General features: G+C 35.9%; 1 protein-coding gene across 3 annotated transcripts; it reads left to right on the top strand.

The window, feature by feature from the left end:
• Positions 1-17,426: 17,426 nt before the first annotated feature.
• On the top strand, positions 17,427-48,315 carry MYBL1 (MYB proto-oncogene like 1). 3 transcript variants are annotated; one of them, XM_063079870.1, is made up of 16 exons: positions 17,427-17,446; positions 26,373-26,478; positions 26,810-26,881; positions 28,880-28,972; positions 30,348-30,568; positions 32,107-32,281; positions 34,565-34,639; positions 35,236-35,340; positions 38,567-38,800; positions 39,834-40,202; positions 42,097-42,239; positions 42,690-42,804; positions 45,851-45,967; positions 46,055-46,159; positions 46,593-46,772; positions 48,187-48,315. In XM_063079870.1, exons 1-16 carry the CDS (start codon positions 17,427-17,429, stop codon positions 48,313-48,315), a joined length of 2,259 nt encoding a protein of 752 aa, XP_062935940.1. The 3 variants fall into 3 exon arrangements, with proteins under 3 accessions (XP_062935940.1, XP_062935942.1, XP_062935941.1); XM_063079872.1 differs by lacking the exon at positions 46,593-46,772 and having other exon boundaries at positions 38,570-38,800; XM_063079871.1 differs by lacking the exon at positions 46,593-46,772.
• The last annotated feature ends 5,919 nt before the right edge of the window (positions 48,316-54,234 follow it).

Below are 54,234 nucleotides of genomic sequence, written 5' to 3'. Positions count from 1 at the left end.
GAGGCTCGGCAGAAACCACACACCCTGTGGGGCCGCCACTGCGTGATCCAGCAGCCCAGCCCAGTGCGCACAGAGTGGGGAGACATCCGGCAAGGGAGGTGGAGGCTCGGCAGAAACCACACACCCTGTGGGGCCACCACTGCATGATCCAGCAGCCCGGCCTAGTGCGCTCGGAAAAGGGAGATGTCCAGCAGGGGAGGCGGGAACTCCACGAGGACCACACTGCTGCTGTGTGATCCAGCAGCCTGGCCCAATGTGTATGGAGCACAGAGACGTCCAGCAAGGGAGACAGAAGCTCTGTAGAGTCCACACACCCTGTGTGGGGGCCGCCACAGCATGATCCAGCAGCAGGTAGGCTTCACTGCCGCCACCTGGCTCCATCCCAAGCCTGGCCTAGTGTGCACAGAGCAGGGAGACATCCTGTAGGGGAAGGGAAAGCTCTGCAGAGACCACAGGCCCTGCGGTGCCTTGGTGCATCCCAGCAGCCTGGACCAGAGTGCACGGAACAGGGAGAAGTCCTGCACGGGAGGTGGAAGCTCAGCAGAGACCACACACCCTTGTGGTACCGCCCCGTGATCCAGCAGCCTGGCAGAGACCAAGCTGACCAGAGAGGTGGCTCCCTGGAGAGGCCCAAGACCCAAGGCAACCACACACACAAGGCACTAGTGGCCAACTGAGCAGTCACTGAGGTAGCCATACCAAATTGGCAACCACAGCAACATCTTAGTCAGTCAATAGTGTCAAACCTGTGGACTGTGAAACCCCCTGCTACAATGAATAAATATCAAAAAAAGATACCAGAAATAGGAAAAATCAAGAAAGTACACCACCAAAAGACAATAAATCTCAAGCTCTAGATCCTATAGAACAAGAAGCCCTTGAAATGACTGACAAGGAATTTCGAGTGATAATTCTAAGGAAACTGAATGAAATACAAGAAAACTCAGCTAGACATCATGATGAAATGAGGAAAAGTATACAGGACCTGAAAGAGGAAATGTATAAGGAAATCAATGTCCTGAAAAAAAAATGTAGCAGAACTTGATGAACTGAAGAAGTTATTCAGTGAAATAAAAAAAAAAAATGGAGAGTTTAACGAGCAGGCTTGTCGAAGTTGAAGAGAGAACTTCTGAACTTGAAGATGGGCTGTTTGAAATAACACAAACAGACAAAAAAAAGAAAAAAAGAATCAAAGGCATTGAAGAAAATCTGAGAGAGATATCAGACAACCTTAAGCGCTCCAATATCCGAGTCATGGGTATTCCAGAAGGGGAGGAAAAAGGAGATTGCATTGACAACATATTCAACAAAATAGTGGCAGAAAACTTCCCAGGTATAGGAAAAATCACAGATCTTCAGATCCAGGAAGCTCAACGATCTCCAAACTTATTCAACCCAAAAAGGTCTTCTCCAAGACATGTTATAGTCAAATTGGCAAAACTCAAAGACAAAGAGAGAACCTTAAAAGCTGCAAGAGAGAAGCATCAAATCACCTATAAGGGAGCCCCAATCACGCTAACATCAGACTTTTCATCACAAACCCTAAAAGCCAGAAAGGAATGGGATGATATATTCAAAATACTAAAAGACAGAGATTGCCAGCCAAGAATACTCTACCCTGCAAGGCCGTCTTTCCGAAATGAAAGGCAAATAGTGTATTTCTCAGACAAACAAAAACTGCGGGAGTTCACCACCACACGACCACCCTTACAAGAAATTCTCAAGGGAGCACTGGGTTTGGTTCCTGAAAAATAACTACCACTGCCATAAAAACCCAAGAAAAATCTAAACCCACTAGTATAATAAAAATGGCATTCATGAAGAGAAAACAAACAAAAATGCTATCTACAACCTAAGGAACCAACAAACACAGAAACCAAGCAGTAAATCAGAAAGCAAGGAACAAAAGACACCTAAGACAACCAAACAATCAATAAAATGCTAGGAATAAATCAACACTTTTCAATTACAACTCTTAATGTAAAAGGCTTAAATTCCCCAGTCAAAAGACACAGACCAGCTGACTGGATTAAAAAGGAGGACCCAACTATATGCTGCCTAGAAGAGACCCACCTCACCCATAAAGACTCACATAGACTAAGAGTGAAAGGATGGAAAAAGATTTACCATGCAAACAGAAAAGAAAAACGAGCTGGAGTAGCTATTCTTATATCTGACAAAATAGACTTTAAACTAAAAAGCATAAAAAGAGACAATGAGGGACACTACTTAATGATAAAAGGACTGATCCATCAAGAAGACAGAACAATCATAAATATGTACGCACCCAATGTTGGAATAGCCAGATTTATAAAACAAACTCTATTAGACCTAAAGAAGGAAATAGACACTAATACCATAATAGCAGGGGACCTGAACACCCCACTGTCAATATTGGACATATCATCTAGGCAAAGAATCAGCAGAGAAACACAAGATCTAGACAATACTTTAGACCAATTGGACTTCGCAGGTATCTACAGAACATTCCATCCAACAACCTCAGAATATTCATTCTCATCAGCACATGGATCATTCTCCAGGATAGATCACATATTAGGTCATAAATCAAGCCTCAACAAATTCAAAAAAATTGGAATTATCCCATGTATTTTCTCAGACCACAATGGATTAAAACTAGAAATCAATAACAAATGAAATTCTGGAACCTATACAAACACATGGAAATTAAACAGCATTCTACTTAATGACATATGGGTCCAAGAAGAAATCAAGCAGGAAATCAAAAAATTTATTGAAACTAATGAAAACAATGATACATCATACCAAAACCTGTGGGATACTGCAAAAGCAGTATTAAGGGGGAAATTTATTGCATTAAATGCTCACCTCAGAGGAATGGAAAGATGGCAAGTGAACAACCTAACACTTCACCTTAAAGAACTAGAAAAACAAGAACAATCCAAACCTAAAGTTAGCAGACAGAAAGAAATCATTAAGATCAGAGCAGAACTTAATGAAATTGAAACCCAAAAAACAATACAAAAGATCAATGAATCAAAAGTTGGTTTTTTGAAAAGATAAATAAAATTGACAAACCATTAGCATGGCTAACAAAAAAAAAGAAGAGAGAAGATTGAAATAACAAAAATTAGAAATGAAAAAGGCGATATTACAACTGATTCATCTGAAATACAAGGAATCATTTGAGACTACTATAAACAACTATACGCCAACAAATTTGAAAATCTGGAGGAAATGGATAAATTTCTGGACACACACAAGCTCCCAAAACTGAACCATGAAGATGTAGAAAATCTGAACAGACCAATAACAATAAAGGAGATTGAAGCTGTTATCAGAAGGCTTCCAACAAAGAAAAGCCCAGGACCAGATGGATTCATAGCAGAATTTTACCAAACATTCAAAGAGGAATTGACACCGATTCTTTACAAACTATTCCAAAAGATTGAAACAGATGCAAATCTCCCAAACTCATTCTATGAAGCAAACATCATCCTGATACCAAAACCAGGTAAAGATATAACCAAAAAAGAAAACTACAGGCCAATATCCTTGATGAATATAGATGCAAATATCCTTAATAAAATACTAGCAAACAGAATACAGCAACACATACATTATTATTCACCACAATCAAGTGGGATTCATCCCAGGGATGCAAGGTTGATTCAACATACGCAAATCAATAAATGTGATACACCATATTAATAAACTCAAACACAAGGACCATATGATCATCTCCATAGATGCTAAAAAAGCATCTGATAAAATTCAGCACTCATTTATGACAAAGACCCTCTATAAGTTAGGTATAGATGGAAAGTATCTCAACATAATTAAAGCCATATATGCCAAACCCACTGCCAATATCATCCTGAATGGGGAAAAGCTGAAAGCTTTTCCTTTAAGAACAGGCACTAGACAAGGATGCCCACTCTCACCTCTCCTATTCAACATAGTGTTGGAAGTACCAGCCAGAGCAATCAGAGAAGAGAAGGAAATAAAGGGCATCCAGATTGGAAAAGATGAAGTCAAACTGTCCCTGTTTGCAGATGACATGATCCTATATATCAAACAGCCTAAAGCCTCTCCAAAAAACTCTTGGAGTTGATAAATGATTATAGCACAGTAGCAGGATACAAAATCAACACTCAAAAATCAGTAGCATTTCTTTTCTCCAATAGCGAGCATGCAGAAAGAGAAATCAAGAAAGCCTACCCATTTACAATAGCCACCAAAAGAATAAAATACTTAGGAATTGATTTAACCAAGGATGTGAAAAATCTCTATAATGAGAACTACAAACCACTGCTGAGAGAAATTAGAGAGGATACAAGAAGATGGAAAGATATCCTATGCTCTTGGATTGGAAGAATAAACACTGTGAAAATGTCCATAGTACCCAAAGTGACATATAAATTCAATGCAATCCCCATCAAAATTCCAATGACATTTTTCTCCGAAATGGAAAGAACTATCCAGACATTTATATGAAATAACAAAAGACCACGCGTAGCCAAAGCAATGCTGAGCAAAAAAAATAAAGCTGGAGGTATAACACTACCTGACTTTAAACTATACTAGAAAGCTACAATAACCAAAACAGTATGGTACTGGCATTAAAAAAAAGACACACTGATCAATGGAATAGAATAGAGAATCCAGAAATCAACCCACACACTTACTGCCATCTGGTCTTTGACAAAGTCACCAAGCCTATACACTGGGGAAGAGACTGCCTCTTCAGCAAATGGTGCTGGGATAACTGGATATCCGTATGCAGGAGAATGAAACTAGACCCATACCCCTCACCATATACTAAAATCAACTCAAAATGGATTAAGGATTTAAATATACACCCTGAAACAATAAAACTTCTTAAAGAAAACATAGGAGAATCACTTCAGGAAATAGGACTGGACACAGACTTCATGAATACGACCCCAAAAGCACGGGCAACTAAAGGAAAAATAAACAAATGGGATTATATCATACTAAAGAGCTTCTGCACAGCAAAAGAATCAATTAACAGAGTTAAAAGACAACCAACAGAGTGGGAGAAAATATTTGCAAAATATACATCCAACAAAGGATTAATACCCAGAATATACAAGGATCTCAAACAACTTTATAAGAAAAAAACAAGCAACTCAATTAAAAAATGGGCAAAAGAGCTAAGTAGGCATTTCTCTAAGGAAGATATACAAATGGCCAACAGACATATGAAAAAATGCTCACCATCACTCAGCATTCGGGAAATGCAAATCAAAACTACACTGAGATACCATCTCACCCCAGTTAAGATGGCTAAAATCCAAAAGACTATGAACAATAAATGCTGGTGAGGTTGCGGAGAAAAAGGAACTCTCATACATTGTTGGTGGGACTGCAAAATGGTGCAGCCTCTATGGAAAATGGTATGGAGTTTCCTCAAACAATTGCAGATAGATCTACCATATGACCCAGCTATCCCACTGCTGGGAATATACCCAGAGGAATGGAAATCATCAAGTCGAAGGTATACCTGTTCCCCAATGTTCATCACAGCACTCTGTACAATAGCCAAGAGTTGGAACCAGCCCAGATGTCCATCATTGGATGAGTGGATATGGAAAATGTGGTATATCTACACAATGGAATACTACTCAGCTATAAAAACGAATGAAATACTGCCATTTGCAACAACATGATGGACCTTGAGAGAATTATATTAAGTGAAACAAGTCAGGCACAGAAAGAGAAATACCACATGTTCTCACTTATTGGTGGGAGCTAAAAATAAATAAATAAATTCACACACACACACACACACACACACACAAAAAAAAAAAAAAAACTGGGGGGAGGAAGAAGACATAACAACTACAAATCCTTGAAGTTGATACGACAAGCAAACAGAAAGGACATTGTTGGGTGGGAGTGAGGAGAGGGAGGAGGGAGGGAAGTTTCGGTAATGGGCCACAATAATCAACCACATTGTATATCGACAAAATAAAATTTTTTAAAAAAAGAAACTAATCCAGTATCTCTAAACCTGGGCTATACAAAGGAGAATGAAAGAAGCATTAAAGTCAAGTAAGTTCTTCTTTCTTACCCGCATAACTTGCTCAAATCATATCACATTATAGTTTGCTTTATATTCTATGCTACTTAAAAAAATTTTTTTTAGTTTCTTAATTTTTTAAAAAAAAATTATTTTATTTATTGAATCAAAATCGTCTATACATATTTTTGGGGTTGAACATTGAGATATGTTGATTAAATCAATATTACTAGCATATATATTGTTACAAATCGTATTCTTTATGACCCTTGTCCAATCTCTCCCCTTCCCCCATTCCCTCTCCCTCCCCCCTCTAATTGCCCTAGATTTCTTCTCTCCTTCTGAAAGAATAATGGTTACTCTGTTAATTTGTTGCCTAGATGATCTGTCCAATGCTAAGAGATGTGATCGGGTCCCCCAATATTATCATAGAGCAGATGCTTCTTCTGTCACTCTGAAATGGGTTTTGTGGAAAGAGACATCCTCTTCTTTTCTTTGTCTCTGCTGGTGACTCTCCTTGTGTTAATGCACTCCAGGGGCTGGTGGACCATCTGCATTGTGGTTGTGGCGTCTAGCTGCTTTCGCAGCAGCCATGGTTATTGTGGTGGCTGTGGTGGGCCACCCATGTGGAGATGCTGTTTTTGGTATGCTCCTTGGCACTGATGGTATGCCTGGTTGTGGGGTGTGTTTGGTCCCCTTCTCCAGGCCTCTGGTCCCTGGGCAGGCACCAAGGCGCTGGTGCCATGTGCCTAGTTGTCAGAGCCCTTCTCCATGTTCCGGGTCCCTGGATGGGCCCTGAGGTGCTGGAGCAGTGTGCCTGGTTGAGGGAGAGTGGTCTGGTCCCCTTCTCCATGCCCCGGGTCTCTGGGCGGGCCCCAAGGCGCTGGTGCCATGTGCCTTGTTGTGGGAGGAGGGTCTGATCCCCTTCTCCATGCCTTGGGTATCCAGGTGGGCCCAGAGGTGTTGGCGTTTTGTGCCTGGTGTGGGAGGAGGGTCCAGTCCCTGGCTCCATACCTCAGGTCCCTGGGCAGGACCTGAGGCACTAGCTTGGTGTACCTGGTTGTGGGAGAGAAGGCCAGTCCCCTTCTGCATGCCTCTGGGCCAGGTGGGCCCCAAGGTGCTGACACAGTGTCCCTGGTTGTGGGAGAGAGGTCCAGTCCCCTTCTCCTTGCCTAGGGTCCCTGGGTGGGCCCCGAGGTGCTGGTGTGGTGTGCCTTGTTGTGGGTGGAGAGTCCGGTTCCTGGCTCCATGCCTTGGGTCACTGGGTGGGACCCAAAGTTCTGGCTTGGTGTGCCTGGTTGTGGGAAAGAGGTCCAGACCCCTTCTCCATGCCTCAGGTCCCCAGGCAGGGCCTGAGGCACTGGCATGGTGTGCCTGGTTGTGGGAGAGAGGCCTGGTCCCCTTCTCCATACCCTGGGTCCCTGGGTGGGTTCCAAGGTGCTGGCATGCTGTACTTGGTCGTGGGAGAGAGGTCCGGTCTCCTTCTTCATGCGCCGGGTCCCTAGGTGGGCTCCAAGGTGCTGGCATGTTGTGCCTAGTTGTGGCAGGGTGGTCTGGTCCCCGACTCCATACCCTGGGTCCCTGGGTGGGCCCCAAGGCATAGGCTCAGTGTGCATGGTTGTGGGAGAGTGGTCCGGTCCCCTTCTCCATGCCCTGGGTCCCTGGGTGGGGCCCAAGGTGTTGGCATGGTGTGCCTGGTTGTGGGAGAGAGGTCCAGTCCCCTTCTCCATGCCTGAGGTCCCTGGGTGGGCCCTGAAGTGCTGGCTCAGTGTGCCTGGTTGTGGGACAGAGGTCCATTCCACTTCTCCTTGCCTTGGGTCCCCAGGCAGGCCCCAAGGTGCCGGCATGTTGTGCCTGGTTGTGGGAGGGTGGTCCAGTCCCCTTCTCCATACCTTGGGTCCCTGGGTGGGCCCCAAGGCGCTGGCTCAGTATGCCTGGTTGTGGGAGGGAGGTGCATTCCCCTTCTTCATGCCTCAGGTCCCTGGGCAGGCACTGAAGCTCTGGTGCGGTGTGCCTGGTTGTGGGAGAGAGGTCCATTCCCCTTCTCCTTGCCTCGGGTCCCTGGGCAGGCCCAAAGGTGCTGGCTCAGTGTGCCTGGTTGTGGGAGAGAGGTCCGGTCCCCTTCTCCCTGCCTCGGGTCCCTGGGCAGGCCCAAAGGTGCTGGCTTGGTGTGCCTGGTTGTGGGAGTGGGGTCCAGTCCACTTCTCCATGCTTCAGGTCCCCAGGCTGGCCCCGAGCCACTGGTGCAGTTTGCCTAGAAGTGGGAGTGGGGTCAGGTCCCCAGATCCAAGCCTCTGGTTCCCAGGCAGGCCCCAAGGTGCTGGTGGTGTGCCTGGGTCAAAACTAATTTTTTGTCCTTTGCTTCTAACACAGGGGAACTTCCTGTGGGAACCAGTACTTGAGCTGTGTGGTTGTTTAAATTGATACTTTGCTGCTGTTTTCCTAGGGAAGGCTTTTCGTGCAGCTCAGGGTTTAATAGTTGATCTTATAGGTACTTCCGGCTCTCCAGAGACTTGGTGCACCTGGGTTGTGTAGAAACTCTGATCTGGGCCTGAGTTTTTTCATCAAACTGCACCCCATGCAATTCTGCATTCCGGACCCTTCTCCTCTGAGTGGTCCTGTGCTGACTGCGGGGCAGGTCGGCTGTCTTTGCTGTGCTGTGTCCCAGTGTTCTCCGGGTGTTCCCATCTCCACACCGCTCATGCTCCAAACACTTCCCATGGGATGGGCCCTGCACCGGTCCCTTGTGATGACTCACTGGCTTCTGAGTGGCTCCTTTTTATCAGTTGTTCTAGCTTCTCACTCCTGCGTGGGTTCATGGGAACCCTATTAGTGGTCTTGCTGTCCTGGGGGTCGCTAAGGCCCTCTTCTCTCTTGTTGCCTCCAAGTAACTCCATCTGAAGGGCACAGCTGCAGCTTCTGCCGGCTCCTGCTCCATGCACTCAGCTGCTTGAGCCTTAAAGCAGCCGCGGCCCGAAATGCTCAGAGCAGCTTTTTCTTTCTCTCATCGTAGTTTCTCCCACCTTCATGAACTCCGTAGGTCTTTCCTCCTCTTCCCCTGAGCTCCAGCTACCCTGGCATGGCTGATGTTACATTTTTATAGTTGTAAATTGGTTGATTTGTGGGAGAGAGTGATGCTGCAGAACGTCTATTCCGCCATCTTGATTGGATCTCTATGTTCTATGCTGGGAATCCCTATTTTTAGAGGAGAGGAATTGCTTAATCGTTTTAATCTTATCATTTAATTCAATTTAACAAACACGTATTGAGCACCTACTCATGCTACACATTGGTACTACAGTGATAAGAACTTATAGTCCAATAGGTGAGAGAAAGAGAGACACAAACAGATTATACTAAAATGTGACATGTATCAGCAGAAATATATTCCAGGTACAGAAGTAGAAAATAATGATTAGCTCTTTAGATAGAGGGAGATGAGTGGTTTTCTGGAGAGGGTAACATCTAAGCTGTTTTGATGGGTGAATAGAAGTTTCACAGGCAAAGAGCATACTTGACAGAAGGATAAGTATGTGCAAACACACAGAGGCATGAAAAGCTCACACAGGGCTGGCCAGTTACCTCAGTTGGTTGAGCACAGTGCTGATAACACTAAGGTCAAGGGTTCGGTTTACCATACTGGCCAGCCACCAAAACCAACAACAAGAAGAAAGAAAAAAGCTCACACAGCAAGTTCCAGGTTTCCTGATTCTTAAGTGTTTATCCTATTGTATTAAACAGTTGTAAACTGTTATATAAATATTTGAAGTTACCTCACCTTTTATCCTTTCTGTTTGCTCTCAAAAGCAGTCCCAAGTGTAGCACTTCAACCTGTAACCAGGAAAGTCAAGCATTCTATCTACTAAATTACTCTTATTGTTTAAGCTAACTTTTATAGTAGAACTAGCTAAAAGAAGGTTAGCTTATAAAAGTAATAGCAATGTCAGATTTGAACCTAGATCTCTAAATAGAGAGCCAGAATCAACTTTAAAAAAATTTTAATATATGAGAATTTACTTAAAAATTATGTAAAGTACATACTTATATAATTAATTTAATAATACTGGTATTTTGTTGTAGATTAGCTATAGCTAGGTAACTTTATTCTTAATATTAAAATGAATAATATTTTCCTCTATTATGTAAATCTATAAATCTTCTCTCCTCCCAGTCATCTTGAATTCAGATCTATTAGCTATCTCAACTCCTATTACTCACTCTCTCATATCCACCCATTGAAAGTGTACAATTTGATGATTTTTAGTATGTTCACAGAGTTGTAGAACCACACCACAATCAATTTTAGACCACTTCATCACCACAAAAAGAAATCTGTACCCATTTGAAATCATTCCCCATTTCCTCCCAAGGGCCCCAGCCCTAGGCAACAACTGCTCCACTTTCTGTCTCTTCATTTGCTTTTTAAAGCATGGAGAGATAAACAGACCTGTTTTAAAATATCTCCCAGGTGACCTGTGGAAGATATATTGGACTGGACGTGACTAGAAGCTGGGAGATTAGTTAAAAGACTTGCTGTAACTGGGAGAGAGATGAGACCTTGAACCAATGCACCAGCAGTGGGGATGGAGACGAGGGGATAGTGGAGGGAGAATAAAAGTGTGAATCCAAACTCTTACGTTCTTATTTGAGAGGGAGGCTGGCTGGCTGGTGTTGCAAGTAATCTGGAACAAGATACAGAAGTAATGATAGTTTGGTGGGTAGGAAGTGTGTTACATTCTGGGACATGTTGAATTTTGGTTGTTCCTCAAATCAACAGATGGAGAGAGATGGAGAGAGATGGAGTTCAGGAGTGGGGTTGGGATTGAAAGTAAAGACCTGTGAATCTTTAGGATATAACTGAAGTCATCGGAGTAGATGAGATTGCCAAGGAATACAGTGTAGACAGAGAGGAGGGCTAAAAATGGAATGTCAGGGAGTGACAACATTTCAGGGGCAGGCAGAAGAACAGAGCCTTGCAAAGGAGTCTGAGAGATGGAAATCATGGAAGTGATATCACAGAAATCAAGGGATGAAAGTTTCAAATAAAAGGGAGAAATGAAGTTAAATGCTGTAGAAAGTTCAGGTAAAATGAGGATTGATTTCTTACTACAAGTATCGATTGGATTTAACAGGGTTTGTGACTTTTCGTGGCTGCAATTTCAAAGGCATGGTGGTGGTGAAAGTCAGATTGCAAGAGGACTGAAGACTGATGGGGCAGTGAAGTCAAGAGACTCTTGAAGAAGTTTGACTGGAAGGGAAGAAGGGAAGACAGCAGATACAGGGTTATAGGAGAGAGGGATGAATGTACGGATGGATGACTATATTATGAGCAATGATTTCAACCCTATTGGAGTCAATGTACCCTTTTTATAACAACATTTTCTATTCCCTATACCATACTAAAATGAAATTCATAGATAACTTCTACACGATTTAAAAAAAATTGATTTACTGCTCTTCCTATAATATAGAGGAGAAACAGAAGAAATTTATAATAAAGTCTCTCAGGCACAACAAATCCAGCTGATACATATGTAGAATCACCGTGAACACAGTAGCTACAAATATGAATAGACATTGGTGGACTGTATTAGTGTCTTAAAACCTTGATCTGTGTGGCCTTCAGTGATACGATTTTCTAAAACGGGGAAACAAGTCTTGGTTCAGTCTGAATAAAATAAAATACAGTGTTTCTCTGGCTTACATGGTAGTTGCATTTCTGGAAATATTCAATGTATTTTAAAACAGTGCAAAAACCACTTGTGTTTATGTGTAAAAAGGAGTTTGGTTGTAGGCTTAAATAATTATAATCAGGTTTTTCACTTACGTGACTATCTGATTGAAAGTTGAATGGAAGGCAGGATACTTCTTCCTTCTACTGGACTGTCTCAGTCAGTGCAAGAGTCATGTGTTCCTAGACCCAGCACACTAAATGCCAGTAATAATCTTCAATAATAACCACGGCTTCCCCTAAAATGTCCAAAATTTACTCTTCCCTTTGGAAATGCCTGGACATGCCAGGCCAGTAGAGAAGGAGAGGCTGAAAAAAGACATGATAGATTATTGCCCCTGGTAAAATGGAAGGGGATAACATTTAGATTAGAAGTAGAAAGCTTAGAATTTAAGAGGAGAAGCACACATATTCATGTCTTGGTGGATGTCATGTTTTTCACCAATGAGTGATAACCTTGCTTTAAGGATTTTGTGGTATGCTGGTAAATTATTTCTTTTTTAATGCCCTGAGTACCCTCTCTCCTAACTTGGGATTTTGTATCCTTCCTTTTGAACCCTCAGTAAGTAGACTCACTTCTTGTAAATAAGGTCTAATACTTAAACTCTATGAAAGATCACTTTTTGAAGAGAAAACACTGTTTTTATTATTATAGGCCAAAAATGTTGAGAATTTCAGAGAAGGAATATTAATTTTGCATTGTGGCTATACAAATTACCACAAATTTAGTGGCTTAAAACAATATAGACTTATTATCCTAAGGTTCTGGAGGCCAAAAGTGCAAAAAAGATCTCATTGGGTCAAAATCAAAGTGTCAGCAGGGCTGTGTTTTGTTCTGGAGGTTCTAGAGAATCTGTTCTTGTCCTTTTTCTGGCTCCTAGAGGTTGCCTGCTCACAGTCCCTTCCTCTATTTTCAAAGCCAGTGGGGTAGCATCTTCAAATCTCTTTCTGATTCTTTTGTACTCTTAAGTACTCTTGTGATCACATTGGGCCCATCTGGATAATCCAAGTTAATCTCTCCACATCAAGATCCTTAATTTAATCACATCTCCAAAGTCCCTTTTGCCATGTAAGATAACATATTCACAGATTCTGGGAATTATGACACGAACATTTTTTGGAGAGCGATTATTCTATCTACCACAAAAGAGTAGAGCAAGGAGTACTAGGTTGAAATAAGGACACTTTAAAACATTTCATCCTCTTACAGTTTTTTTCTACTTGCATTTTAACTGCTCTTATTTTTAAATTTAAAAGTCAAACTAAGAATTCTATATCTGCTTATTTTAGACAGTGTGATTTCTATTCACAATTTCCAACAAGTTTAAAATAGCACCCTAAATGTAGAGTGGAGATTAGCAAAAATAATGATGGGGAGAGAGAGGCTGGAGCAAACATTTCTGTATCCAAAATATAGTCATAAGCCTGAGATTTGTTTTCAGACTGAATACATAATACATGGTTTCATCACTTCTACTAAAGCACATTTTTTTTTTTTTAGCAATATTAATGTTGGGGCAAGCTTTACATATTACACCAGTGCTATTTCCTTCTAGGATTTTCAACTACTTTTGGAATTTAGCATCAACTCATTTTTTAAAATTAAAAAAATTAACATATGAATTCATGCTTTAAAAAAAATCAAATAACACAAAATTACATAGGATAAAAAGTTCAGGCCTGCCCTGCCCCCATCCCATTCCTTTATCCATAGTAAAACAATGTTAACAGTTTGCATATTCCATAGACCATTTTCTAGAATAAGACACCCACATACACTGAGTTTTTATTTACATAAATGGCATCATACAAATCATACAGTGGTGTTACTATAGCATTGCATTACACCATATTATCTCTGCACTACATGTACAGTTGCCTTCCCACTCCTTATCCTTGGGGGATATGTTCTAATGCCCCCAGTGGATACCTGGAACTTCAGATAGTATTGAACCTTATACTGTAGTATGATTTTCTTAAACAATACACTATAGTTGAATGCCCATAGATATTAAGGTAGTAGAGTGATTGAGAGCTTTGAGAGCTTGGGTTCTAATTCCAGTCTTGGTTCTGCTACTGCACACCCTTGGATAAGTTAACCTTTTGGTGCCCAATTTTCCTGATTTATAAAGTGAATGAAAGTAATAGTATTTACCTTATAGGATTGTTATGATTGCACAAGTTGTGAATATTACTTAAGACAAATTCATGAGAAGCACCTGGAAGACCCTATCTGTGTAATAGCTACTTAATGCATCTCCTCAATTTTATAATATTTTACTGGACATATTTACTCTTCCATGCTGATGAACCATTAAACTAGTCTCAAAATGTGAATGCTTCCAGTTGGGGTTCTAATGAAATGCATCATGGAATAAGCACTCAAGCACATCGTTTTTGCTTGTATTGAATTAGTTTCTTAAGAGAAAATCTCTGTCAAAGGCTCTGCTCATATTTATGGCTTTTGCTCAATATTGCTTTCCAATAGGATTATGCCAGTTTTCAATACCATTCTCAAGGAATTATTCAAACTTTGATGGCAGGATTTAGAAAAACTATGCTACCTCAATTGTCATAAAATGGTATTTCAAATCAATTTTAATTTGTACTTTTTTATTTTTGTGAGCATATTTATTTGTCTTGCTTATTATTTGCCTTTTTTCATTTATTCTACAGATATTGTATTTATTGAGCATCTGAGTATGTCACTATTCTAGCGATTGGGGATCTAGTGGAAAATAAAAAAACAAAAATCCCCTTATGCAAATGGTTGTGTACACAGCTCTATTAAAAGTATAGTCTCTTAGCTACTATGTGAGCAAGGGCTTTTCAAACTAGCATAAACAAATGTTAAGAGTACAGTATTTGGCCATTCATTGTGGGAGGATGGGAAGAAGTAGGTGCAGCCATATGAATGGTGCATCTTCCTAGGGAAGAAATTTACTTAAACAGTTAGAGTAAGAAAGTGAATTAGTAGAGCATTCTTTATTATTTTCATAATAAAATGTGAATACATTTATCATGGAGTAGAAAGAAAACTTCACATGAGTTTTTAAAGATAAAATGGTTTCCAAATAAATTTCCAGCACTTGCCCCCAACACCTGTTTCCTCTTGGTATTCAGTCCCCAATATCTTGAGGGTAATTTTGATGGAACCACCTCTTGGGTAGATAAAGCATAAATGTGAGGAAGAATGTCCCTTTATATGTTTTCAGTTTTTGGTGATTACAAATAAAGCCGCAATAAACATCTTTCAAAGTGGCTGAATCATTTGCATTCCTACTAGCAATGTGTACAAGTTGTATTTGCTCAGCGTTTTCATCTTTACCAGCACTTGTACAGTTTTTTTTTCTTCATTCTAATAGATGTGTGGTGGTATCTCATAGTGGTTTTAATTTGCATCCTCTAATGGTTAATGAAGTGACACATCTTTTCTTGTGCTTGTCATTTGTATATCCTGTTAGGTGAAGTTATCTGTTCAAATCTTTTGCCTATTTTTTTATTGCTTCTTTTTTCTCATTATTGAGTTTTGAGAGTTCTTTGTATATTCTGAATAAAACCTCTATGTATGTTTTGCTTAAAAAAGAAAACAAAACCAAGTCTTAGTTTATGATATATTTGAGTGTATATTCAAATACACATTGTGACTGTGAACCACTTTAATTCCACATTGTCTTGAGTTTTATATTTGATCTAAATGATTTCACAATGTTATCTTTCTGAATTGTTTCTCTCTATATATGAGGATTTATTTTCCTGTCAAAATCTAAAACACCTGCCTTAAGCTCTAAAAAGGTATTTTGTATAAAATTGACTATAGCCTAATATATAGCAGAAGTTCTGTGGAGTAATGTATGACACAGGAGTAAATAAGAAAACATGGATTCCCAAATGACATTTGGAATCTAAAGAAATTTGGAAACTGACTTCTAAATGTTTTTTTTTTTTTAAAGTGAACCAGCAACCCAGTAACGAATGATTTGAAAGAAAAGCTGCTTTACCTTTCCAGAATCTATACCTTGAGAAAAAGGAACTATAGAAAGGCAGGTGTGTTTTGACAGTTTTGACAGTAGCACATGCAAGCTCCTCTTAATTCATATTTGCACCTGCATCTCTGATTTGCAAAAGATAATGCGTAAGATTTCAAAATAGCACACTGTCAGTTTGTCACAATATTAAAATGTGGTTCTCTATGCAGTAGAGCATGTTACCTTGCAAATTTGGATCCTTAACGGTGTCTAATCGTTACTGTAGATAATCTGCTTTAATGCTATTTGAACAGGGCAGTTCGTACTTATTAGACCCGGAACCTCTAGAAACTCCTCCGGTGCAGTTTTCCCTCTCTCTCGTCTCTCTGGCGGGAGGAAGATCACTTTCTTCTGTTGACTACAGTATTCATTCATCAGGACGAAATTCCCAGTCCACTTCTGTCCTGCAGTTCTCCAGGACCAGGGCTCCTCCACCGCGCACATCAGTTTTTTCAGTTATTTCCCGTAGAACCGGGTACGACACTAACGCACCTGGAGGACCAGCCGCGGACATGGATTATTTCCCTTTCCCATTCCAAGCACGTCTCCGTCTAAAAACTTTTTTCACTTGTCACTCTCTTGTTCATTCTTGAGGAAAACAGGTGATATTCGGTTTCCTGCCAGAGAGTCTTCGCCACTGTCGTGGCTATGATGTCTGGGTAAAAATAGCTTCCATTTTTGCTTAAAAAATAACGGTCGCGCAAATCTTATGGTTAGATTAGTCTCAAGTCGGAAGACCGCGCCTCGTAACTAGTGAGTCGGGATACGCCCAAGGAGCGAAGACCTGTGGCCAAGAGAAGGCTGCAGAGACGTCCCCCGGCTGGGCCGCGGGACCTCCCCCCCCCCCCAGGGTCGCCGTCCGCTTACCCCGGGAAGTTTGGAGCAGTGGGACCGGTCCGTGGCCGATTCCGGACCCGCCCCTCAGCGATTACAGGAACTCGCTTTCCCAGCAGGCCCCGCGCGGACCCCAGCGCCCCGCCTCCCCGCGGTGCGGCTCTCGGCGCGTTCCGGGTCCTGTCATAACTCGGCCCGCGAGCCCCGCCTACGGCCACACCCCCTGGCTCCCCGCTCCTTCCCCGACTCCGGTGAGTTCCAGTCCCGGCTTCCAGCTCCCCGGCCCCGCCCACAGTCGCGCGCGCTCTTCCCGCCCCGCCCTCTCCCCCCCCGTGCGGCCGCCACAGCCAATGAGGCTCAGGGCCGCGTGCGCAGATTCAAACGGCGGCTCTTGAGGGAGGCTGGGCGCGAGATTCAGCGGTGCGGACAAAACCCTGCTGAAGGCTGCGAGCCCTGCAGACTTGCTCGCAGTGGGGAGAGGGCGGGGGTCGGCGTCCGCGGCGAGGATCCTGAGAGGCGGCGGGAGGGGCCGGCGGAGGGCGGGAGCGCGCCTCCTGACATGTTGGGGGCATCCCTGACTGGGCCGGGCCGGGGCTAGGAGTTGCGCTGCGGGCCGGGGTCAGGTCGCGGTCCGCCCCTTCGTCCCTTCGTCCTGCTCTGCCGGGGCCGTGCGTTCCTCACTCGGCCGCCTCGGGGAGGGAGCGAGGGAAGCGGCGGGAGGGTCGGGGAGAAGGAGCGTTCGCCTGAGGCTGGAGGAGGCTGACCTGCGTCCCCGCCCAGCCCGCGCCTATGTGGTACTAAAAGGATGGCGAAGAGGTCGCGCAGGTGGGTGACATCCTTTCGTCAAGGCCTGTCGGCACCGTCTCGGCTCAGATCCTCTTTCCTTTCCCTTTGGCTCCCCTCCCCGAGACCCTCCCCAGCTGAGGCAGAGGTTTTCCTCTTCGCTGCCCCACAGCCGCTTCCCCCCAGTTGGCCGGAGCGCAGCCGCGACGTGTGGAGGGCTGGGGACTAGTGTGTTTAAGACGCGGAAAGTAACAAATGCTTAGGTTGCTCCTTTGAGTCGATTCTCCTCACAGCGCACGTCCAGACCCCTAACGTCTCACAGACACTCTTGGAGGGAGGTTTCTTGACAGGTAAGTCTGTGCGCCTTCAGGGGCTTACTGCGCAGATTGAAGTGGTTGTGTCCTGCCTGGATGACTTGAAATTGGTGTTCGGGGGCGGGGGGGCCTCTCTTTTCTGAATTACGTACCAGTCAAAATAGGAACTCCGTGACAAATCTGGGCGGGCACGCCACTGCCAACTTTGCTATCTTGAAAGGTTATGGAAAATCCTCTAAGGAGTAGGTGAGAGGATCTATTTGATGTTTTCAGTAATTACTATACCCAAGTCGTCAGCTTTATGTATATATTTTTAATATCCTCTACTGGGAAGATGTCACACTATTGCTACCGGTAGCTTAATCTTAAAATAAAACAATGTGTTTGATTCACTTGATAGTTTGAGTGTCCATGTTTGGCTCTGACTGTTCCTAAGTGTTGCACAGAGGTAGAGCACATTTATGTGTCTAATTTTTATTTATATTCGCTACAGTAGCTACTCCTAAATTGTGTGGAATAATCATTAGATGAAAAAAATGTAGGATGTCTTTTAATTTTCAGTATAATTAAATAAACCTGAAAGGATGTTTAGCAGAATTTCCAAATATTTTTATTTAACTAGATCCACAGCCTCAAAGTTTTAACTAGAGTTTTATTTCCTAAGTTGAAATTTAGTACTGGGAGTTATTCATTGCACATTTCTGTTAAAAAATGGCAATAACTACACATAATATTCTTTGCTTTGTTCATTTATTAAACATCTGCTGTGTGTTATATGCTTCTGCAGAAGTCAGCATAAAATATAATTAAGTCCCCCCCTTTAGCTTATTATTTTGTGGCAATTACGATATAGGACATACCCTTGAGATGGAGCAAATGTACACATACACACACACACCTTCTAGAACAGGGTTTTCAGCCTTGGCACTATTGACGTTTTGGATCAGATAATTCTTTGTAGTGGTGGATGTCAACCAAGTAGATACTTCCCTAGTCATGACAATCAAAAATGTCTCCAGACATTGCCAAATGTATTTTGGGAGGCAAAATCACTTAGGTGAGAACCACTGGTTTAGAACTTCAAGCACCCAATTAATCTCTCAATCTTCAGAAAAGATAGATATTAAAAGCTCCTATAGTTATGACTGCTGAAGTATTGAGTTAGGCCTTTCTCTTGAATTTTTAAATGTAAAAAAAATTAAAAAATAACTTTAAGCAAGATGACAAGTGAGTATGTCAACTCAATTACAGAAGTTTGTTTATATTTAATGTGTGGCGTTATTTAAAGATATTGATGTTAGTCTTATTTGGAGCAGTTTCTTGGCTAATTCTGTCATCAGCATTTAGTTAAAGTTATGGTTAGACATGGATGTTTGAATGTCAGAACACTCTCCTCCCCAATTCGTTTTCTGTCCGTTTCATAAGTGTGTATGTTTCGTAGTAATAGACTAAGAAAGGAGAAGTGATTTAATTATTTTAGTTTGCCTGTATGTTATTTTCTTTTATGGACAATACTGTGAACTTGAGATCTAAACATTAATTGTACTGTTGAATTTTATACCTTGTCAGCTGCTAAGTTAATTAAATCATATTATTACAGAATGATTTAAAAAGTCCTAAGTCCAGAGTAATTAAATGTGGTCAGGTGAGGCTACAGTCCCTTTGGAAGTGTACAGGTAGAGGATATTGTGTGAAATTATTATCACTCAGTGGTGTATTTCTTAGAGTTTTCATACTTGAATGTGTCTCATGCTCTAAATTATATTGCTTGTATATGTAAATATGACATTGAATATGATAATAGAATGTGAAATGTTTGGAAGGGGAGATAATGTCATTGGGCAAAGTCCACTCTCTTTGCTTTTGGCTAAGTATCTTAATATATATGAACCCAATTTATAGTTGAAAGAGAAAGGAAATAATTCAGTCACTTCAAGTTGTACTTTGAGATTTCCAGTCTACAGCAATTTAAGTATTTAAGTGAAAATTATATTTTGTTGTATAAAAAGATTTGCATAAGAGTATAGGCATAAATCCTGTAATACACTTTTTCTGTGTGATCTGAAAAAAACACCTAAGAGTAGAAAACTGTTACCTCAAGTGTGAAACAACTGAAGGATGTTGGCTCTTTTGATCTTTGTTTAAGATAGCTGGATTTACATAAAGGAAAAGGCTCATTTAGTATTGTGACTTTAAATAGTTTTAGATCCCAGTGGGGTTTTAATGACATAATTTACAGGCAATACTAAAACTGGTATATCTGTTATTAACATGTATTCGATTTTTAAACATATTTATGTATAATTACTTTAGTTTTTAGAAGCCAGTTCTACCCTTAAAAATAAACTTTAAAAAATGTCATTTAGACGCTAGAAAGCCTATTTGCTAGTAACAGATTAAGGTATTTACACTTGAGATGACCTGTGACTACACAAAACAGAAAAGATAAAAGCCAGCTCTTGAATTGGAAGATATTTTTTCAGTGGTATGTGTGTATATGTAGGGAGAAATTTTACTATATTGTTTCCAGCAAAATGGGTGGGGATGAAAGTATACTGAAATTTGAGAACTGATTTTTTAATAAGCTTTGTCATTAACTGGCCATACTGTTTTAGAAAAGCAGATAAACTCTGCCCCAGTCTTTCATCTGTTAATATAGGAGTTTGGATTTTATGGTCTGTAAGATAGCTTCTAGGTTTAATATGTATCCTACTTCGAAGACCTTTTGTGATCATCTTTTCTCATTTAAAAATATTTTACACATTAATGAAAATAAATAGAATTGTTCTCATATTGTTTTTGTTTATGGATAGCTGGGTAGAGTTCCCTTCAGTTTTTATTTCAGTATTGCTGTTTATAATTGTCAAAGATTATGTGAAGTCTAGTTTGTTTTACTGTTATCATGCTGGTTGCACAGTCCAGATTTGGAAATAAAATATTCATGCATGCAGTACATCATTTTAACCACTGGGTGGCCTGATTTCACTTTATTAAATCAACCTGGTAAATTTTCATACTTTGGGATTCGACTTAAAAAAAGTTAAATGCAATTACCCTGCTCTCAAGACAGTAGAATAAATATTTTTTGATTATGAAAAAGATTTCAGACTTGAGGCAGTCTGTGATTAAAAATATGATCAATGGCCAGCTTCCAAAAAAAGAAATACACACATACACACATACCTGATCAAGAAGAAGCAATTTTACTAGAGCGAATTTTGAAGAAATACTGATATTTCTGTAACCTCAAACCATTGGTTCCTTTTCAAATAAAAATAAATTTAAAGAATTTTCAAATTCTTCCTTTGGCTACCTCGTTTTATTGTTTTTGGGTCATGTAATTGTCCTTTAAACTTGAACTTCTGAATGTTTTATCTTAATATCATCAAATGTGGATAGTTTGTGTATTATTTCACAGGCAGATTCACGACTATCACATCCTGTTAGCTTACACCCCAATGTAAAGTTACTCTTAGCTATTTTTCTGACCTAATAAGTTACAGAATTTTTTTCGTGTGTGCTTCCTTTGCTGTTTCATAATCACTCTAATCACTTTGTTCATTCATAATGTGCAAAACTGTATCCATTTTTTGAATATAGTAGTTTGGTTATGTATTAGGCATTTATAGAATAAATATTTTCTTAGACTTAAGAAATGAAACTGGTATCTTAAATTTCTTTCTACTCTAGGCTTCCAGGATACTATCTTCCCCTGAATCCCTCTTATCTCACTAACCATTCTTTCATGGACTCTTAAAAAAAAAAAAAAAAGTAATAAAACAGGTAGAATAATTCTGGAAACCAAGTCCTGGGTTGGAGAGTCAAAGACCAAATTCCTCTTCTATTTTTGTTTGGTAACTGGTGAAGTAATTTCACCTTCTTTTGCTGTCTACTAGATTAATCACAGTAGGACAGAAATGGTTTATTTATTTATCTATATAGTAAATATTTATTTACTATATATTTATTTAACTATATATTTATTGAATCATTATATATTACCAGCAGTAATTGCTACAATACAGAAATATCCAAAGATATTATATCATCCAAAGATGATATAAAAAGTAGAAAAATAGATGGTGTCTAACCATTATTGAGCAATGAAACTTTTAAATTAAGTGGTAAAAGTGGAATATTGATGAGGTTACTTGTGGAGTTATATCCCTTCCCTTTTTTCTTGGCAAATTATAGGCATTCTCAGGCATCTTCCTGTTGTAGCTAGTGATACTGATACGTTTCTAGGATCTTTTTGTCATACTTATTTGAAAGTTATATCACCCTTTCAACAATCACTTAAATATATATAGAAAAAACTTGATGCCAAAACTAAGAAGTAGATAGGTAGATAACTCTAGGAAAGTCCCAGTGCTAGAAAGATGATTCTAAGAATTCTACTTTAATGCTCCTTCACACTCACCCACTCAAAAAACCCAGTTTCCTGAATGGGCTGCATAACTCAGTGTCTGAAACTGATGACCATGCTGAATGCAAAACAGAGTGAAATCTCACGTAGAAATAGAAATTTCTCACAAATAAAGTATGTGGTTAAAAAAAATAGGGGGCAGAGTTTTAAAATTAAAATGAACAAGTTTTCAGGAAAATTACTCCTTGGAAACTAGTCTTTTTGACCAAAGTAACATGTTTGGACTCATATCCTTAACTTAAAATATTTTGATAACCTTAAGGTTATCAGACTAGGTGTGATGTAGATATTTTTGTGAATACTCAGGGTTTATATGGGTAAATTCCCAAGTTAAAAATTGTTTTGACTTAAAAATAACCTTTTTTTTTTTTTTTTAAAGCAGTCTCAAATATGCTGTTGTGGAAGCTGTTGGGATCTGAGTGGAGGGAGGAAAAGAGGAGAATCTGTGAAAAGCTTGTCTGAGGGCTATTTGGGGTGTCAGGGAGTGGTAATGTTGCTAGGGTCATTTCTAGGAAAGGTTAGGCAGTGTAACGTACACTCAAAGAACCCTTTCTGTACCGAATATTTTTTATGTTTGTTTCAGTAGGTTCTCCTTAAAATTCTACCACTTGGAGGTGCATTTGGATTTTAAAAGTCCATTTTAACAAATGGGAATGCCTTTCACCTCGTAGAGGTCTTTTCATTTATTTTAAAAAAAAAGTTTTCTTTCTCATATTTACTTTACGATTACCTGAAGAAGGTAGAAGTTTTGATTGGATTGGAAGGGAGTGAGGTAATTTTGGAATACAGAGCAGTTGGGGGAGGAAGGAAGATTGTTTATTAATTTTACAAATATTTGAGTGGCAGGTGCTGTGCTTGGTCCTGAGAGGTGAGCATGATAGACATAGTCTCTGCAGTCATGAGCTTACTTTTTCATTGGGAAGGTTGGCAAATGTGATAAGTATTAAGAAGAAAGAAGGATAGATGCTCTGAGTACATAGAAATTGGACAGAAAGCTACAGTATGGTACTTTATCTGATTTAGTAGCTTTCTTAGAAATTTATGAGGTCATTGGATCCTGAAGAATCTCCAATTTAACAATTTAGTCTTGACTAATAGGTGATATTTATGATAGCTTAAGATAGCTTCAGGTATTTTCTTTAAACCTGTACTTTTGATTTTGACGTAGTTTAACAAAACATCTGTGGAAGTAGGCCTGGCAGATTGTCATTAGATGTCAGATAGACATTGGCTTCAGAAAGAGAGAGCATTGGAATATTGAAGTGCATTGAACTAAAGAAGCAGATAAACATCATAGGTAGGGGAATAGGGGAACTTGAGGTTTTGCTTGGTCAGATATGAAGAATTTTGGTCCTTTGGAATTGACCAGTTAGGGGAAGTTAGAGATTCCTGCAGAGGATCTGTAGACAGTATATATTAAATCTAGAACTTCATCTTTTAGTTTTGTAAGACTGAAATTATGTAATATACATAGATATTAGAAACGACTCCCTTGCTTAACTGTATTTTAGCAAAATATAACAAATCTTCAAATTTTTGCTGTTTGAAATCAGAATAATTTTGAATAATGTTTGAATAATTTTGAATTAGCCTATGCACATAATACTAACATTGAGCCACCTTTCTGTGCCAAGTTCTTGCTGTATGAGGTGTTATATATGTTTTCTCATTTAACTTTATCCTTAAAGCAGCACTATCAGGTAGGTGGTATTATCCTCATTTCACAGACAAGTAAAGTAAAGCCCTGAGAGGTTAATATGTTCAAGGTTACAAAGCGGGTATTTAAGTTCGGACTAGAACCTCATTCTGATTTAAAAGGCAGTTGAAGTTTTTCTTTAGTACCTTCTAGCTTCCTGGGACCCTTTCCCTATTTTTCCAGTATGTTGTAGGATAGTGGTTAAGTAGTGGACTTTAGAGGTCAGCCATGCCATATTTGGTGTCACTGTGGGCAGGAAATTGCTTTTCTAAGTCAAAGTTTCCCATTCTATGAAATGGGAATAATAATAACAGTCCCCTTTCTAATAATAATAACAGTCTCCTTTCTTGGTTGTTGTGAGGTTTTAAGACAGAAATTTCTTTGATGACAACAATGCCTAGTACTTAGAAAGTTTTAAATCAACTTTAGTTTGCGTTATTTTCAGATGCCTATTTATTCAGTCCTCTGGCCACTCAAAATCCTCTAATTCAGTTTCTCATAAAGGCCTGCCCTCTTTTCTGGGGCTTCATTCTTTAAAATTGTGTTCTCTTTTTTTACCCCATCAAAGCTCAGGTTCAGACTCCCTTTCTCCCCCTACGCCTCACTTTATTAATTTTCCTTGGGTCATCTCATGGCCTCAACTATTCTTTGTATGCTGGTGATTGCCAGAACTGTCTCTACCCTAGACCTTGTGTCTGAGCAGAAGATCCATGTGCCTAGTTGCCTTCCAGATCTATTCTGCCCAACGGGATAATCACTAGCCACATGTGGCTGTTGAGCTCTTGAAATGCGGCTAATCTGAATTGCTGTATACTGTAGTATATATACCCAATACACACCAGATTTTGAAGAGTTTAGTAAGAAAAAAATAATGTAAAAAAGAGTGACATGTAATATTTCATTTATAATTTTTTATACTGATCACAGGTTGAAATGATTATTTTTTTACATATAGGTTAAATAATATTAAAATTAATTTTAACTTTTTTTCTAAATGTGGCTACTAAAAATTACATATAAGCATTGTATTATATTGGACACTATTGGACAGTGCTATTCTAGACATATCCACCTGTATATTTCTCAAGTACCTTTAAAACAGCTAGTCTAAAACTGTACTTACACTCCCCATTTCCTTCTCCGTCCTAAAGTTCTGTCTCTCTTTCTTCTATTCCTTTCCTTAGTGAATAGCTCAACTTATGCTCCCTAAGCCAGAAATTTTAGTCATCCTTGACTCCTCCTTCTTCCATGTCTCTCATATCCATCAGTTGCAAAATCATTTTTTCCCCCTACTTTTTAAATATCTCTCAGTTTCATGTACTTATTTTCATTCCCGCTATCATTACTTTGGTTGGTTTCTGAGTTTTTATCCCATTTACCTCTCTTCTACTCAAAGACATAAAAAGTAGAATTCTTTCTATTTTCTTAGACTACTATCATGGTTTTAAAAAACTTAAATATTTGCTTCTTTTGAATTTATTTTATTTATAGTAGGAATGCAGCTTAATTTTTAAAAATGGGCGCCCAGTATCTTAACACCAGTTATTGAAAGATCTATCTTTACCCCATTGATTGGAAATGTTACTGTTATAATTTACCAAACACCATCTGGGTTCTTTTTTTTTTTTCCTGAATGTTTTATTTTGTTCCATTTATCTGTTTGTATCTTTGTGTGCCAGTACCATTCAGTTTTATTAATTGTTTCTCTATAGTATATTCTGATGTTGGGTGGTGCTAATTCTCCCATTAATATTTTTTTAGAACTTTTCTGGCTATTCTTTTTTTATTTTTTTCATATGAATTGTAGAATTAGCTTGTCTAATTCCCTCCCAAAATCTTTGGGTATTTCTATTTATTTAATTTAAATTTATGATTAATTTTGGGAGAATGGTATCTTTATAATATTTTCTTATCCAATAACTGGTCTGAATATTCTTCCATTTGTTCAAGTCTTCTGTGTCTCACAATAGTGTTTTATCATTTACTATACCTTGATCTTGTTCATTAAAATTATTTCTAAATATTCTAAACTTTTTTGTTGTTCATATTGTTAATGGATCACTTCTTCCATTGCGTCTTTTCACTGGCTGTGGTTTGTCAGGTTCTAATAAATTCTTGCTTGGGTTATTGTGAAGATTACTAATTTGTTTTCCTTCTTCCATTTTGCCACACTCCTACCATAAATTTTTCTAAAACAATAGATATTTGTCTTTTGCTCTCTTACTTAAAGTTTCCTAATTCTTTAGAATAGAGGCCAAGTAAAGAATAAAGGTCAAACTCCTTAGCATGACATACAAGGCTATGATTTGGTCCCTGGTGGCATATCCAGCCTCATCTCTCTGATATCATTAAGAACGATAGCTCCTCCCCATTATATGGCTCTTAATTTTATATACTTTGAATAATCAATCTCATTGGGTATGTCTTTTAGTCTGAGTGGCTTCTTCAGTCATTCCTGCACACACAAATTTAATGATTGAATTCAAAAATTTAAATAAAATTCCTGATCTCACAAATTGTGTTTTTTTGTAGTGAGGATGAGGATGATGACCTTCAGTATGCTGATCATGATTATGAAGTACCACAACAAAAAGGATTGAAGAAACTCTGGAACAGAGTAAAATGGACAAGAGATGAGGTAATTACCAGACAGTGTTTACTAATTTCATACTTGCATTTATTGGTTAATACTAATGTAGTTATGAAAGATATTTAAAAACAAAATGTGAGAAAAGTTATCCATCAACTAACTTGCACATTCTTTTTCTTCATCCAGAGACATAAATAATGGGTTGATGCTAGGAGTGACAGAAACAACATGGTAAATGGAGGAACTTGTATTATAGTGGCTTTAGTCCTCTAAAAATGATCACCAGATATGACTTGACAGAATTGGAGAGTTATCTGTTATTCAGGAGTAGAGGAAAAGGATGGGGAAAGCTTTCTAACTCTCCTACCTGTTTTAATAGGATGATAAGTTAAAGAAGTTGGTGGAACAACATGGAACTGATGATTGGACTCTAATTGCTAGTCATCTTCAAGTAAGTGAAACATTAAGTTATATTTCTAACATGGCTAATTTAGGCCTTTGGGTTAAATTTGCTATTTTTCAAAAATGCTTCTCCATGTTTTAGATTTAGGTTTCCTTCCTAAAAATGTCCCTATTTTTCTGGTCTGCCTGTAGTTAGTTGCTAATGGCTTAGAAAGTCTGATTTTCTAGTAATGCATGTATACAGGGGCCTAAAAAGATTACTAATCTAAAACAAAAATGATATTAGGTTTGGATAGGACTTTACAAATATTTGCTGATATATATTAAAACATTTTGAGATAAACTAAATATATTGAGATATTTTTATTGCTAAGTAATAAAATCAGAAAAAGCTCTATTGAAAAGAGTGTCATCTAATGCTTACATTTTAAAGTGTTATTGATTTTTGAAATAATTATGTTTACTGTTCACCGTACTGCTATTTACATACTGTCTATTAGTATGTAATTTTCTAATTTACAAAGTATTTTTACATATGCTCCTATTTGTTCCTTAATACACCATGGCTAGTTAGACAAAATATTTATATTTGAATTTCAATATTGACTACTCTGGTTTCAGAAACCATGTTATGTTTGTTCTTTCTATATTGTCATAATGCCTCTCAACATAACCCGAAAATTGAGACCAAATAATGGAAAGAGCATACATTTTGGAGTCAATTTGAATTGTGTTCAAATATTTGCTCTATTAGCTTAGAAAAATTATTTAACCTCTTTGACCTTCAGCTTCCTTATCTATAACATAGATAATAGTATTTGTTTCTGTAGTATTGTTGTGATATTTTTGTGAGAATTAGAAATAACATTTAGTAAGTTTGTCATAGTTCCTGACATTTAGCAGGTGTTCAGTAAATAAATTCTCATAATTCAGAGAAGTTATTTACCTTAGCTTTAACTGAGAAATGCTACAAGGACATACAAGAACAACTTGATTATTTTGAAGAAAATATAGCCTTAAAATGGTACAGAAGCCATAAATGAAGAAGTCAGTTTGAATAAAAATAGTTTGAAGTCCGTTGGGCACAAAGACATCAGTAGAAAAAACATTTATATACTTCTAAATTATCAGTAATCTTGTGTATGAGCTAATAACTTTGAAAATTGTGAATCACTAATGAAATGTTAGGTATTGTTATTATCCATCTATACATAGGAGTTACCAGGTCAAGAACTGACTAAAGCTTCATTTATTAATCATTTTTGGGTTTGAGATGTTTCTACCTAACACTTTGGGTTTTCTTACTCTGGTAAATTCATTTTCTTTTTAAACATTAACACTTAACCAATTTAATTGAAATGTAATATACATCTTCTATACAGATATATTTAACATTTTCTTAATAACTTGGGGGTCATTTGTAAACATTCTTCCATTCAGTAGTTTTGTAGTGCCTTTAGGTTTTTCTTAAAACTATGTAGAGTTATGTACTGCTATACTATATGAATCCAGACTGCTGTGCTGTTTGAGTTCTTATGTTTGCTTTCTATAGTTTCTGTCTACTACCTTTTATTCCTCAATCCTATATCCATTTTTTTATGGCAATACCTGTGTTATGGCTTTGCTGCTTGCTGTGTTATAAGGCATAGTATAGAGGTACATACTTTATTTTCAAATATATTGTTTTTATTTGAATCTAAGACCTACTAACTACTTTAAAGAACATGCAAACGAACAGAATTGGGATAGAGCAATGTAAAATGTTGCATGTTTAAGTAATGCTTTTGAATACACTATTCTTGAAAACTTTGTTCTTTTTTTTTGTCTTTTTCGTGACCGGCACTCAGCCAGTGAGTGCACCGGCCAGTCCTATATAGGATACGAACCGCGGCGAGAGCGTCACCGCGCTCCCAGCACCGCACTCTCCCGAGTGCGCCAAGGGCTCGGCCCAAAAAACTTTGTTCTTAAAGGTGTGAGACGTAAGTTTGAGCTGACTTGCTTTCTGAAATATGGTTGTTCAATAACAAAATCGTCTAAATTCTTTCAGAATCGTTCTGATTTTCAGTGCCAGCATCGATGGCAGAAAGTTTTAAATCCAGAATTGATAAAGGGTCCTTGGACTAAAGAAGAAGATCAGAGGGTAACATGTTCATATTCTTTATGTTCACTGTGTAGGTGGACTAGATTTTTTTCTTCCTAATATGTTGTTTTGACACAAAACGTATATGTTTAAATCACTTTGATTTTGTTCTCTGGAGGAAGCTTATATAAGAATTGAATGTTCAGTGTCTTGAATGTCATTTTTTTCCTGAATCAAGTCAAACTGGGTATAATATATGTATAACCCTTTCTGAGAGTGGTTTGCAGAAGGAAAAATACCTGTTGTAAGCTTAGTCACCTTGTTTAGAGCTTAGTTTAGCAACATTTAGAGTGTAGTTTCTTGTCAAAAATTGAATTAACATTTTAAAAACATTTTATTTTTAAATCTGATAACTTGACATATAAGGAAGTCATTGTTATTTTTTTTGACGGCTGGTCGGTTTGGGGAGGAAGTCATTCTCAACTTTTCCTCTTGACATATAATGAGCCCCAGAGTTAGATATCAGAGTATTATGTTTTCAAAGGGTTTGTGATTTAAAAATCAAGGTCATTCTTTGTACTATAAAAGCTGGAGAAGAATAGAAAAGTCTCTACCCTCCACTAGGAATTGCTCTTTAGATCATGCCCTTTAAGGCATAAAAGTTGCTAATATAGTTGGGGAATTAGACCATCTGTACTACTGCTCAGAGCAAATAAAAAAGTTATTTCACTAGGTTTAGTACCGATCTGATTTACTTGATGACCAAAGATAAGTTTTAAAATGTGTGATCTTGTTTAAAAGTACATTTAATAAAGCCCGAAATTTTATTTTTTAAAGATAGTGCATAGATGCATATGGTGAAAATATCAATATATATTACATTTAAATATTCTATCAATATAAAATATTTATGAGGTGATATTTGACATAGGGCAATGAGGTAAAGTGCACTGAGAATAACTATTTTTTGCAATTTTAGGTAAAATAAAAACAAACTTAAAATGTGGAAAAAAATTAAATATGTGATCTGTATCCTTTACAGTTTGAGAAAGGAAGAAATGAAAAACCAGTAACTCCGTAGATCCTTTCTGATTCCAAATTGATATATTTGGCTTTCTGCTGAAGCTTTTTTTCTTTCTTTAAAGATGTAAGAGTAGAAAATATGAAAGTCTCAGCATTTTTACTATTTCAAATTAATTTTGTATGCTAGCAATTTAACTTACAAGTCACTTTAATTAGCCCTTTGGATTTTAGATAAGTTTGAAATCAATTTTTGAACTTGGTAAATGCTGAAAGAGTATTTATTAGTAAAATTGCTTTCCTGTAAATTGTAGTTGTGGCTCGAATTTAATGCATTTATTTGAAATAGTATTCTTGAGTTATGTTTTAAAATTCTTTCAAGGTAATGCTTTTTTAAACTTTTTCTGTTTTGTAGGTTATTGAATTAGTTCAGAAATATGGACCAAAAAGATGGTCTTTAATTGCAAAACATTTAAAGGGAAGAATAGGCAAGCAGTGTAGAGAAAGATGGCATAATCATCTGAATCCTGAGGTAAAGAAATCTTCCTGGACAGAAGAAGAGGACAGGATCATCTATGAAGCACATAAGCGGCTGGGAAATCGTTGGGCAGAAATTGCCAAACTACTTCCTGGAAGGTGCTTATGTAAATATGTATATGTTTTTCTGTACTTAAACACGACCTTTATTACCTTACTATTAAATATATTTGCAACTACCCCACGACTTTTATTTTATTAATAATTAAAATATAGACTGCATAATATAAGCATTTGTAATACATTCTGTGGTAAGGGATATGATTACTTTTTTAATGAAATATTTTAGTGTAATAATTTGTGCAACAAACCCCCAAATCATGTTCACATATCAGTGCCACTCAGCAAACTCTTTGTACAAACTCTGTTGGAATGTAATCTAAATCTAAGAGATTTCTTTCCTGTTGGATTCCATGCTTAAGACCAGAGAATAATAAATACACTGGCTGAAATAAATTGCTATGAAAGTGTGTTAGAGAAAATTCAATTCTCAATTGATTATGGTATGATTCAACCATGGGAATAGTGTATATATTCATGTGGCTAAAATACAGCATTTCCCTCAGAGGCAGTGATGTGCTAAGTACACTCTACATTGCACCGGTTCAGATGTTTCCTAGTAGTCTTTAATACAGCAGACCAACAACCTTGGGAAAATTGTACCTCATTCAGAAGATATGCATTTGTTTTTTATTGCTGTAATCTCCATTGGTATAGTACTTCATAGTTTATAATAAAGTGCCTTTACATATATTTTAAGTTAATCTTTATATATTTGGGAAATATGCAGAGGAAACATTGCTGTCTTTGTTTTTATAGATAAGGAAATTAAGGCATAGTGTTAAATTTTTTTATTCAAGTTACTAAACCTGGTCTAGGAATTTCTGGTGTTTTCAATTTCTTATAAATATTTTAACTTTCCATAGAACCTAGCTTAGTGCCTTAACATGAAGTATGTTTTCAGGAAATGTTTGTGTATTTTATGAAGGATGGAATTTACACTACAAGTAGCTATAGGCTGAAGATTTACATTTTTATAAAGGGAACCTTTATAAAAGGTAAAAAGGGAGCCAATGAATTCTTTCCATAAATATTTTGCCTTAAGAAGTGGAACAGAATACTGGTATTTTGTAATTGTGGTTTGCTTTTCATGACCATATTTATTCCTGACTTAAGGCCTTTGCCCTTGCTATACCCTTTATCTGGAATGCTCTTTTTTTCTGTTCTTGGCTGGCTCATTCTTGTCATTCAGATCTGTCACATTCCAGAGACCTTCCTGGACTACCTACAAAAAATTACCCAAGATACCCACTTTTCTTATCCTGCTTTATCTGCATTGCACTGATATTTTTCTTATTTATTTCTTTGCTTTTCTGTTTTTCCTTTCCTATAGCCATACTTCCAATGAGAATGTAAGCTCCATGAGAGCAGAGATTCCCTTTGTCTTATTCACTGTAATATCTTCAGTGTTTAGAGCTGTGCCTGACATATAGACATACAGTTTATATTTTGAATTAAAAAAAAAATCTGATTTCACCAGTTGCAAAAATTTATTCTAAGCACTTTGTTCAAGTTATACAATGTTAAATTGGTAGAATCCTTTTTTTCTTTTTAAATTATACACTTTCATTTCCTAGGACTGATAATTCTATCAAAAATCATTGGAATTCTACTATGCGAAGAAAAGTGGAACAGGAGGGCTACTTACAAGATGGGATAAAATCAGAACGATCTTCATCTAAACTTCAACACAAACCTTGTGCGACTATGGACCATTTGCAAACCCAGAATCAGTTTTACATACCTGTTCAGGCACATATTTTTAATATCTTTATTATTTAAAAAATTTCTTTAGTTGCTATGTGGAAAGGTGTTTGATTTCTTAATAGAACAAGTACAATATATTTGAATGGGGGAATAGAAATTTAAATTCGTAAGCTGAAAAAATATGCAATAACTTTGATAAATATTTTGGGAACAAACTCATTAAAATGTTTCCTTTTATATATAATTTTTTTTGTTGTTGTTTGATGGATGGCTGGTAACTGGGATCTGAATCCTGGACCTTGGTGTGATAATACCATGCTCTATCCAACTTAACTAAGTGGCCACCTATTTTTACATTAATCTTAGTATGTCTATTTCCTGATAATCTAGTCCTTTGAATCTTCATTTATTATTCAAAGCTAATGGTCATCTCTTCCTTAAAACTATTGTAGCTTCCATCTAAAAAAGAATTTGTATACTTGTGGTATTGTTTATCTCTAAGAAGTAGATATCTATAAAATGGCTTAAAGAGAAAATAGTCAAAAATCATTGAAGACATCATTTGGGGATGTGCTAAATAATTGGTCTTTGATGGCTTTCAACTTTGCATTTTCCCCTAATAACTAATCACTTAGGTGATTTCAGTCTTTGATTAGACAGATTCATTAACTTAGAGATTACCCAAGATCAAAATGGGGTAAGCTCTATGTTGTCCTTTACAGTGCATTTTCCTACTTGTAATAAAATTAGTTTAGAAGACTTCATAAGGTTTGTTTTACATTTCCCTGTCTACCTGTTTGTTAATCCCATTTTTCTTGATGAGCAGTTCTTGGTTCTTGTCACATAAAATGTAAAGATTGCCAGGATTTAATAGTATGTATCAAAGATAAAAAATTGGGCAAGGTGTTAAAAATCTATGCTTACTGTGCCTCAGATTTGATTTTATTTGACATTTTTATGGACATGACTAAGTTTTTAGGCATAATTTTAAAAGAACCACTTGAAGTAATGGCATTTTAATTTACAAATAAGAAAACATGTGAAGACAGTATAGTTATCTGCTGATTTTCAATACCTTAAGGTTTTTATTTTCTGTTTCTTTACATTTTTCTTTAGAGTCCTAGATTTCAGCAGCATAAACTGAAAAATTCTGCTTCTATCTTAGAAAAGTTATCATTTAAATTTATTTATTTTTAACTCGTAGAAAGATAATTTTAAAAATGACTTGAGGTCAAGGAAGTGTTTAACAGTCTCAATCAAAATATGTTGGAAAGATAAGCATATTTCTTGTACTTTAAGAGTTGTTCCCCTTACTTTTAATACTTTTAGAAAGATTAATGTATTCATAGTTTAATTAATTTAAACTAAGATAATTCTAATTTTATTATAAAGTGTGACTTGAAGAAAAAAATGGATTGGTTTGAAATACTATCAGCTTTTCATGTAAAGTTTGAGAAAGATAAGTTTCTAATTGACTGGAGTTAGATAAGTGATACTAATCAAGTTTTGTAAAAGTTAAGTTCTATGTTAGAAGTTATGTTAGTGATTCTGCATTAGATAGTGATTTAGGTAGGCCATTATGGAAAGTAGACAGTTTCATATTTATATTTATTCAATTGTAAGGTTTTTAAAAATAACTTTTTTCATATTTCCTTCCACCACTGCTTACTAAATTCACATGCAACTTCAAAATTCTTATCACAGATGTTTTAGAAAAGAAGTAGAATGATACTTAGTCTATCATGAGAGTATCTACTAAAGGTACATGAGTGATTCTGATTGTTTTTCTATGACAAGTAATAGGAGAGGCCTCTGTTTTCATATTTTTCTACCCAGAGATGAGTGTGGGGCGATGTTAGGAATATGAAAGAACAACACTGGAAAACTTGCTTTAATCTCCATCCTCATGAGTGCTTCCTATTGATTAGTTTCTTCCTCTGACAGATGGAACACAATTATTTTGTCTTCTCCAGGAGAAAGAGCAACCATTCTAATAGAATTTAAAAAAATATTTGGTGGACAATGTAGATAATAAATAAACTGATTGCCTGATAAATCTAGGCTAAGTAATTCTCGTATTTCATCTAGGAGAAGTTGAAGATCTTTCCTAAGTGTTATGACTTTTAATCAGCAGATTCTAGGAACAGAGATGTAGTTATTTGATAAGAAACTATTGTAGGTGTGAATTTTCAAAATTAATAGAGATTCTAAGTTTTTCATGTATATATATAATATATAAATTTGTCAAAAGTTTTTGTCATTTGCCTCAGATTTTAAAAATCTGTGTAGTATTATACATCTAATAGTAATGCTTTAATTACTTTTTAGATCCCTGGCTATCAGTATGTGTCACCTGAAGGCAATTGTGTAGAACATGTTCAAACTCCGTCTGCCTTTATTCAGGTAACTTTTATTTATCACAAAAAACACAAAGAAAATGCTTTCAAGTATATTTCTAAAAGTCTAATAGTGCCTGTTTTTTTATCTGTTAAACTAAAATAAAAACAATACTATCTGTCCTATTTACTTTGAGTATTATAACATTAAAGGAGAAAGTGTGTAAGTGGGTTTGAAAAATATAAACTGTACAAATGTAAGGTGATTGATAGTAACAGTTTGGTGGTCCTTTCATTCTTCCAACGTAAAGCATTCAAGTTGTAAATGGACATATTTTTGTCAAATTGGATAAAATGTATATATTAAGATTAAATAAACTAAAGTTTTCCAGAGATAAATATTTCAACTAATAGAGATGATATAGTATGTTTTTTAATGCATTTACATTTTCCCAAATCTTTTCTGCTAAATTGAAAATATTTACCAGCACCTCTTTGTATACCAGAGGGATTGTGATATTGATTATTTAGGATTTAGTAGCAGTAATTTTTATTACAGAAAACTATGTTTTATGTTGTATAGAAGAAAATAAAAATTAGAACGCTAATAATAATGCAATTATGTAAGTAGTCTGTTTTTCTCTTTTATCTGACTTATTTTAGCAGTGCTTTGTTGATGAAGATCCTGATAAGGAAAAGAAAATAAAGGAACTTGAGTTGCTTCTTATGTCAGCTGAGAATGAAGTTAGAAGAAAGCGAGTTCCACCAGTAAGAAATAAGCTTAAGTGTTTAGATTTTATTGTTAGAATTGTTTATATGTGTATTTTTATTGTTTTTATCAGCTAGCATTCATATTCAGTGTGACTTCAGATTTTAATATGGAGTAAAAATAGTTTTTTTAATTTGCAACTTTGAGGTTGCCTGATTTTGATATGCATCTCTTTGAGAATATATTACAGTGTTCTGTATTAGAATGCTTTTTGAGTCATAAATGCCAAGCAGATTTAAGGTAAAAATCTTTGATATGTATATTTGTGAAAATTGTGTGTGGTTTAGAGTAGGCTTTGGTTTTATTTTAGACATTCCGTGTAATGATGGCTTTAATATAAAAAAAGAAAGCTTGAAAAATAAAGAATTTAATAGCTGTAGAGAGATTTATGGGCTCCCCAAATTAATTTTATTCTCTTTGAAAATGTTTTCCTATTTACTATATTTAGAATGTGAGTTCAGTAAATTAGAAAAAGTAATAGTGTTAAAAATATGTGTAAAGGGAACATTTAGTTTATATGCTCTCTAAAGAACTTTCAAAAGAAGAAATTTTATATGGATGTTCAGTTTTGTTTACTTGGTATGAAAACTATTTTCTGAGATTTGGTTGATGAGAATAACATTCTGGCAGAATGAAACAGATCATGCTAGATGGATTAAAAGAAAAAAAATAAATTTATGCTTAAATGATAATTTTACAAGTTTAAAATATTTTGAGCCTTTTTACATTTAGAGAAGGGTTTTTCAGGGCTGGCAGGTTAGCTCACCCAGTAGAATGTGGTGCTGATAACACCAAAGTCAAGGGTTTGGATCCTCATACCAGTCTGCCCCCCCCCCGCCAAAAGGAGGAGGTTTCTTGGTTTGGGGCTGAGTGAGGGGACAATTCACTGAGACTTCCTGGGAACTCAGAGAAAATTACTAAAATAGAATGACCTGAGATCTTGAAATAGTATTATACGGAGGCAACTGGTGATGTCTTTATACTATTTAATAAAAATGACATTTGTTAATTGTAATAGGCAAGATATATACCATAGGAAAAGCAGTTTTTGTTCTGAAACTGCAAAAACCATGAACAAATAAGAAGACCTGAAGTATACTTATCTTAAAGTTAATTTTAGTTTTGCTAAAAAGCTACAAATAAATAGTTTGGTTAGAGAGTCAACATTTACAGATGGTTATATCATGTTAAGCCATTTTGGATCTTTTTGATAGTAGTCTTATCATTTTTTAATTTAACAAGAAAAGTATAACTAGCTAAAAGAATTAGCATTTTGGGAGAAAATTACTAATTTCTTTTTAGAACTTGCTATCTAAAATCCACTCTCATAAAGATCTGGTTGAGTAAGGATATTCTGAATTCTAGAGGGAAGTTGCTGCAGCCAATAGAATAGACTTTGTACACATATATTTATTTTTTTAAACAATTAGATGATAATAATAACCACCATTTTACAAAGTATCTATTGTGTCTTACTCCTCTGGATGTTTTATATGTATTCTTGGTAATCCTCATATTAACTCTGTGGAGTAGGTGGAATGTCATTAGAGATTCAGATTTAGGTCTGGATGATTGCAACCCTGTGGTTTTCCACTGGACCCAGTGACCTCTCTTTTTATCTTTTGGATCTTTCTCCTACCTGCAAACTCAGTTGAAAGATTTGGAAGCTGTCTCCTGAAAGTGATTGTTAATTCAGTAGGTGGCTATGCTAATGAAATAAGATTGCTTTAATTTCTTTTATTTATAGGAAACTTTAAAACAGGTGGAACTTGCTTTGCAACAATGTTTTTTCACCTTATTTAACTTGAAACTTAACGTTTTGTTACTCTGATTCTCTAGCACATTCTAGCAATTTTTACTTTTTTAAAATAGGCACCATTTATTAAGTACTGTGCTCTCTACAATGTGGTAGCTCCTAGCCACATTTAATTTTAAATTTTATTTAAAATTCAGTTCCTCAGTTGCACTAGCCACATTTTGGTTGCTCATATGACTAATGGCTCCCATACTGAGCAGCTACCAATACAGAACATTTTTATCAAATCAGAAAGTTCTGTCAGATAGTGCTACACACTTTACATGTTGTTTCTCATTTATGACTCTTCAAGGTCTTTTTTCTTTATTGTAAGACACTAGGAAGCTAGGGCTTACAAGGTAACTAAATTGCCCAGTGTACACATCAAAAGAGATAAAGAAAAATGACACAGTCTCTGACTTTACAGGATTTACTCTGCAATGGGGACATAGACAAGAAACAGGATATAGTATGGTAAAATAAGTCACAAAGTTTTATAAGAGCACAGAAGAGAGGTGCCTAATTTATATTCAGGTTGTCAGGAAAGGGTTCCTGAAAGAAGTCCTATTTGAGCTCAGTCTTGAGAGACAGGCAATGATTATATATTAGCAAGGCAGATTAATTAGTATGTTGTTATAAACGAAACAGATAAAAGATAGAATACTTTCCAATATTTGGAATTGTGTCTTAAATGAGGAATATGAGTTTCCCTGGGCAGTATGTTAGGGAGCATTCTAGACAAAGGGAGCAGTAGTGTGTGCAAAGACACTCTAGGGTGAAAGAGTATATAATTCATCAGGCAATTACAAATGCTGTAGCTATGTATTTCCTGGGAGGAAGGCTTGTGAGTAGAAGTGTTGGGTGATGAAGTTTGAAAGGAAGAGAGAGGCCAGATTCTAGGAGTTTGGTCTTTATGTATATAAATGCTTATTTTATCTCATTACGATTTTATACATAAAATATTTAATTAGAAAAACATATAGTCAAAGTATGAGGTTTAATTTAAAAAAACTTTCATACCAGTTTTGAGGAAAGACACTTCATGTTTATCATCCCTAAGCTGAAAACCCAAAATGCTCCAAAATCCAACTCTTTTTGATTGCCAATATAATGCCACAAGTGGAAAATTCCACATCTGACCTCATATTTTATTCACAAAATTATTAAGTATATTGTATAAAATTACCTTCAGGCTGTGTGTGTAAGGTGTCTACGAAACATAAATGAATTTCATGTTTAGACTTGGGTCCTATCCCCAAGATATCTCATTATGTATATTCAAATAGTCCAAAATCTGAAAAAAATCTGAAATCTGAAACTGTATTTGCTACTATATTTGTAGCTGAAATGATATGAAATACATTGTTCTAGAAAAAGCTTTCACTCATTGAGAATGACAAATAATATTCAAATTTCTTTTGTACTTTTAGCAGCCTGGAAGCTTTTCTAGCTGGTCTGGTAGTTTCCTCATGGATGAGAGCATGTCTAATACTCAAAATAGCCTTGAGGAGCACACTAGTGAGTTTTACAATATGGATGAAAATCAGACTGTGTCTGCTCAGCAGAATTCACCCACAAAGTTCCTGGCTATAGAGGCAAATGCTGTGCTGTCCTCTCTACAGACCATCCCAGAATTTGCAGAGACTCTAGAACTTATTGAATCTGTAAGTTTAAAATTGTGAGATTATCAAAAGCTCAATTTTAGTTACTTGGTTTCATGTTCAGAAACTCAGTTTAGGAACAATGACTAGTTTTACGTAAGCATTACTTTGTGTGCCATGCTTAATTTTGTTCTGATATTTTGCAGTGGCTTCTGTCAAAAAAAAAAAAAAAGTTTGAATCTTTCTTAAGTATGTGCCTTGTATAGAATTTTTAAAAATTTAAAACTTAACAGTTCCTTTTTTATTATACAAGTCATGCAAGTGCAATAGAGACAATTAGAAACTATGGAAAACTGTAAAGAAGGAAATTAAAATTTCCCATAAACCTATAGTTAATAATTTGATGTATTTCTTTCAATCTGTGTTCCATACATATAAAATACGTATTACGACTAATGTATTATGTTTGTGGATTTGTCTTTTACTTATGGGCATGTCTCTGTTTTCTTAACTGTTTTTTAAACTTGGATTTTAAAGGCTTTATAGTATTCTATCATATGAATGTAAAATTTATTTACCCAACGTACTATTATTATCGGACTGTTAGGTGGTGTTTAGTTTTTCAGTATTACAAATAACAGAACGTATTTATATAAAGCCTTGTGCAAAATCATGATTATGTCCTTAGGTTTAATTGAATTTCTGGAACAAAGTGTAATGCCATTTTTTGCATGTTCCATACACATTACCAAATGATTATGCAAAACTTAACTGTTTTCCTGATGTGGAGTAGAATGTGAAGTTTTATGATGAGTTGTACTTTTTGATTGTAACTTAAAATAATTTATTTCTTTTATTTAAAATACTTTGACAGTTAGCTTCAGTTACTGAATATTTTGGAATGTTCTAACTGGTGTTGTAGGAAAACAACCATAATCTGTTCTTCTCAAGTGGTCCTACTTAAAAAAAGATGTCCAAGGAAAGCCTGCGGCTACTGATAAAAATGAGTAGTTAAAATGAATCTTCATTTTGTGTTCAGGATCAGATTTAACTAAATTATAGCTTTAACTTTAGTTAAGAATTTAATTTATTGCAGGATCCTGTAGCATGGAGTGATGTTACCAGTTTTGATCTTTCTGATGCTGCTGCTTCTCCAGTCAAGTCCACTCCAGTTAAACTAATGCGAATTCAACACAATGAAGGAGCCATGGAATGTCAATTTAATGTCAGTCTTGTACTTGAAGAGAAAAAGAATAGTTGTAATGGTGGAGAGAGTGAGGCTGTTCCTTTAACATCCCCAAATGTGGCCAAGTTTAGCACTCCACCAACCATACTCAGAAAGAAGAGAAGATTACGAGTGGGTCAGTCACCAGGCAGTGAACTTGGTGATGGCTCATTCAATGATGGCAGTAATATAGCACTTAAACACACACCGGTGAAAACACTACCATTTTCTCCATCACAGGTAATAATGTTTTTGTTTGTTTCCAAATGTTGATCAGCTATATTAAATTAGATCTATAATATCCTTATTAGCATTTGGTTGCTTTGATAACACATAAAAATGGATAATGTGTTTAAATGTATACATGGGAGTGCTAAACTCTGGTAGATCAGAAAGTATCTCACATAGTATAGTAGCTGCATTATAGTATCCTACAATTTTTAGAGTTAATAGGGATGTTTTCTTTATCATGTAGTCCTACGTCGTTATAGGACTCATCAGGAGACAGGCTCAGAAGGGTAAATGATTTGCCCAAAGTTATTTAATGCAGAGCTGAGACTGAGATCCAGTTTCCTGACTGACTGTTTAACACACATACCTGATAAGGTATAAAGAGACCTTGCCTATTTAGAGTAATTTTAGATTTTAGTTTATCTATTGAATTTTCCTTATTAATGTTCTTTGGAAGAAACTTAAGACAACTGCTTAGTGTAACAATTTCATGTGTCAGAGGTTTTCTATGGATGTCCAGAACTATCTGCTTTCTGCTGTAGTTATGTCCCTGGGTAGCAGATTTAGATTCTTAGGAGCACTTGTATTCTAGGCTGTATGCCAAACACTTTTTCTTACAGCATCTCAGTTAATCCTCACTCAAAAAACTTAGGAGTTAGGTGGAATGAAATTCCAAAGTTGAGCAGCTTGTCCAGGGTCACAGTTAAAAAGAGATGGATCTAGTGTTTGCTGAAAGTGTTTTGACAGAGGTTAAGTTTTACAGGGGAAGAAAGGAGTTTAATTGTCAAATAAACATGGAGAATGCTGGGATATTATTGGAGTTATGTTTTGAGGCTGGGAAGATGAGTAGGATCTGGCAGTACACAGCTACTGTGATCCCTGAGAATTGTGCCCTCCATGCTTCAGGGAATACCATTTACACAGACTACAATGTGTATAGTGTGTCCCTTCACCCCCACGCCAGCTGTCAGAGTTAAAAAGCATCCTGGGGAAGGTAAAACAAGCTTGGACACACTAGCAGTTTTCTATTTCTAGAGTTTTGCATGCCAGCAATTTTTGTTGAAATGTAAATTCTAAAGTGGAAAGTGGCTGACAGGTGCTTATATCCCACGACAAAGAGCTTTTATTCTGTAAAAGAGGGTTGGTTGCTAATCTTAGAGTAAAGTAAATTCAAATATTAGTAGCCAGAAATGGTAGACCCAGAATTCATTCCAGTTACATGTAACCTTGAAGCAATTTCTACTTCATATCCCTGCTTCTAATGTGTTGGCTACAAAAACAAATTAGTGTTTCACAATTGTACGTAAGTTAAGATCCAGTGAGTAAACTGTGTTATTTAAAAAATGGACTCTCTGATATCAATTTTGGCTACTCAAAGGTTTTGTGCTGTATTCCAGATAGGCAAATTTGCCAGACGGCTATATTTCTTACCAGCAAAGCATTATATTATTATGTTCTGAATTCAAAGTACTCTCATAGAAAAGGCCACTTAAGATCATTTATTAGTAACAAAGCTAAAACTTATTTTTTTCAGTTATACTATTGTTCAAATCTGTTACATTTAACATAGCAGCTATTTATGAGTTCTATAGATCCCTGTTTGATAATACTTTGTATACTGTTGTAAAATTTTTGTACTGATTTTTGTAACTTTTGAGTATAGGTTAAATGACTATTTCATGAATTCCTATTATGTGCTAAACACTGTTCCAAGAGCCGGGGAGGCAGCAATCAACAAAACAAACAAAAATTCCTGCCCTCATGGAGCATAATTTCCTTGAATTAATTTCCAAGAATCTTTTCCAAAGAGTAATGAGGAAATAATTTGAAAATCTTATCAGTTTAATATTTGTGTAGGGATCTTGATGTTCTAGAAATTGTCTTTAAACTCTTCCATTTTTAGTTTTTCAACACATGTCCTGGAAATGAACAACTTAATATAGAAAATCCTTCATTTACATCAACCCCTATTTGTGGGCAAAAAGTTCTCATCACAACTCCTCTTCATAAGGAAACAACTCCTAAAGATCAAAAGGAAAATGTAGGGTAAGTAGGTATTAAATAATGTGTTAGAGAAAATGGAAGCACAGTGTAAAGAGTAGATTAGCTTTTTGTTCAAATAAATGATATACTATAGGGGTGTACTATACTTGCGGATATACTATACTTGCTATGTATATAGGACTTAGCATTAAAAAAAAACCATTATAACCCAAAAGTTTTGTCCCTAGGACACTGTAGTGTAAAACTTTGATTTCAAGCAAAACATTTTTAGTACTTTTTTTCTACATTTGTCCTTTTTTCCTATTTTAAGATGATTGATTGGAATAAGAATTACTTTAGGTAGGCATACTTTAAAATAGCCCTAGAATGTTTAAATACAGCATGTGTATATGGAAGAAAAATTTAGTGTGTGCTTTTATCATGGCTTTGCTTTCCTTAACTTGTATGAAATTGTATTGTGACTATAATACAAATATCTAAATGATTGAATAGGTTTAGAACACCTACTATAAGAAGATCTTTATCTGGTACCACACCAAGAACTCCTACTCCTTTTAAGAATGCGCTTGCTGCTCAGGAGAAAAAATATGGACCTCTTAAAATTGTGGTATGTATACTCTTTATTTTTAAGAATTTCCCTCATTTTAATAAAACATAAATTGTGACTTTTATCACTTTGAGTTTTATCACTTGAAAAAAGATGTTCACTGATACTGATACAAATTTTATATCTTGATTTATAAGTTTAAATTTTTATTAATCTTTTCCCTTGTAAGTAAACCTTTGCTTGGCTTGTTTTGAATTCTTTCTTTATGCCATCAAGAGAAAGCAAATCAGGTGTCAGTGGAACCCTTTTCTTAATATTAAAACCCACATTTTAGTAGGTTCAGTAGTGATTACCTGCAGTAGAATAAAATAATTTTAATATTTTGATTTACCTAAGTACTTTATAACACTTAGCAAACTGGTTGCTTAGAATATCTCTTTGAGGCTCAGTTTCCTCTTCTATGCAAAAGAGATCATAAAACACACACCATATTGTTATTGTAAAGCTGAAAGAGGTAACAGAAATAAAGGAGCTTGTCCTGAGTTTTAAGAAGTGTGTGCTTAGTTGCTACTATTATTATGCTAGCAGTAGTGGTAGCCATAGTAGTTCACAAATGAATAGAACTGGAAAGTATTCTAGTTAATCTGTGCATTCATACATATTGTCACTTCTGAAATACCTTAGAAAAGTCATGGACATTCTAGACAGATATAGATTTTTAACAAGATGGGTTCATTAGGTAAAAAATATGATTTTTAGAACATTGGCAACTTCTAGGGTACTTTAGTTATGTTCTATTTTTAGTCACTTTTGGAGTAGATTCACTAAAAAATTCTGGTTTACTTGATATAATAATCAGTTTTCTGTCAAAAGGCATGCCACACATTGATACATTAACTACGCTCACCCGATTATTGCACAACATATATATGTATCAGAATATCAGATTGTATGTACAATTACAATGTGTAAGTTAAAATAAAAAAAGGCATGTTACATACTCAAATCTTGTAGTCTTTTGCTTTTTTTTTTTTAAATACTGTTTTAGAGGGTACATGGTAGGATTAATCAAGTCCTTTTGACATTTAACTCCATATACATCTGTGAACAATCATTCTCTTTAGAGCTTTCTTGACTTTTTATTTATGCATAGACAACTTAACAAAAGTAAGATTATACTTTATGTTCCTTTTTGTAACAGTTTTTAATTTAACCAAGTAAATAAATATGTATATTTATCCCATAATTTTTAATGTTTGCATAATATTTCATTGTATGGAATTACCTAATTAATTGAACTAATCTTTTTCAGTATTCTGTTATTTTTGAAATTTATCATTAATTCAGCATATATTGATTAAATGCCTCATAGGGGCCAGGCACTGTGCTAGGCTTTGGGGATCCTGCCTTCATAGGGGTGTGTAGACTAATTGGGGGTTAGACAAGTAAACAATGATTTGAAGGCATTTAAAAATTCTATAGTTAGTCAATATCATTTTAATAACAGCATGGGGAGATTAGGCTTCAAACTACCTAAAGTTCCTGTCAGTTTGTTTACTAGCCTTCTGGCATTTTTAATTTAATATAATTTAATATTTTAATATTCAGCAGTACTCTCAACTCTTTAGACAGAATTTGACCAGTGCCAAAACAGATCATTTTCATTAGCAATTTAAGATAAAAGGATTAATGATTTAATTTAATAACAAGTAATGATTTAGAAATTAAAAATTAAAAAATATCTATAGGTTGATACATTTCTTTGCAGTAAGCTTACTTTTCATTTCCTGCTCCTCCTTCAGTTATTACTGAGCATTTACTAGGTGCTAACCACTTAGCTTTCTAATGTATCTTACTATGAGTCAAATATACTTGGAGATTGGCTTTGGAATTTTAATCAGGTACATCTTAATATCTGCCTTTTTAATAAACTTTGATTCTTCTAATGTTTACTGAAAATTACTAGAAAGGCTAAAAACCGTGCAAATCCTTTAATTGTAAATCTTCATTAATTTTGGTAGCATCAAACAAATTAAAAGTTAAACACAGCAATTCTTTGCTTTTGTCATGTTAGGACAATTAAGAGAATAATTCTTGGTAGTGAGTGAATTCATCTGTGTCTTAGCCACTACTCTAGGACATTTGTATCCTTGAAGGGGAGAAAACAGATTTTTAAAGTTTTTGTAAGTACTGGGAAATCTCATTTATATGTGAATGCTATTCTTCCTAACTTTGCTGGCTGGAAACATAAGCTGCTGGTCATTAAGTGCTGCCAGTTCTTTTATTTAGTAGAGGTTTGATTACCTTTTTTCTTTTTAAACAGTTCTTGGTTTTGATAGGTATAAGTTTGATATAATTAAAACATTTTTTTGAGTTATAAGGTGTGCTTACCTAATAGAACGCTAGATGATGAATATTTTGAGACTATTTCATTACCGAGCCCACATTCAAGTTTCTGTCTGTGACCTGCCCTCCCACACTCCATTACACACATAGACACATACCCTCCTGTACTCCAACACACACACACTTCTTGAACATTGTGTCTCAGCTCTATGCTTAAGGTTAGGTATACAAAGATGAAAAAGGCATGATTACTGCTCTCAAGTAGCTTACAATCTTATTGGGAAGAAAAACATGTTAACTAGTAATTACATACTATGTAATAAGTACAATCAGAGTAGAATAAGTAGAGCAAGTGTTATCCCCAACTTGTTCTACGTTTTATATTTTTTCTGTTTTTTTATTAAGATACTTGGGAAATAATCTCTCTTCTGTTTAACCAAATCTGACGATCCTGATTGAAGCAGACGCTACAATAGCTTCTCCAAAAGGAAGATTTTTACTTAGTAGCCTAAAATAAAGTGCCAGACTTCATTAAATGCTTGCAAATGTGCAATATTGTTTTTGCCATAAAACTGATTAATTTACATCTATCTATCTATCTATCTATCTATCTATCTATCTATCTATCTATCTATCTATCTATATATGGACTAGGACAAAATTATGCCAATAATGGAAAAGTATAAAAGTGGATTTTCTATACATAGTGAGAAAAAGGAATTGCTGTAAACTTTTAAAAACCCTTTTAAAAACAATTTAGTCCCAGCCACTTGCCTTCTTAGAAGAAGATATTCGGGAAGTTTTAAAAGAAGAAACTGGAACAGACATATTCCTTAAAGAAGAAGATGAACCTGCTTACAAAAGCTGCAAACAAGAGGTATTCTTTTAGTATTATTGTTAATAAAAGTCTTATCGTGTACAAGTGATTTTCCTGTAATGCTTCTGTGTAAATTATTTATTCTAGCGTACTACTTCTGCGAAGAAAGTCAGAAAATCTCTAGTCTTAGATAATTGGGAAAAAGAAGAACCAGGTACTCAACTATTGACTGAAGACTTTTCAGACATGCAGGTTTGTAAAGAATTATTATTTTTTTAGATGGTTGCTGTAAGTCCTGGTGGCTATTGTTTCTTACTCATTGTATGGCCAGTTCATTAGAGATTCAAGGAGAGTTTTCTTTAGTATCATTCTCCCTAACTCGGAGAGAAAGTATTATCTGTAGAGAATATTTTATTTACTTCTTTGTGATTCATAGTTGTTTTGAGAGGAGTTAGTTCTCTTATGTATGATGCCAAAAAATGGTAGTTCTCAAAACTTTAATATTTATCTTTGTTTCATTTCTGAAATATTTAATATTGCTACATTACTAGATATTTCATCAGAGCCAAAGGCTTTCTTGGAGGGAAGTGAACAGAGCTTCCACTACCACTTACTCAGTAGTTCCCTCTATTTGTCTTCATTCTTGAATTAGTTATTTTATTTTCCTCTTTCTTTTTTCTCTTAGTCAGAAAATATACTTACAACATCTTTATTAATGATACCATTATTGGAAGTACATGACAATAAGTGCAACTTGACTCCTGAAAAACAAGATATAAATTCAACCAACAAAACATATACACTTACTAAAAAGAAACCAAACTCTAACAGTTCCAAAGTTGTCAAATTGGAAAAGAACCTTCAGGTATGGATTTATAAATTTTTTTAGTGATTTTTCTTGTTGTTTATTCAATGATCACTTTGGACTTACTGATCACAAATTATGCTTTTTCTTTTAAATTCTAAGTTGACTGTAACAGTAACTAAACATTACCCATTATTTTTTCATTCAAATTAGTTTGGATTTGAGAGACTGGTTCATCAGCACACATATAAACGAAACAATTGGAGTTCTAGCCAAAGACTCTTCTGGTGATTTCTTAATCACTATTTCCTTTTTATAAACTAAAGATACCTAAATACACTCTGTCAGGGCCGAGCCCGTGGCGCACTCGGGAGAGTGTGGCGCTGGGAGCGCAGCGATGCTCCCGCCGCGGGTTCGGATCCTATATAGCACTGGCCGGTGCACTCACTGGCTGAGTGCCGGTCACGGAAAAGACAAAAAAATAAATAAAAATAAATACACTCTGTCACCTCTTCTATAACAAATATGTATAACCTTAATTGCTATCCTGAAAGGGTAAGTGGTTGGAAGCAGTTTCACCATGATTTTATTGGTATAATGGTATCCAGTGAACTTTTTGGCTCAAAAGTTGTAAAACAAAATTCTTTTTTCTGTTGCTATGTGGCCAGTATGTAGTTGCAAGTAAAAGCTGGAAACATTTTTACTGTATTATGTTAAGAGTTTGCCACAGAGAATTTGAGAGCTCATTGAGAAGGAAGCTTTCTTCTTTATGCCACAATGACTGCTACACTAATATTCCTGACATAAACATCTTTGGCAGTCGAATACGGCCACCCCACATCTGTCTTGAGCTGCTGCTTTCAAAGAGATGTGTAGCACAATTTTTTAAACCTTTTAAAATGATTTGAGTTCCCAGTGTTCAATTAATATGGAACTTTTGGGGAAAATTTATTATATAGCAGATCATACCTATAATATAGTAATCTTTATACTAAGCAAAGAAAACAAATCAAACAAACGTAAACTTGACTATGTGTTATGAATATATTTCCTAACTTGTAAGGCACAAAGCATTCTTGGTTCATTTTTTGACATTACATCTTCTTTTGAAATATTTTGCAAAATTTTGAAGTAATAAAGACTAACATTTCTTTCCATGTTAAAACCCATTTGATTTGGGGACAGTTATTGGGGACAAAACTTTTAAACTGCCTCCATAGGCCTGTGAGCAATATAGAGAGCTAAAATAATGGTATTTTATTGAAAACAAATCATAAATATTTCAGTATGTATTTTTAAAACATAACATCATTATTTATAAAGAAACACAATGCCATCATCAAAACATTTTTACAATAATTCCTTATAAAATACCTGGTCAATTAAAATAATTGACTTTTAGAAGTCTAATTGTGAAGTAGTATGGATAGTTATTTTAGTAGTTTTTACATCACTATTAATATTTCCATCCTAGTCAAATTTTGAATGGGAAACAGTGGTTTATGGGAAGACAGAAGACCAACTGATCATGACTGAACAAGCAAGAAGATATCTGAGTACTTACACAGCTACCAGCAACACTTCAAGAGCTCTAATACTGTAATTGCTATTAAAACTGATGAAATGCCCCACTCCCTTACAGTATTCTATACTCAATTAGGTTGCAGTGAAATTTTTCTCAATTAATTGTTTTTAAAGTTTTAATACAGCCCTAAAGCCATTTACATCTTTTTTCCACATTGAGCAGGCAAAAAGCTAATAAGCCACTTAAGTTAAAGGAGAGGCAATTTCATAGTTTATTTTTTAAGAGATGAAATTTTTAAAAAATTGTTTTTAAAGAACAAGATAGAAGAACAATAGCATGTTCATGAATATTCTAAAAGTAAATTCTCACATATTTTCTTCACAAGATATAGTTTGCTACTCTCTTGATGCTGCAGTTTTGTTATAGATAGGTGTATGAGTATGAATAATTTCTGAAATTAGCCTATGTATGGAAAGCACACATGGTTTTATGAAGTGCTTTTGCCCACGTGCTGATTTACTTAGGCTACCATTTACAAAGAAACACAGTGGAAGGGAATTTAAAGGAAGGATAGAAAGTTGCACTACTAATTTTTGGTATCTTTCAGAAAAAGTAAAATTAATTACAGTGTTAAATGTATTTATTTGAACATAGTACTAAAGATGAAATGCATTGAAAAAGTTTTTTCCTTCTTAGTAGAGTCAGTATTCTCTTCATAAATCTCAGAAGAGCTGAGTTTTGTTGAATGTATTGTACAGTATGTAGAAGGAACAGAACTTTGTAAATTGGAAAGAAGTCTGTTTTTATAATTTATTTTCATTTTTAAAGCTTAAATGTAGGTATTTATATGTATACAGGGTGTCTAGAAGCCAGTGTTGTTTCCTGTTGTTACAGTTAACATAGTAAAGAACAATTTTGACCTTTAAGTATGAAACAGTAGTAAGTTATAGCTGCAAAGAATACAATATCTATACTGTACGTCACATCTACCTAAATATTGCACTATGTCCTTTAAATCATGTTGGTTATAAAGTAGTTCTAAAAATGTACTAAATAATTTAATATTTTCTTTTTAAATTATATCGGGGGGGTCATATAAATTAATCTGGTGATTTGTATATGTGTTTGAAATTTTTGCATTTTGTTTAAAAAATAATATGGTACCTTGGTCCCTAAAAACAGTCTGCACTTAGAAGTTTATTATATTTACTCAACGTTTCAGGAGTAGAGAACATTATCTTTTATTTATAAAAATATTTTGTCCTTTTATAAATGTTTTATGTTTCTCTACAGGTTACAACAGTTGCTTCAGTTGCCTGTTTTAGGTGTTTGCACTTATTTTATTTCTTCTTGAAGAATGTCTTTATTTGCTTTTGTGGTAGAGATTTTATGTAATTTTTTTGAGACATATAATGGTGTGCTGTCAACTTAAACACTGACAGGTAAATAGAATTGTACACTGTAGTTTGAATTATTTATAATTGACACACTCTCTCCCTCTCCACTCCTAAAGTATGCTGCTATAGAAAGTAGCAGAATCGGCTTGCTGCTATGAGAGAAGGAAAGAGCGACTACCAGTTGCACTGTGTGAAAAGATAAAAGCAAATGATGGCAAGTTCTCAAGTTAACTTATTGGAATCAACCATTACCAGGGAAATTTTTACAAATACCAAAATACTACTATGCCTTAAAAAACAAAACAAAAACAGCTTAAGATTTTCTGATCTGTTTTTATGTTAATAGAAATGGATATACTAAGTAATTTAAAGACTAGTTCTTGAACAGTAGACCTAAAAGGGTTTTAAGCTATTTAAATTCACTTGCCAGTTTTTGCATATTATATGTAGTGAGAAGTGAAGGAAATGTATGGTACTAAGATTATGCCTTGTTGATAACAAGTAGATAAACCAATTTGAATCTTCTTAGCATGTTTGTTAAGTATGTTGATTGCTTTCTAATTAATGAACTTCTCACAGAAATTTCACTTTGTAAAACCAATGATTGTAGCAAAATCATACTGGATCATTTCAGTTATCTTGAACTAATAGCATATAATGGTTTTTTGTTTTTTAGGGTTTTTTTTAAATGTAGCCCTTAGCTGCATAGTTTCCAATCACCAAATATAATATCTTGTAAGAGCTATATTTTTTTAAAGCTTAATTTTTCTTGAATATGAAATTATCCCAAGTGGTAATATATTGCAGATAAACCTGATCTCTTATTGGACATAGTACATATTTGGGTTGGTATTGGTTGAATCCTCCAGTTAACTGCTTTGTTGCTTTTTACAAGATTTTTAATCTTAAACATGTGAGGCATCCTAAGTCACCTTTATACTGTTGTGTTCATTTGAATTTCTTTCAATATGTAATAAAAATGCCATACATACATGTAGCAGCCATACTTTTTCATGGAAACTGACTACACATATATAATACTGCATTTTTTTGTAAGGTTTTCACATTAATACAGCAATTACCCTGAATAAATTGAGTCTTTTGATGTATGGGAAAACCTTCTATTTTAAGAGAGTCTTGCGTACAATGTTAACATATATTAACATCCAAAATAAACAATCTGTGTACAAGCTGACTTGGCATTTCACTTTGGTTTTGTGTTTATGGAACTGATTAAACCCTTAAGGACTTAATAGTGTTCTGTTCTTAGGCCTTTTTTCTCACTGAGAACTCTCTTTACAGATGATTTTATCTATTAACACAATCTGGCCTCTTTACTGAGCCTCCTTCAGAGCCGTATTTTTAACTGCCTCTTAGTTAACTTCCATATGACTCTCTGTCAACACCTTAAGTGCAACAAGTCCCAAGCAGATTTCCTCTCTTCCCCGACTTGGACCTGCCCTTCCTTTGTTCTGTCTCTTAGTAATCTGCCTTCACTTCCTTTACCCACAGAGTAATCTTCCTCCCTTCCCCCACCCCTACATTGAATTCTCAGCCTACATAAGTCCACTGTTCTAATTCTGTTCTTTCATCTCTTACCTGGATTATTGCACGAATCTCTCTGATCTCCATTCTATAGAAATATCAAGAAACTGCACAGTGGCATCTATCTGGGTGTCATCTGGGAAAGGCTAACTAGTCATCCAGTCAGGTCTCTGCACTGTTATATTACCTTGGTGAATTCATCACCGTCCAGATTCTACCTTTAGCCTTCTATGCTCAGAAATCTGATGAAATTAACTCACTGAAAATGAGTTTATCTCTCAGTAGAAGCCTTATATATCAGGTTTTATAAGACTGATACATGAAACCAGAATGCTAATCTGTTAACTAATAATGTGAAATAAATCTACTGAGAGGACTAGGCACATTCTCTTCTTATATGTAAGCAGATGGAAAAAAATATAAAAAACACACAGATCTGAACACATCTTTTCTATTTAGAGACCTTCCATAGTTCTCTGTTGCCTAAATAATAATAATTCTCTTTTTGAAATACATCTGTAGAAAACCAAGATAAAGTGCACTTGGAGAAAAAACTATATGACTGATGTGTACATGAGGAAGAAAGTGTTTCTGAAAACTTTTAGGATCTTGGTGGAAGTACATTGAGTTTTGAGTTTGAGCAAACTTAGTGTTAAAAGTAGTATAGCATACTGCCCTTATTTCTGAAGTTTGGACCTGGTGTGCTTATTTGAGTTCCAAGTACAGAATGTGCTAGGTTTGATTGAATTTTCCTGGCCAGCACCGGGAAAGAGGGAGGGAGATTCACTTTACTCTGATTGAACAACTATAATTTTGCCAACCATAACTCAAAGGTTTAAGCAGATTCTGACATGATTTCTTAAGCCCTAATACAGTTAGCACATATTTATTTATTCGACTTAACTGAGTGCTTACTATGCCCTGTAGTAGATAACGGGGATATTATAACTCCTCCATACATGACCGTTCCCTTAAGGAAGCTGATATTCTAGAAGTGAGTAGGTATGTAACAGAAAACTCTCTTCTTTTTTGGCCAAAAGTGAGATGGATCAAGTAGCCAAATCCCCTACTATATGTGTGGATGCTCATTTGTGAATAAAGGATTGGTTGGACTCTGCCCAGATAGCATGGATTTTCCCATCCCTGTAGTGTGCTGAATTGGTTCACTGGAGTTTTGTACCACAGGAAGTTCACAGACTAAAAGTTTGAGTATGATGTAGCAGCTGCATCCATGTGCCAGCCATTGTGCTAAACCCTCTACCTATATTATTACCTCATTTAAGTCTCACAACAACCCTATGAGGTAAACACTGTTAGGATCCACTTTTATGGATATGGGAACAAGCTTAGGTTAAGAAGCTTGTCCAAATTCACAATAAAATGCTGAGCTGGGATTCAATCATCTGAGGTTTGAGTTGATTCCTTAAAATAAGCATAGTGCACAAAGGACTACATAGTATATGATTCCATTTACATAAAAGTACAAAAACAGGCAAAGCTAATATATGCCATTAGAAGTCAGGATAGTGGTCATTCTGGCTGGGAGGGTTGTTGGAAGGAGCATGAGGGGTGTCTGGGGTGCTACAGTGCTTCATTTCTTGCTCTGGGTGCTGCTTTCATAGATGTGTTGATATAAGATTCAAGCTCTACCATTAATGGTATGTGCACGTGTCTGTATGTACCTTATACTTCAATAACAAATTTTTAAAAATTAGGCCTAGATTGGATAACAGAGGAAAATAAAAATGCTCAGGCAGAGCAACATATAATGAATTACTCCTTGTACTCTTCCATTTATATGCTTACTTGTAAAAGTCTACGAAGCTGGCACTCAGAACTTATTGCCATTATTCTCCAGTATATGCTGTGCCCATTCCTCCTGCTAAAGTACATGAAACGATTACTTCCTTGAGCTACGTCTACCCAACTTTTATGTGTCAGAGCTTACGCTGCTCCACTGCATGAACCCTTTACGTAAGCCAAACTAAATAGCTGCAGTTTCCTATAAATGCTCCACAATTACCATTTCTGAGCCTTTGCTCAGTCTTTTCCCTCCACCTCAAAGTTAATGCTATTACTCTCACTCCCACCGAAATATCCGTATTCACCAAATCACTTGTCACCAAATATTTATCTATCTAATGTGCTCCACTAATTACTTTGTACGTTATCAACTACATTTCTTAACACAATGTGTTATTAGTAATCTTGTTTATTTAGAGTGCAAGTTCTCTTAACCAACGCTCAATTTACTAATCCGATTAACCCACATTCTTCATTCCCAAGATCCCTGTTTACCAAGAGATAGTAGGGCCGAGCCCGTGGCGCACTTGGTGGAGTGCTGCGCTGGGAGCGCGGCGACACTCCCGCCGCGGGTTCGGATCCTATATATCCTATATAGGACTGACCGGTGCACTCACTGGCTGAGTGCCGGTCACGAAAAAAAAAAAAAAAAAAAAAAAAGATACCAAGAGATAGTAGGCTGCCAGACCTCTCTCCAGTTCATTGAACACTTTTGCTCTGCTAACCATGAGTTCAAATAATGTCAGATAAGAGAGCTTCTACTACATTTTTTAAGTTTAATAAAGTTTTATTTACCCCAATATATGCAAAATATTATAATTTTAACATGTGATTAATACACATCATTAATGAGGTATTTTACAATTTTTTTTTTTTTTTGGTTCTAAGTTTGAAATTCAATGTGCATTTTGCACTTATAGCCCATCTCAGTTTAGACCAGCCACATTTAAAGGGCTCAATAGCCATGTGTGGCAGGTGGTTACTGTCTATATGGGGCAGTGCAGTTCTAAATCAACAGGAAGTCTCTGAAATGTTTCATAATTCAGAAGAAACACTACCTATTTCAGGCTGCAAATGAACAACTTAGTAAGGTTATAGACATTGTAATCCTTCTCTTTCTTCCTTCATTCCTTCCCTCCCTCATTCCCTACTTTCCTTCCTTCCATTCTTTTTTCCCTCTGAGTCTTTTGGAGTTTGAGTTTAATCTCAGTTCTTCTCCTTACTGACCATGGGACCTTGTCCAAGTCCAGTT

The sequence above is a fragment of the Cynocephalus volans genome, chromosome 15 (genome assembly GCF_027409185.1).
Source record: "Cynocephalus volans isolate mCynVol1 chromosome 15, mCynVol1.pri, whole genome shotgun sequence".
Classification (NCBI taxonomy): domain Eukaryota; kingdom Metazoa; phylum Chordata; class Mammalia; order Dermoptera; family Cynocephalidae; genus Cynocephalus; species Cynocephalus volans.
The sequence above is the reverse complement of the archived record's forward strand: the minus strand, read 5'-3'. Positions and strand labels throughout refer to the sequence as shown.

Bases quoted from the DNA above. Each gene is read 5' to 3' on its own strand.
- MYBL1 (XM_063079870.1), top strand. From the start codon at position 17,427: ATGGCGAAGAGGTCGCGCAG. The intron at 28,973-30,347 runs GTAACATGTTCA...TCTGTTTTGTAG, and splicing joins CTAAAGAAGAAGATCAGAGG to GTTATTGAATTAGTTCAGAA. The intron at 46,773-48,186 runs GTATGGATTTAT...TTTCCATCCTAG, and splicing joins AATTGGAAAAGAACCTTCAG to TCAAATTTTGAATGGGAAAC.